Source organism: Artemia franciscana, chromosome 6 (genome assembly GCF_032884065.1).
Source record: "Artemia franciscana chromosome 6, ASM3288406v1, whole genome shotgun sequence".
NCBI classification, from domain to species: Eukaryota; Metazoa; Arthropoda; class Branchiopoda; order Anostraca; family Artemiidae; genus Artemia; species Artemia franciscana.
Genome location: NC_088868.1, coordinates 40491467 through 40553139, shown reverse-complemented (window position 1 = coordinate 40553139; position 61673 = coordinate 40491467). Strand labels below are relative to the sequence as shown.

The 61673-nt window shown below is 33.4% G+C and overlaps 2 protein-coding genes across 4 annotated transcripts; both read left to right on the top strand.

Annotated features, from left to right (window-relative positions):
• Positions 1–953: 953 nt before the first annotated feature.
• Positions 954–44274, top strand: LOC136028431 (uncharacterized). Of its 3 annotated transcripts, none has more exons than XM_065706274.1 (3): positions 954–1060; positions 37956–38229; positions 39679–44274. In XM_065706274.1, the coding sequence occupies exons 2-3, from the start codon at positions 38116–38118 to the stop codon at positions 44272–44274; spliced, it is 4710 nt and encodes a 1569-aa protein (XP_065562346.1). In that variant the 5' UTR covers positions 954–1060; positions 37956–38115. The 3 variants fall into 3 exon arrangements, with proteins under 3 accessions (XP_065562346.1, XP_065562345.1, XP_065562347.1); XM_065706273.1 differs by lacking the exon at positions 954–1060 and adding an exon at positions 23734–23911; XM_065706275.1 differs by lacking the exon at positions 954–1060 and adding an exon at positions 23918–24059.
• On the top strand, positions 44275–46698 carry LOC136028573 (serine/threonine-protein phosphatase 6 regulatory ankyrin repeat subunit C-like). Its single transcript, XM_065706421.1, has one exon. The coding sequence runs from the start codon at positions 44275–44277 to the stop codon at positions 46696–46698; it is 2424 nt and encodes an 807-aa protein (XP_065562493.1).
• Positions 46699–61673: the final 14975 nt, after the last annotated feature.

The window sequence follows — 61673 nt, the reverse complement described above, 5'->3', positions numbered from 1 at the left end:
CTTCGGTAATCTGTCATCCTTCACCCGTAGAACGTGGCCTAGCCATCTTAGAAAACAGTTGCACAATTCTTGTCAAGACAAGAAGAAAAAGGACAACTAAAACTTTGATATAAAGTTTGGTTGCTAGGGGGAAAATATTGTATTTTTTTTCCAAATTTGAGCGGTAAATAGTATCTGAACCAATCCTTTGTTCTCCTAAAGTTTATTACTGATTTCAAATAACCTAAAAAAACATTATTATTAATTAGAACGAGGTGATTGGTTTTTCAATATGGTTCACTTTTCAGCCATTAGTTGTACACCTGATTTTCGAGGGCGTTATCTCGTATGAGTTGGAAAATTTCATTTTTCATTACGTAAGGTTTGCCTATAAGGCAATTTACTGCAGGGCAGCAATCTTCTGCGATCTACCAGAGCTAAACTGCATATACTCTTATTTTCGTTGCAAAACCAACTGCAAGATCTCATTAACTACAATGAAGCAGTTGGTTTTTAATGCAATATATTTTTTAAGAGGTACTTATTCATTTAGCTTCTCCGCACGTTTTTTCGTATGTGTTAAATTTTTTTTTATTTCTTATCACTTTTGTATTTGCTTTTAAGGTAATTTTTTGCGAGTTAGCGATCTACCATAGGTAGATTGTATACACTTTTTTTTACTGTCATAATATATTTTGCAAAATTTTATGAATAAGTACAAAGCAGTTAGTTTTTCAATGAAGTTATATTTTAACAATTAGCCGTTCATTTTGGTTTTGAGTGTTTTTGTGTGTGTATTAAGAAATTTTCCTCGTTCACCACATCTATCGTTAAAAAAATTTACCACATGAATTTTTGAAATAACAAAACAAACAATTAACTTTATCGGTTTCGTTCTGAGGTCACCAGGGAAGAAAATTTGACGAATAATCACCCATTATTGTCAAACTTATCAGTTAGTCTTATCTGTATGAAGGAAATACCAGAAGTTCGTCTGTGTTAGATTTGAATACGATTTTAAGAGGATTTACTTTTTTGTAATATAAGAAATCGATAGCATTTTGAATTTAAGTAAACTAGGGTAACGTAATGTTTTTTATTTTTTTGGCTCAGGGGAATTCTAGTTGCTTTATTTTTGGGTCTTTATGGACATCGGATCACTATAACTCAGCTTGTATCTTAATAAAGGGTCATCGTGTTTCCAATTCTCTTTCCATTCCTTCTCTGCACCTAAGAGTTAAAAGATTTGTCACAACTAAGATCTTATATACCTTTGAGTCCTTAAACTAAATTAAGCGTAATGAATCTTCTCAGTTCTGGTAAGAACACGACTCCAGTAACTTGTCAAAGACCAGTAGCTTGTCCAGTAGCTTGTCACTTCACATCAAATATCGTGTATATGTTGAAATGTTTACATTGGTGAAACTCATTAAAAACCTAGAAAGCTGGTTACAGAAAGTAAAATGCTACACACGATTACACAAAGATAGTAAAGTATAAAATAGGATTAAAACTGGATTCCAAGCCTAATTAATGTTGTTTTTTAAGTGTCTGCTTATAGTTTTATTTGGTATTATGTTTTGTTTTAACCCCTATGTAGCGGACCTTGGAGCCAAAATAAACTGAATAGTTAAACCTGAACTTATTTTAAAACAAGTTTTCTGAATTAGCGTAGTGGTTGAAAAGAAGTATACTAATAAAAGGAAGATAGTGAAATAAAATGAATTGAAATTTAAATGAAATCACAAAGGAAAGGATAATTTAGATAAATGACTAATAAAATGAAGATAATGAATATTAATGAAATAAAACTAAAATGAAATAATAAATGAAATGATAGTGAAAATAAATGATTAATATAATATGGATAATAAATAAAAACGAAATGAAGTTGAAATGAATGGCAGATAAATGAAATGAAAATTAAGGTAAATAACTAATAAAATGAAAAGTAAAAATAAAACTTCGAAATGAATTATACTAATAAAATAGGTTGAGTGCCAATAAATTTATTATCTCATTCTGTTTCCAAATATTCTCATGCCTGCTTTTCAGACAATACAGTCCCCCTTTCCAGTCTTAAATATAGCCTGAGGATTCAAAGAAAAAAAGAACAACTATGAAAGCCAGATCTGGTCGTGATTTGAAAAAAGAGCTCTGAGACATGAATTCCTTTTAAATATCAAATTTCATTAAGATCCGATCACCTATTCGTAAGATAAAAATACCCCAATTTTCACGTTTTCCAAGAATTCCGGTCTCCCCCTCCAACTTCCCCCTTTGTCACGGGATCTGGTCAGAATTAAAAATTAGAGCTTTAGAGCACAAGATCCTTCTAAATATCAAGTTTCATTAAGATCTGGTCACCCTTTCGTAAGTTACAAATGCCTAAATTTTCAAAATTAACCCCGCCAAACTCCACCAAAGAGAGCAGATCCGGTCTAGTTATGTCATTCACGTATCTTAGACAGGTTTTTATTCTTCCCATCGAGTTTCATTCTGATCTTACCGCTTTAAGTATTTTCTAAGGTTTCCGGTCCCCCAGCCCCCCCCCCCCCAAATTGCGCTGGATCCGGTTGAGATTTAAAATAAGAGATCTGAGTTATGAGGTCCTTCTAAATATGAAGTTTCATGAAGATCCGATCACTCCTTCGTAAGTTAAAAACACGTCATTTTTTCTAATTTTTCAGAATTGACCCCTCCCCCAATAGAGTGGATTCATTCCAATTATATTCCAATTATGTAAATCACGTATCTAAGACTTCTTATTATTTTTCCCACCAAGTTCCATCCCAATCCCTCCAATCTAAGCGTATTCCATGATTTTAGGTTCCCCCACCCCAAACTCCCCCCGATGTCACCAGATCCGGTCGAGATTTAAAATAAGAGATTTGAGATAAGATACCCTTCTAAATATCAAATTTCATTGAGATCCGATCATCCGTTCGTAAGTTAAAAATGCCGCATTTTTTTAATTTTTCAGAATTAACCCCCCCCCCATGTAACCCAAAGAGAGCGGATCCGTTCCGGTTATGTCAATTTGTATCTCGGACTTGTGTTTATTTTCCCCGCCAAGTTTCATCTGATCCCTCCACTCTAAGTGTTTTACAAGTTTTAGGTTTCCCCCTCCCAACTCCCCAACCCCCAATGTCACCACATCCAGTCGGGATTTAAACTAAGAGCTTTGAGAAACGATATCCTTCTAAATATCAAATTTCATTGAGATCTGATCACCCGTTCGTAAGTTGAAAATACCTCATTTTTTCTAATTTTTCAGAATTACCCCCCTCCAACTACCCCAAAGAGAGCGGATCCGTTCTGGTTATGTCAATCATGTATCTAGGACTTGTGCTTATTTTTACCACTAAAGTTCATCCCGATTTCTAAACCCTAAGTGTTTTCCAAGATTTTAGGCTTCCCCCTCCCAACTTTCCCCCCCGATGTCACCAGATCCGGTCGGAATTTAAAATTTCATCGTCCTAGCTTACTTGGAAGTGCCTAATGTAGCAAAACCAGGATCGAAAGATCGACAGAATTTGCGATTGCTATATGTCACTTGGTTAATACCAAGTGCCATAAAAAGGACACTATCTAGTTCAAATTTGAATCGACAGAGCCTGTTTGAACTTTATATGCCCCGGGGCATAACTAAAAACCTTTCCTCCAGATCATGAGGGGTTGTGTCGACCCCAAAGGGCTTATTATCTGATTTTTGAACTATAATTTCAAAAAAAAAAATGGTTATTTAAAAATTTCCATTATAAATAATTATAGTAATAATAATTTTATTTGCAACCAGGGCATAACTAACAGCTTTTGTCCCCTAGCTCTGGGGGTTGTGTCAACCCCAAAGGCCTTGCTGTGGTGCATTTTGGAATGTTTTTTGAACAATGGCTATCTCAAAACAAATTTTATCAGATACATTTCTGGAAAATGCGATGTGTGCGTGTGTGTGGTAGGGGGGAGGGAATAGATACCCTTTGATTACTTTGACTCTTAAAAAAGGATGCATTGAGCTCCCTCCGAAGTTTATACCACTATCCCTTTTTTCATATAAGAACCTTTTATACCTCAAGGGCATAACTTACAATTCTTGCCCTGATGACTGGGGGAGGGGGGGGTAATCCTCATAGGCATTGTTTCTGGATCTTTTAACTACGCTGAACAAAATTTCTATCTCAAAATTTCGATTAGATGTGTTTGGGCAAATGATGAGCGCGGTGGGGAAGGGGGGTCCGATTGCCCTCCAATCACTTTTGACTATTAAAAAGAGCACCAACCCGTACAATCTCCAATTGAATGAGCCTCTTTCGAAATTTCTAAGACAACTTCTTCTATATGAAGTGCCCTGGTCTAGCCCCTCCCCCTAAGAAAATAGTGTATTGGGCTTACACCGCTCTTTACATAGGCAGTGCTATAACACTTCCTATAAAAACCGAAAAGATATGAAGTATTTTTTTATGAAAAAAACTATTTCAACAACAAAAAAGAGAAATTGATTTAAAAACTTTTCCACAAAAATAATGTTTTTCAAAGAAAAGTAAAGGGATCCATTAAGCGATCAATTTGCAAACATAAGGTCGAATAACCTTCCAAGCGTAAAATTAATACAAATCACAATCAATGAGACCTAAAATGAAATGAAATTACAATAAACGACTGAGTTAAACTCAAAACAAGCCAAAATTAAAATGTGGTGGGTTGACAACGCCCATGCCTTCTCAAGACCAGAACATTATTTGAACCTACTGAAAAATAAAACGAATTAATTTTTTAAATCGAGACACAATTTATTTAAAAAAATCAAAAAAAGAAAGCATGAAGCCCAGTAGCCTCAACTCCAAAAAAGGCATTAATTTACATCAGAACATTCGGGTTCACAATTCATAATAAAACAAAATATTGTTCGTGGATTGTTAGTTTAATTTGTGTATACTGATATTTATTCCTTAAGATCTTGATAATTTTGTTTCTTAAAATTAAAAGAGTGAAAAAATGCATTACTTATTTTATTTTCAGCGCAATACGAATTACTTTCTGGTCTTAAGAAGGCCTGGGGGCTGTCGACCCTACTCATGTTATTTTGCTCGTTAGTTTGAGCCGTTTTAGTTCTCATTTATTTATTGATGGTGACATTGGTAGTTTTACACTTGAAGTATTAATTGGATTTATTTCTGCTCATTTTTAGTTTAATGGGGCTCTTTGCTTTTCTTTAAAAAAATTGTTTGGCGGAAAAAGTGTTTTTCACTAGTTAAAATAATTAACCGAGCCTAACTCAAAATAAGGAGAAGTAAACATGAGTAGGGCTGAGAACACCCATGCCTTCTCAAAAATAGAGCATTATTTGGACTTAACTGAAAAAAATACCAATGAAGGTGCATTGTCAGCTTAAAATACGTATGTTGATATTTTATTCTTAAAGTCATATTAATTTTAATATATCTTGCCTAAGTTAAAAAAGCTAAAACATTGGATTTTTTTTTGTCAGTAAAGTGTAAATTAAGTTCTGGTCTTGAGAACGCATGGGGATTGTCAGCTCTACTCATGTTAATTTCTGCTTGTTTTGAGTTTGACTGGGATATCTATAGTAATTTCTGTTCGCTTTAGGTTTCATTAACAAATTGATGTTGATTTGTGGTAGTTTTACACTTGGCAGATTATTCGAATTCATTTCTGCTCATTTCTCGTTTAATGGAAACAGAGGTGGAGTGGAAGTGAAAAGCTAGGAGGGGATTTTGGCTAGACGGCTCTATCTATGTACATCCTTATAGAAGGAATTTGTTTTGTATTTTACGTGTTTAATACGAAAGAGCCTTGAAAAGTGAGTGGATATTGCGCTATGCGTCATTCGGGTTAAAATTTGCGCCACCAGGCAAATTCGTACTACGTGTTAAGTAAGTAGTTAGCTTAGAATAACAAGAGGAGAAATACCACAACTCAGTTTTTGTTTCAGATTTCCTTGATATTCAGTTGGATTTGGTGTTGCTCAGGACTTAACACAAAGAGAGAGGGGAATCATATTTTACGCTGCATAAAATTTTTAGTATTTACCCTGTATCATAGAAATCTGGGCCAAAGAACATTTACGGTATTCGTCCCCCTCAGAAAAAAATGTTTGAAACGTCACTGAGAGTCTTTACACTTTCCACCAGAAAACAAAATATGTATTTTGATCAGATACAAAACAATGTAACTGGACTAAAACAGAAAAAAACTACTGCGCTGATAAAAGTGATGTTAAAATTTTCGATTCTCTTTTCACGTATTCTAAAACATCTTCAAACTGAACTGAATCCAGAAGCTCCCGCTCACTTGACATCAACAGGAATACTTCCGAGATATCATCTGATATTGCAGCTCTTACTCTTGTCATGATGAGCTTTAGTTTGCTGAAGGATCTTTCGAAACTAGCTTGAGAAAACAAAAACGTCAGTAGATTTTCTTTGGCTGGAAAAATTCAAGTGTAAGCTGATGAGCACAGATTGAGTCTTAGTGACACCCGATTTGCACAGATTATGCAGTCGTAGCACGAACTGTAGGAACATGAATCTCGCTCATATACAATTTCAATCCCACGTTCATATTTTGCACCAAGCCATCCCAGCTATTATTACAGCGATGAGGGGTATGTAAGTTTTGCTAGTGGCAAAAAGGGGTTTGTAGCTTTTGTGAGTTGGTTTACTTAGTAGTTATTTTAAAATCCTTACAGATTAATGAAATCAGCGTTTAATCGAAGCAAGGAAACAAAAGTAAAGTGTTGCTCTCGAAAATCTTTACACTTTACTCTGAACAAAGGATGCTGCAACACCTCACGTTGCCCATGCAACGTATATCTAGTTATATTAAACTTTTTTCTCCAAAAAGGAAGGAGGGTTGGCTTGGGGTCCGTCCCCAGAAATTATATTTTTTCAGAATCTATGGGTAAATTGTATTAATAAAACTGGAATTGTTGCTATCCCTCCTCTTCCACCGCCCCAAAAATTCTGAGTATGTACTCCTACCCCTTTTTACGAACTACAAGTATAAATAAAGAAATGAGGCTGATAGTGTGACATATATTTACAAGTCATTTAATTCAATAGAAATAATTCTAAAGCTTAGTCTGAATACTTTATTTAAACCCGTAAAATGTGTCTTTTCTTTGTTATTCAGATAAAAAAAAAACAATCTGGTTCTTTCGTGAAAGAAAATGATAGCGCATTCCAAAGGTCGAATTAAGGTGATAAACTGAAAACAACAATTGGGAAATTGAACTGGCAGAATTTTAATATTAAACTAAAATCTTGTAAGAAGAAAGAAAAATGGCCAACTCTATTAATTTCTTATGATTTGATGCAACCTAAAATTAATGTGAAGATGATTTTCATCATTGAAAATGAAAAAGTGAAGCTGGGTAGCGAAAAAATTGATCAAGTGGACCGCTTAACATACCTAGGTAGTAATTTTTAGTGAAGGCGGTGGGTGCAGTGAAGAGGTTAAAAGTAGAATAGCCAAAGTCCAAGGTGTTTTCTCACAGTTGATAAAATTTGGAAGACCAACGAGAAGACCAACCAAGATTAGAATAATGGAAGTTATAGTGATGACAGAGGCCAAATATGTTCTGAAGCATGGGCTTTCCGAATAACGGAGGAAGATTTGCTAGATACAATCTGGATAAATTGTCTACGTATTGTTCTGGGTACCTAGATGACTGACCGTATTTCCAAGAGTAGGCTGTACGAAAAGTTTGGTTCAGGTTCAATGTGTAGATACTGTCCATCTTCACTCTTAACTTGTAATACACGAAAACTACGCCAGCTATTGATAATTTCAGAGACTTACCGTTTTTTTTAAAGACATAATGCTTTAAAACATTAATTTGTTGTTTTTTGTTGTTGGTTTTTTTTTCGGTCTTCATTTTACTTTTGTTGTCCCATTGCTGGTTGAAAAAAAAATTGGTTTATCTTCGGATGAGATGTCTGCTATGGCAGGGTGAGCATGATAAGTATGGCATTTTTTGTACAGTTTAAAATTCCCTTTTCAGTCGTTACTGTCAAATTGAACAGGAGGAAAACCCAATAAATATTTAAACATCTAAATAATGATATTTAAAAAATTATTAAGATATGAAATTGTCTTGGACAATTTGGGCTATGAAGAATTTTTTTTATATTAAATCTGATCTTGATTATGATTAAAACAAGATTTAAGTTAGAGACAAAAGGCTAGAATTTGATTTATGTCTGCTATGGCATGATGAGTGATTAATATTGTGCGTATTTTTTTTTTCTCGTTCTCTTTTCTTTGACTAATTATCCTTTTGAATCGCTATATTTTACTATAGTTGTTTTGTCTGTGCAAAACAAATTCGTAGCTCTGCCAGATATACATAGTAAATTGTGTATATCTAATTGAAAAAATAAATGAAACTGAACTCAAATTATATCCATAATAACTGGTATTTAAATAAGAATTACAAATGATAGACGACTATAGGAAACGGTATAGAACTAAAAAAAAATAAAAATTTTGTAGATTTTGACACACAAAAGACCTTGATCCTTGCATAAGAATTATTGCACTTGCTGAATTCTATTTTAACTTTCAACCATGCCAATGCTTTCACACTGTGTTAGGCTCATCTTATCATCATTCTATTTTATTATATTTTTGTACAGTTTAATATTCCTTATTCAGTCGTTACTGTCTAATTGAACAAGAGGAAAACCCCACAAATATTTAAATATCTAAATAAGAATATTAATTTTTTTTTATTAAGATATGAAATTGTCTTGGACAATTTGGGCCGTGCAGAAGCTTTTGATATTAAATCTGATCTTGATTATGATTAAAACAAGATTTCAGTTAGAGACAAAAGGTTAGAATGATGATTGCACATAAACAAAGATATTGATAGGATTTAATCGGAAAAAATTAAGAATGATTGGAATTGGTCACTCTGCAATATCAGACAGATACATGAAAAATCTACAACACTTTGCAAATTTGTTTCTTTTGTTCGTACCCTTTCCTACAAAATACAATAAAAACCTATCAGATGTATTTTTTGTGTGCAAATATTATATTTATGTAAATTACAAAACTGTCTAGTAAGAAATCAATGGTACATATTATTTCAATTATTCTTAATAGTAAAAGCTTAGTATAAAAAAAAACAAAGTGTAAGAATTCTCTAGAATCGGAAGAATTCTTGAATCCCTCAAAAATGGCGTTGGGCCGAAACGAAACCAACGATTCATGTCTGTTTTTTTTCATCTTACTTTTCGCCTTGGGGGTTATTTTTCAGAACAAGTAGTCATAGAAGGATGAGAAAGATCTTACTTGAAGGAAGTCACGCTATCTAGGGCACTTTTAAAGTAAAAGCAAAGATTCTGCGGCTGTGATGCATCGTCATCTTCCAATGTATGCCATAAAATAATATTTTTCCTTCAAAGAGGGCACTACTGCCTGAAAATGAAACTTTTAAGGTTAATATTGCTTCTTAATGTTCTAAAAGCCTAAACAAAAGATGTTGAGAATCACACAGTATCTATTTTAGGATACAGAATAACCTTTCCAAAAAGTTTTCAGGATATAATCCTTCTTATAGATTTCCCTTTCTTTGTTTGTGTAAAAAAAAATCGTTAATTAATTAAATCAACTATCACTAATAAAGCTAGAAGAGTTAATCTTGGGTATAAAATAGTTGCTTCAAATTTGCCATTGGCCTGCGTTTCTTAATTTCAAAAAATTTCATTGTTTTTTTCATTCTTAAGAAAATTCATTCTTTTTCTTAATTAGGAACACTAATTTCCTTTTTTTCCTGTTTTTTTCCTCTTTTTGGATAATCCATAAAAAGCGATATTCTATCATCATATATAGTATCTGAGCAAAATCTTGAACCAAACACATCTGTGATCTCAGGTTCATGCTCTAATGGCTGAATATTATTTATTGAACAATTTTTATATTGAGTTGAAGTATGTGTTTTAATCCCTATCATTAATATATCTAGTCATATTATTGATGTTTGATTTGCAAATTTGCCCTTACTAAGGAACTCATACTGTTTTTAATACCGATAAATATATAAAGAAAAATCCCCCAAAACACCAAATATTGCCTTAGCTAGAGACCTTGACTTTTAGTTAGTTTTTAAAACTATTTTCTTGGTACGTAGGTTGCAAGTGAAAGAGTAAACAATATAAATTAAACGTATGCTGAATCATAAAAGCTGACGTCAGCCATGTACATAACTAGATAACAAAATAGTAAATAGATATATATGTAATCAATCAGCAAACATTAAAGTAAAAAAACCACAATTTCTATCGCTTATTTCACCACAGTGCCTCATTAGATACAGAAAAAGCAGGAATAGACAGTTGCAGAAATCAACTCTAAGTAAGAGAATTCCTTTGTTGTTACATTTTAATTTTGTTTCATCATTCTGGATACTTTCGACCCAACAGGTCGTGTAGACTAAATTGCTAACCTGAATTAATTATATACAGAGAAAGCAGGCGTAGACAATTGCAGAAATCAAGTCTAAGTAAGGAAATTCATTTGTTGTTGCATTTCAATTTCATTTTATCATTCTGGATACTTTCGACCCAACGGGTCGTGTAGATTAAATTTAAAACTGTTCATAGATTTAAGGGAATCCTAGTTATTTTTGTCAGTTTCAATCGTGTGATGAATTAAGACAAGACAGTGCTTGGAATTTACTTTCGCAAAAAAATATTCAAATTTAAATGTTTCAGTTTTTTTGGCTTGTCTAAAAACATTAATAAATCCAATCGCAATTACTTTTGAAGGCCTGAGCTGCTTAATATCGTTCTTGAGTAAAGCAAGAATTTCAAATCTCAATTATATTGAGGATCTAACCTCCCTATTGTAAGCTCATGCAAGCTAGTTTGGTTATATTTTGGTAGATAGTCATTTTTCAACTATGAAGCTTATAATAGCATGCGATGCATTTTTCTCACGAGCTTTATATATTTCATTATTTCTAGACTACATTCCAAAGAAGATGCTTCGTTGGAATTTCTTGTATTTGCTGAATAGCCTAGAAGCCTTGTGTGTGTGTTTTTTTTAATGCTCCCAAAAATAGGAAGACTTAAATATGACACACAAAAAATGTTATTCTACTTCCTCAGAAAAAATATCTTACTCCTACACATCCCCCCCACCACGAACCAAACTAACCAAAATAATCAATAAATTTTTAATTATTATTTTTATGGGTCACTAAAATTAATCTTATATTCACAATTTGTAACTCATCAAAATTGCTGACCAATAAATACCACCCAACCAATCACTTAAGATATGAAATAAAATCTCATTTAACAAAACAAATGTATAAATAACTATAAAATCAATCAATCTGTCTCTAGAATTTCGGTTAAATCGAATACATTAAAAACAGCCCGGAACTCATCAAGGGTCTTTTTATCCTTTATTTTTGGTGAAAATCACTTCTAGATTTCAGGACCAATCCCGAGCAGAAGCTTAAATCTGGTTGTAATAGGAAACAGCGTTGAAAAAAAAACCCAATAATTCTAGGTTATTAGATGCGATATCTTTTCTTCTAAAATTCCAAAATACAGAAAGGTGACACATTGGAAAATAATTTGTACATGAAATAGTGTACACTCAAATTAATAAAAGCTAAACATAACAGAATTTTTATTGAAATTACCATTATCTTCCACATATCTGTGATAATTCTTTGGCCAGAACTCCTACATACTTCTTTTGAAACACATACTGTGGGTATAAATGGCTTGTGAAAGTTGATTTTGACGACACGATACATTAAATATAGATGAAACAGAGAAAATAACATTCTTATAACCTTTATAGCCAATAGTATCCACAGGAGTCAATTTTCTTGCTATTTTTGAACTTATAAATGTAATCTGATAGTTAATACTAAAGCCTCCATCTACCGTGATACCAAGATAATTTACAATACTTGTTCATTTATACTTTCAGTTTTTAGCTCAATTTCTTCAACCCAGCGGTACTTTCTTTTTTGCCCCTATACAATATGGAAATTGTTATTTTGCGATTAATAAGGAGTTCGTTTACAGTTGTAAAAAACAATAAAGCATGCTCCCCTCACATATTTTTTTCAAAACTATATTGACTAGCATTTAAAAGGTAATTTTTTTTCAAACTAAGTCTTTAATTGCTTATAGATCGGTTGTTGAAAAAAACGAAAAATCATAAAAAGCAGAGATGTCGGATTGTCGTTATTCCTATTATCTTTATCACCTTTTCTAAGAAGAGGAATTTTCAACGGACTTTTCAACCAGCGTACAATTGAAATTTCCAACATACACTCCTTCTGGTTTCTTTTTGGTCAAATTTCAACTTTCACGTGCTTAGATTCTTTTTTTAATAAAAAATGGTTCTAAAACTAAACAAAAGCTAGAAACACTTGTTTAAAGTAATCCTTTTATAATCAATAAATACAAAATATACGAAAAATTACCACCTTCCTTAACTGTAAAAATCTATAACTTACGGTATCACTGGCACTTTACTGAAAACTATATGTGTCTTGAACAGTTTTGGAAAGAACTAATAAAATCCCACTGAATATTTGATATATAATCAAATTAAACTTAGAGTGCTCGTCAGTTCAAGATTTTATTTTACTATAAATTTTATTTTCATTTTTAATGCTGTAATAACTGGAAAAAATATTTTTAATATGGTTTATTTCCACTGAAATGGAGAAGACGCCGTAGGCTTTAAACTTTTACGCTTCAGTACCTCAGTCGGAATCAGCACCCAAGCTCTTGTCAGAGATGACTTTTATTCGTTTTAAGTTTGATCTGTCTATTGATCCTATCTGAGCTTGATCTGATCTGTCTTGATCTGTCTAGTGTTTTTTTTTCACTTTTAGTATTCAATTTCGAATTTTATTCGTTTTAAGATTTATTCATTCAATTAAATTAGTACCTCTTGTCTTTTGTTTGCTATGATTCTTAATTTAATTTATGTTTGTTTTGGGTTTCATTTATATTTTAATAGAAAAACATATTTGTTCATTTTAAGCTTTTTTTGCATATTCACTTTAAGCTTTGCTCGTTTCTATATTTATTTATTCATTTATATTAGTATCTGGTGAATGTTTTTTGCTATGACTGTTTAATTTCTGTTTGTCTGGGATTTCATTTATTCTCTAATGGTAATTTGTGATCACCTTGAGCATGAATTATTGTAGGTTTGATTGCTTCTGATCTTAAGTTTAATAAGACCTTTAGTTTTTTTGAGTAAGTTTTATCTCAGAAAGTTTTTTTTTTTAAATTTAATTTAACAAAATGCCTGCCTCAAAATTTCGATTAGATGCTTTTGGGGACTCAAAGGTCATGGGGGGGGGGCTAGATCCAATTACTTTTGAAAGTCAAAACTTTCAATTTTCTATCAAATCAGCGTCTCACAAAGCCTATAGGACCACTCCTTCCATAGGACCTTATATTTCATCGGGGCACATTGCTTATAGGTTTGGAGGGGGGATAGCGCTTATGTAACCCTTGAAGCTATTATTGTATGATCTTGGAACTATCTTGAACAAAATTTTTTTCTGAAATATTTGATCAGTTGACTTAGGGGAAAAGAAGGCAATGGGTAAGAGGGGAGGGGGTGGATAGTCATCTTTCAAATTGTTTTTACTCTTAAAAAGTGAACTATAGTCTCTGATTTTCAATCGTACAAGCATTGTCCTAAATTTTTTCAAAATTCCTTACATAAATACATTGCATTTTAACAGTTAAAACTAGCATAATTGATAAAACTCACCAATGGGCTGTAGTGAGATTGAAATCCTACAAAACATAATAATTAAATCTTTCAATTATGCTGAAAAAATTGACTATTTTAAATTTTGATTGTATGTGTATTGGGAAAAATTGATATACTGGGTGAGGGAATGGGTCACCGTCCAATCGACTTTGACTGTTAAAGAGACAATTGAAACCTTTAATGTCCAATTAAATGAGCCCCTTTCGATGTTTCTACAACAACTTTTGTATACGAAGTGCAAGAAGAATAATACATTGTACTCACATATTTCTTTGCTTGGTCAACTCTTTTGCACCACCTTTTATTAATTTATCTACCCAGGTAACATAAATCTAGAGTTTATAATTGATAATAGCTTTGTAAAAACTAACTATCTGAGCCTTAGGGTAGTTATTAATAGTGTATTTGGCCATTTTGGCATTGCCATATCTGTTCCTGAAATAATTTGTTCGAAGCTCGACCTTAAAAGTACGTCTAAGCCCAGTGGTGTCTTTAAGGTTGAGGAGGAGGGGAAGGGAAATGGGGAGGTGGCGGTTTCCCCCTAATAATTAGAAATAAACTATAGTTTATGAAGTAGCTTTAAAACTGTCACTCGTTTTAAGTGTCAGCTTTTCTCATTCAATTGAGCAGATACTTTTTTGTGGCACTTGGTATTAACCAAGTGACATATAGCAATAGCAAATACTGTCAGTCTGTCTGTCGGTCTATCTGGCTGTCTTTCGGTCCCGGTTTTGCTACTTTAGGCACTTCCAGGTAAGCTAGGACGATGAAATTTGGCAGGCATGGCAGGTACCAGACCAGATTAGAAATAGTAATTTTGCCAATTTGACCATCTGGGGGGGGGGTGGATAATTTGGAAAAAATAGAAAAAATGAAGTATTTTTAACTTACGAACGGTTGATCAGATCTTAATGAAATTTGATGTTTGGAAGGATATCGTTTCTCAGATCTCTTATTTAAAATCCGACTGGATCTGGTGATATTGGGTGGAAAGGGGGGAGTTGGGAGGGGGAAACCTGAAATCTTGGAAAACACTTGAGAGTGGAGGGATCGGGATGAAATTTGGTGGGAAAAATCAGCACAAGTCTTAGATACATAAATGACATAACCGAAACAGATCCGATCTCTGTGGGGTAGTTGGGGGGGGAAAGGTTAATACTGAAAAATTAGAAAAAATTAGGTGTTTTTAAGATACGAACGGGTGATCAGATCTCAATAAAATTTGATATTTAGAAGGTTATCGAGTGTCAAAGCTCTTTTTTAAATCCCGATCGGATCTGGTGACAAGTCTTAAATACGTGATTGACATAATTGGAACGGATCCGTTCTATTTGAAGGAATTGGGAGAGGGAGGGTTAATTCTGAAAAAAATAGAAAAAATGACGTTTTTTAACTTCTGAAGGAGTGATCGGATCTTTATGAGACTTCGTATTTGGAAGTGCCTCGTAACTCAGATCTCTTACTTTAAGTCTAAACCGGATCCAGCGTCATTGAGGGGGGGGGGCGGAAATCTTAGAAAATACTTAAAGTGGAGAGATCAGGACAAAACTGGATGGGAAGAATAAAAACAAGTCTAAGATACGTGACTGACTTAACTGGACCGAATCTGCTCTCTTTGGTGGAGTTGGGGGGGGGAGGTAATTTGGAAAAATTAGGTATTTTTAACTTACGAACGGGTGATCAGATCTTAATGAAATTTGATATTTAGAAGGATTTTGTGCTCTAAAGCTCTTATTTTAAATTCCAACTAGATCCTGGGATATTGGGGGGAGTTGGAGTGGGAAACCAGAATTCTTGGAAAACGTGAGAATTGGGGTATTTTTATCTTACGAATAGGTGATCGGATCTGAATGAAACTTGATATATAGAAGGATCTTATGTCTCAGATGCTCTATTGTCGACTTAAATTGGATCCGGGGACATAGGTGGTTGGATTAAGGAAACAGAAATCTTTGAAAACGCTTAGATTGGAGATATTGGGATGAAACTTGAAGGAACGAATAAGCACAAGTTCTAGATACGTGATTGATATAATTAGAACGGATCCGTTCTCTTTGGAGGAGCTGGGGGGTTTTAATTTGGAAAAATTAGAAAAATTGAGGTATTTTTAACTTAAGAACAGGTCACTGCATCTTAATGAAATTTGATATTTAGAAGGCATTCATGTCTCAGAGCTCTTAATTCAAAACCCGAACAGATCTGTTGACATTGGGGGGAGTTGGGGGGGGGAAATCGGAAATCTTGGAAAACGCTTACAGTGGAGGAATCGGGATGAAGCTTAGTAGATAGAATAAGCAAATGTCGTAGATGCATGATTGACGTAACTGTAATGGATTCGCTCTCTTTGGGGGAGTTGTGCTGAAAGGTTCAGTGCTTTGGCGAGTTTGGTGCTTCTGGACGTGCTAGTACGATGAAAATCGGAAGGCGTGTCAGGGAGCGGCACAAATTGACTTGATAAAGTCGTTTTCCCAGATTCGACTATCTGGGGGGCTAAAGGAAGGGGAAAAATTAGAAAAAATGACGTATTTATAGCTTACGAGTGGGTTCATTGGATCTTAATGAACTTTGATATTTATAAGGACATCGTGACTCAGAGCTCTTATTTTAAATACCGACTGGCATTAAGTCACTGATTTTCCTTTTAAAACAATCTATTGATTCTTAGAATTTCGTTAGAGCTGATACCATATGAGCCCTTGACTCGTAGCTCTTCTGGCCTCGTCACAAGTGCCATATGAGCTCTTAGTTCTTGTTTTATAAATTCATGCTCGTTTTTCTACAAAGAAAATAGAAACACCTAAGGTGGAGCCCACCCCAACACCTAGTTGGTGGGGACGCTTCACATTCCCCTCCAAGCCCCCCCGCGCGCGTAAGTCGTTACGCGCCATATTAGTTGCGCGCCATTGTAGTTTTGTCCCTGTGTCCCACCTGTGAATATAGATAAAAGAGAAAAGATTTTTCTTTTCGTTATATATATATATATATATATATATATATATATATATATATATATATATATATATATATATATATATATATATATATATATATATATATATATATATATATATATATATATATATATATATATATATATGTTTTTAACTACGTAAAACTTGCGAATATACAACATTCTTCGATGTCACATTGTCTGTGCATATAAATATATTGTCAGGTTTACCGTCTCTTGAACATGCAACATAAAATTGTCCATGGGAAAAACAATCCGTATCCAGATCTATACCTCATTCCTCTAATGATTGCCCTTGAGTTTTGTTGATGGTGATTGCTAATCGAACATTCCCTGTGTCCCTGTCGTCATTTTTATTCCCAGTATCCCGGTCGTCATTTGTGTCTCAGTGCCCCAGTCTGTAATTTCTCTTTGAGCGTCCCGTTCGTCATTTATATTCCCTGTGTCTCGGTCGTCATTTGTGTCCCGGTGTCCCGGTCTGTAATATATCTTTGAGTGTCCCGGTCGTTATTTATGTCCCAGTGTCCCAGTCTGTAATTTCTCTTTGAGTGTCCCGGTCGTCATTTATACTCCCTGTGTCCCGGCTTTTAGTTTTCTTTTTCTCCTTTATTTTTAAGTTTTTTCCTTTTTTTAGTTTTCTTTTCTTTTTCAGTTTTTAATTTTTATGAGTTTTGGTTTTTTTTTGTAGTTTTTACCTTTTTTTAGTTTTTTGTTTTTTTAGTTTCTTTTCTTTTTTAGTTTTTAGTTTTTTACCTTTTTTTTAGTTTTTTAGCTTTTCTAGTTTTTTTAGTATTTTCTTTTTAGTTTTTTTGTAGTTTTTACCTTTTTTAGTTTTTTTTCTTCTTTTGTATTAATGCTAAAGCCAAGGTCCAAACCTGGAGCCTCTCGGACCTAGAACCTGAAACATAATTCTTTACCAACTCAGCTACTTCGGCTTGAATACATTCGTTTTGAGCAGCTTCCTCGGGTGTTGCCATTGTAGGTTCTTCAGTCATTTTACAATTAGAAATTTATCTTTCAACGATCTTCTTACAGTTAAAAATCTGTCTTTGAACGATATTCTTAAATACCTGTGTCCTGGTCGTCATTTATATTCCCTGTGTCCCGGTCGTCATTTGTGTCCCGGTATCCCAGTCTGTAATTTCTCTTTGAGTGTCCCGGTCGTCATTTATATTCCCTCTGTCCCGGTCGTCGTTTGTGCCCCGGTCTGTAATTTCTCTTTGAGTGTTTTTTCTTTTTAGTTTTTTTTTAGTTTTTACCTTTTTTCTTTTTTCAGTTTTCTTTTTCTTCTTTATTTTTCAGCGTCACTATGAAATACATATCGCCGAACATTTGTTTTTTTAACTAAAACCTGGTAGGCATTGATGACCTTATCCAAGTCAAAATCCCAAACCCAATCATCATCGCTATCATATTCAGTTTTGATATGTTTTTACTCTCGCTGTCCAGGTGGATTTTCATCTAACTGCGCGGTTTTGCGTTCTTTAGCCACAAGCCTGTTTTCTTTCTGTTCTTGTGATTCCTCGGCACGCTTTCTTTTCTTACTTTCCTCTATCAGCCGCAAGTTTTTTGGCATAGAATCATTGAGCAGCTTCATCGGCTGTTGCCATTGTAGGTTATTAAAAATTTGTCTTTGAACGATTTTCTTAAAGACTTTTAATGACGTCATCGTCATAAGAATCATGACGACAACTAACTTCACGACGACACGATGACATGACGTCACTCGACAGAGCCACAACAAACAACTTATTTTTATATATATAGATATGTTTCACAACAATATTTTTCTAAATATAATGCATTTAAGACTTTTTCCTCAAGTAAATAGGTGAATCTAGTTGATGGCAAAATTGCAAAAATGTTCAATGCTTTCTGTTTTACCACATTTGCAATGGTCAAATTTGTTTCCCTGATATTTATGGTGTTAAAATCTGTCAGTCTAATATTAGATTTTCTTATTTTAAAACTTCACAACCTTTATATCAAACAGTTCGTGGTAACGAACTGTAGTAAGGAGCGACCCGGCTCAATAGTAACCAAAACTCTAAGAAATGGAATTTTGATACCAATAGCTACATCAAAAGAATCGCATTTTAATGCTGGTTTTAAATATATAAGTTTCATCAAGTTTAGTCTTACCCATCAAAAGCTACGAGCCTGAGAAAATTTGCGCTATTTTAGAAAATAGGGAGAAACGCCCCCTAAAAGTCATAGAATCTTAACGAAAATCACACCATCAGATTCAGCGTATCAGAGAACCCTACTGTAGAAGTTTCGAGTTCCTATCTACAAAAATGTGGAATTTTGCATTTTTTGCCAGAAGGCAGATCACGGATGCGTGTTTATTTGTTTTTTTGTTTTTTTTGTTTTTTTTTGTTTTTTTTTCCCAGGGGTTATCGTATCGACCCAGTTGTCCTAGAATGTTGCGAGAGGGCTCATTCTAACGGAAATGAAAAGTTCTAGTGCCCTTTTTAAGTGACCAAAAAAATTGGAGGGCACCTAGGCCCCCTCCCACGCTAATTATTTTCCCAAAGTCAACGGATCAAAATTTTGAGATAGCCATTTTATTCAGCGTAGTCGAAAAACCTTATAACTATGTCTTTGGGGACGACTTACTCCCCCACAGTCCCCGTGGGAGGGGCTACAAGTTACAAACTTTGACCTGTGCTCACATATAGTAATGGTTATTGGGAAGTATACAGGCGTTTTCAGGAGGATTTTTTGGTTTTGGGGAGGGGTTGAGAAGAGGGGGATATGCTGGGGGAACTTTCCTTCGAGAATTTGTAATGGGAGAAGAAAATTTCCATGAAGGGAGAGCAGGATTTACTAGCATTATTTTAAAAACAAACAATTAAAAAATAAAAGTGAAAAAGCTTTTTCAGCTGGAATTAAGGAACAGCAATAAAACTTAAAACAAACAGAAATTATTACCCATATGAGGGGCTCACCTCCTTCTAATACCTCGCTCTTTATGCTAAAGTATTTTCGGTAATTTCAACTACTTATTCTACGGCTTTTGCGATTCGGGGGGTCATTCTTAATGAATTGGGATAAAATTTAAGCTTTAGTGTAAAGAGCGAGGTACTGACGATGGGGCGAATCCCCTCATATATGTAATAAAAACATGAGAATACAAAAGTTCTTTACGTAAGCTAATTTATAAGTTACGTAAATCTTTTACCAATAAAAAGATTCGTAAAAAATTAAAAGTTCTAGTTGCCTTTTTAATTAACCAAAAAATCGGGGGGCAACTAGGCTTCGTCCCCCGCTCTTTTTTTCTCAAAATCATTCGATCAAAATTATGAGAAAGCCATTGAGCCAAAAAAAAATACGCAAATTTCGTTTTAATTATTCCTCTGCGGAGAACCAAAATCAAAACATGCATTGATTCAAAAATGTTCAGAAATAAAATAAAAAAAACAAGTTTTTTCAACTGAAAGTAAGGAGTGACATCAAAACTTAAAATGCACAGAAATTACTTCGTATATGAAAGAGGCTGCTTCCTCATCAACGCCCCGCTCTTTACGCTAAAGTTTTTTACTGTTTTAGAAAGAAGAATTGAGAGAAAGAGTCAAACTTTAGCGTAAAGAGCGGGGCGTTGATGAGGAAGCAGCCTCTTTCATATACGAAGTAATTTCTACTTTCATATACGAAGTAAACTCAGTAACTACGAAAATCAAAATTAACCAAAGATTTCTGTAAGTATTTCCAGATAATTCTTTTGATATTTATTTAAAAGTTCGTTATAATGAAAACTAAATTTTTTTAATTGCCAGGTTAATTTATTTGCGGAAAAACCTCTTAAAATCAATTTTTGGCATAAGATTTTACTTCTATTTTTTAAATCAATATAATTACTACAAATCCTTGCATATCTAAGTAACTTTCAGGGAATGGGAAAATAATCACTTCAAAATCGAAATCATCCGTTTTATTATACATTTTCAAACTGAATTTATTATTATCAGAAATATTAAAATTTAAATCTAAGAAATGATCTTCTAGACCAGTACCATGACTAGGTTCAAGAGTAAGCTCTGATGGATATATATTTTTAGAAACATCAATGAGTTCCTTACAATTTAAAACCAAAATATCATCTAAATATATTTTATTATTTGACAAAACATGTTTTAAATTATTTGGATTATTCTTATTCATCATATAATTATATTCGAGTTGACTTAAAAATAAGTCAGCTATAAATGGGCTGGCATTCCCCCCATGGGAACTCCCACGATTTGTTTGTACAAATTACCATTAAATCTTATATATGTATTATATAAAACAAATTTTAATAAATCAAAAATCATATCTAAGCTGTAAAATCTCAAGTTAACTGTAGTCTTAAAGCGGTTTGTCCATATAGCTTTTTCATTATAAGTTTCTATTTTTAAGAACCTCTTACTAGATAAGAGGAAAGATTTCTTGATAATTGTTTTTAAATCATCTAACACTACATTAAGTGATAAATTATTATACATTGTCGCAAAATCGAAAGACTCAATTCTCTTAGCTGAGACCATTGTTAAAGAATCGATCACATGCAGTGAATTATTAACACTCCAATATGGATTAAAATTCGAAAAAACTTTAATTCCAGAACAATAGGTGTTAAGTTTATTTATAATTTCCTTTAAAATTAAAGAGAGGTCAGTAGCAGTAATGCGGGTTCGACATTTAGCTGCTCCAGCAATAAACCTTGGTTTAGGGGGATTCTTATAAAATTTTACAGTCCAATATAGGAAAGGGAATTTCTTATCATTTTCATTAATTTTAATATTAAATTTTTTTAAAGGTATTTCTTCAGTTGGGAAAACCCAACAAATATTTAAACATCTATATAATGATATTTAAAAACTATTGAGATATGAAATTGTCTTGGACAATTTTGGCCGTGCTGATTTTTTTTTATATTAAATCTAATCTTGATTATGATTAAAACAAGATTTAAGTTAGAAACAAAAGGTTAGAATATTGTTTGTCTTCGGTTGAAATGTCTGCTATGGCATGATGAGTGATTAATATTGTGCTATTCTTTTTTCACTTTCTTTTTTCTTTGACTGATTATCCTTATGAATCGCTATTTTTCACTTTAGTTGATTTGTCTGTGCAAAACAAATTGGTCTCTCTGCCAGATAAATACATAGTATATTGTGTATATCTAATTGAAAAAATAAATGGAACTGAACTCAAATAATATCGATAATAGCTGGTGTTTAAATAAGAATTACAAACGATAGACGACCCTAAGAAATGGTAAATGTTAAAAAAATTAAAATTGTGTGGATTTTGACCCACAAAAGACCTTGATCCTTGCATAAGAATTATTGCACTTGCTGAATTCTATTTTCACTTTCAACCATGCCAATGCTTTCACACTGTGGTAGGCTTCATCTTATCATCATTCTATTTTATTATATTTTTGTACAGTTTAACATTCCTTTTTCAGTCGTTACTGTCAAATTAAACAAGAGGAAAACCCCACAAATATTTAAACATCTAAATAAGAATATTTAAAAAAATTATTAAGATATGAAATTGTCTTGGACAATTTGGGCCGTGCAGAAGCTTTTGATATTAAATCTAATCTTGATTATGATTAAAACAAGATTTAAGTTAGAGACAAAAGGTTAGAATGATGATTGCACATAAACAAAGATATTGATAGGATTCTAATCAGACAAAAATTAAGAATGAGTGGAATTGGTCACTGCAATGTCAGACAGATACATGAAAAATCTACAACACTTTGCAAATTTGTTTCTTTTGTCCGTACCCTTTCCTACAAAATACAATAAACACCTATCAGATTTATTTTTTGTGTGCCAATATTATATTTATGTAAATTACAAAACTGTCTAGTAAGAAATCAATGGTACATATTATTTCAATTATTCTTAATAGTAAAAGCTTAGTATAAAAAAAAACAAAGTGTAAGAATTCTCTCTAATCGGAAGAATTCTTGAATCCCTCAAAAATGGCGTTGGGCCGAAACGAAACCAACGATTCATGTCTGTTTTTTTTCATCTTACTTTTCGCCTTGGGGGTTATTTTTCAGAACAAGTAGTCATAGAAGGATGAGAAAGATCTTACTTGAAGGAGGTCACGCTATCTAGGGCACTTTTAAAGTAAAAGCAAAGATTCTGCGGCTGTGATGCAACGTCATCTTCCAATGTATGCCATAAAATAATATTTTTCCTTCAAAGAGGGCACTACTGCCTGAAAATGAAACTTTTAAGGTTAATATTGCTTCTTAATGTTCTAAAAGCCTAAACAAAAGATGTTGAGAATCACAAAGTATTTATTTTAGGATACAGAATAACCTTTCCAAAAAGTTTTCAGGATATAATCCTTCTTATAGATTTCCCTTTCTTTGTTTGTCTGTGTAAAAAAAAATCGTTAATTAATTAAATCAACTATCACTAATAAAGCTAGAAGAGTTAATCTTGGGTATAAAATAGTTGCTTCAAATTTGCCATTGGCCTGCGTTTCTTAATTTCAAAAAATTTCATTTTTTTTTCATTCTTAAAAAAATTCATTCTTTTTCTTAATTAGGAATACTAATTTCCTTTTTTTCCTGTTTTTTTCCTCTTTTTGGATAATCCATAAAAAGCGATATTCTATTATCATATATAGTATCTGAGCAAAATCTTGAACAAAACAAATCTGTGATCTCAGGTTCATGCTCTAATGGCCGAATATTATTTATTGAACAATTTTTATATTGAGTTGAAGTATGTGTTTTAATCCCTATCATTAATATATCTAGTCATATTATTGATGTTTGATTTGCAAATTTGCCCTTACTAAGGAACTCATACTGTTTTTAATACCGATAAATATAAAAAGAAAAATCCCCCAAAACACCAAATATTGCCTTAGCTAGAGACCTTGACTTTTAGTTAGTTTTTAAAACTATTTTCTTGGTACGTAGGTTGCAAGTGAAAGAGTAAACAATATAAATTAAACGTATGCTGAATCATAAAAGCTGACGTCAGCCATGTAGATAACTAGATAACAAAATAGTAAATAGATATATATGTAATCAATCAGCAAACATTAAAGTAAAAAAACCACAATTTCTATCGCTTATTTCACCACAGTGCCTCATTAGATACAGAAAAAGCAGGAATAGACAGTTGCAGAAATCAACTCTAAGTAAGAGAATTCCTTTGTTGTTGCATTTTAATTTTGTTTCATCATTCTGGATACTTTCGACCCAACAGGTCGTGTAGACTAAATTGCTAACCTGAATTAATTATATACAGAGAAAGCAGGCGTAGACAATTGCAGAAATCAAGTCTAAGTAAGGAAATTCATGTGTTGTTGCATTTCAATTTCATTTTATCATTCTGGATACTTTCGACCCAACGGGTCGTGTAGATTAAATTTAAAACTGTTCATAGATTTAAGGGAATCCTAGTTATTTTTGTCAGTTTCAATCGTGTGATGAATCAAGACAAGACAGTGCTTGGAATTTACTTTCGCAAAAAAAATATTCAAATTTAAATGTTTCAGTTTTTTTGGGTTGTCTAAAAACATTAATAAATCCAATCGCAATTACTTTTGAAGGCCTGAGCTGCTTAATATCGTTCTTGAGTAAAGCAAGAATTTCAAATCTCAATTATATTGAGGATCTAACCTCCCTATTGTAAGCTCATGCGAGCTAGTTTGGTTATATTTTGGTAGATAGTCATTTTTCAACTATGAAGCTTATAATAGCATGCGATGCATTTTTCTCACGAGCTTTATATATTTCATTATTTCTAGACTACATACCAAAGAAGATGCTTCGTTGGAATTTCTTGTATTTGCTGAATAGCCTAGAAGCCTTGTGTGTGTGTTTTTTTTAATGCTCTCAAAAATAGGAAGACTTAAATATGAAACACAAAAAATGTTATTCTACTTCCTCAGAAAAATATCTTACTCCTACACATCCCCCCCACCACGAACCAAACTAACCAAAATAATCAATAAATTTTTAATTATTATTTTTATGGGTCACTAAAATTAATCTTATATTCACAATTTGTAACTCATCAAAATTGCTGACCAATAAATACAACCCAACCAATCACTTAAGATATGAAATAAAATCTCATTTAACAAAACAAATGTATAAATAACTATAAAATCAATCATTCTGTCTCTAGAATTTCGGTTAAATCGAATACATTAAAAACAGCCCGGATTTCATCAAGGGTCTTTTTATCCTTTATTTTTGGTGAAAATCACTTCTAGATTTCAGGACCAATCCCAAGCAGAAGCTTAAATCTGGTTGTAATATGAAACAGCGTTGAAAAAAAAAAAAAAACAATAATTCTAGGTTATTAGATGCGATATCTTTTCTTCTAAAATTCCAAAATACAGAAAGGTGACACATTGGAAAATAATTTGTACATGAAATAGTGTACACTCAAATTAATAAAAGCTAAACATAACAGAATTTTTATTGAAATTACCATTATCTTCCACATATCTATGATAATTCTTTGGCCAGAACTCCTACATACTTCTTTTGAAACACATACTGTGGGTATAAATGGCTTGTGAAAGTTGATTTTGACGACACGATACATTAAATATAGATGAAACAGAGAAAATAACATTCTTATAACCTTTATAGCCAATAGTATCCACAGGAGTCAATTTTCTTGCTATTTTTGAACTTATAAATGTAATCTGATAGTTAATACTAAAGCCTCCATCTACCGTGATACCAAGATAATTTACAATACTTGTTCGTTTATACTTTCATTTTTTAGCTCAATTTCTTCAACCCAGCGGTACTTTCTTTTTTGCCCCTATACAATATGGAAATTGTTATTTTGCGATTAATAAGGAGTTTGTTTACAGTTGTAAAAAACAATAAAGCATGCTCCCCTCACATATTTTTTTCAAAACTATATTGACTAGCATTTAAAAGGTAATTTTTTTTCAAACTAAGTCTTTAATTGCTTATAGATCGGTTGTTGAAAAAAACGAAAAATCATAAAAAGCAGAGATGTCGGATTGTCGTTATTCCTATTATCTTTATCACCTTTTCTAAGAAGAGGAATTTTCAACGGACTTTTCAACCAGCGTACAATTGAAATTTCCAACATACACTCCTTCTGGTTTCTTTTTGGTCAAATTTCAACTTTCACGTGATTAGATTCTTTTTTTAATAAAAAATGGTTCTAAAACTAAACAAAAGCTAGAAACACTTGTTTAAAGTAATCCTTTTATAATCAATAAATACAAAATATACGAAAAACTACCACCTTCCTTAACTGTAAAAATCTATAACTTACGGTATCACTGGCACTTTACTGAAAACTATATGTGTCTTGAACAGTTTTGGAAAGAACTAATAAAATCCCACTGAATATTTGATATATAATAAAATTAAGCTTAGAGTGCTCGTCAGTTCAAGATTTTATTTTAACATAAATTTTATTTTCATTTTTAATGCTGTAATAACTGGAAAAAATATTTTTAATATGGTTTATTTCCACTGAAATGGAGAAGATGCCGTAGGCTTTAAACTTTTACGCTTCAGTACCTCAGTCGGAATCAGCACCCAAGCTCTTGTCAGAGATGACTTTTATTCGTTTTAAGTTTGATCTGTCTATTGATCCTATCTGAGCTTGATCTGATCTGTCTTGATCTGTCTAGTGTTTTTTTTTTCACTTTTAGTATTCAATTTCGAATTTTATTCGTTTTAAGATTTATTCATTCATTTAAATTAGTACCTCTTGTCTTTTGTTTGCTATGATTCTTAATTTAATTTATGTTTGTTTTGGGTTTCATTTATATTTTAATAGAAAAACATATTTGTTCATTTTAAGCTTTTTTTGCATATTCACTTTAAGCTTTGCTCGTTTCTATATTTAATTATTCATTTATATTAGTATCTGGTGAATGTTTTTTGCTATGACTGTTTAATTTCTGTTTGTCTGGGATTTCATTTATTCTCTAATGGTAATTTGTGATCATCTTGAGCATGAATTATTGTAGGTTTGATTGCTTCTGATCTTAAGTTTAATAAGACCTTTAGTTTTTTTGAGTAAGTTTTATCTCAGAAAGTTTTTTTTTTAATTTAAATTAACAAAATGCCTGCCTCAAAATTTCGATTAGATGCTTTTTGGGACTCAAAGGTCATGGGGGGGGGGGCTAGATCCAATTACTTTTGAATGTCAAAACTTTCAATTTTCTATCAAATCAGCGTCTCACAAAGCCTATAGGACCACTCCTTCCATAGGACCTTATATTTCATCGGGGCACATTGCTTATAGGTTTGGAGGGGGGATAGCGCTTATGTAACCCTTGAAGCTATTATTGTATGATCTTGGAACTATCTTGAACAAAATTTTTGTCTGAAATATTTGATCAGTTGACTTAGGGGAAAAGAAGGCAATGGGTAAGAGGGGAGGGGGTGGATAGTCATCTTTCAAATTGTTTTGACTCTTAAAAAGTGAACTATAGTCTCTGATTTTCAATCGTACAAGCATTGTCCTAAATTTTTTCACAATTCCTTACATGAATACATTGCATTTTAACAGTTAAAACTAGCATAATTGATAAAACTCACCAATGGGCTGTAGTGAGATTGAAATCCTACAAAACATAATAATTAAATCTTTCAATTATGCTGAAAAAATTGACTATTTTAAATTTTGATTGTATGTGTATTGGGAAAAATTGATATACTGGGTGAGGGAATGGGTCACCGTCCAATCGACTTTGACTGTTAAAGAGACAATTGAAACCTTTAATGTCCAATTAAATGATCCCCTTTCGATGTTTCTACAACAACTTTTGTATACGAAGTGCAAGAAGAATAATACATTGTACTCACATATTTCTTTTCTTAGTCAACTCTTTTGCACCACCTTTTATTAATTTATCTACCCAGGTAACATAAATCTAGAGTTTATAATTGATAATAGCTTTGTAAAAACTAACTATCTGAGCCTTAGGGTAGTTATTAATAGTGTATTTGGCCATTTTGGCATTGCCATATCTGTTCCTGAAATAATTTGTTCGAAGCTCGACCTTAAAAGTACGTCTAAGCCCAGTGGTGTCTTTAAGGTTGAGGAGGAGGGGAAGGGAAATGGGGAGGTGGCGGTTTCCCCCTAGTAATTAGAAATAAACTATAGTTTATGAAGTAGCTTTAAAACTGTCACTCGTTTTAAGTGTCAGCTTTTCTCTTTCAATTGAGCCGATACTTTTTTATGGCACTTGGTATTAACCAAGTGACATATAGCAATCGCAAATACTGTCAGTCTGTCTGTCGGTCTATCTGGCTGTCTTTCGGTCCCGGTTTTGCTACTTTAGGCACTTCCAGGTAAGCTAGGACGATGAAATTTGGCAGGCATGGCAGGTAGAGGACCAGATTAGAAATAGTAATTTTGCCGATTTGACCATCTGGGGGGGGGGGGGGCGCGGATAATTTGGAAAAAATAGAAAAAATGAAGTATTTTTAACTTACGAACGGTGATCAGATCTTAATGAAATTTGATGTTTGGAAGGATATCGTTTCTCTGATCTCTTATTTAAAATCCGACTGGATCTGGTGACATTGGGTGGAGAGGGGGGAGTTGGGAGGGGGAAACCTGAAATCTTGGAAAACACTTGAGAGTGGAGGGATCGGGATGAAATTTGGTGGGAAAAATCATCACAAGTCTTAGATACATAAATGACATAACCGAAACAGATCCGATCTCTGTGGGGTAGTTGGGGGGGGAGGTTAATTCTGAAAAATTAGAAAAAATTAGGTGTTTTTAAGATACGAACGGGTGATCAGATCTCAATAAAATTTGATATTTAGAAGGTTATCGAGTGTCAAAGCTCTTTTTTAAATCCCGATCGGATCTGGTGACATTGGGGGGAGTTTTTTTGGGGGGAGGGAACCTAAGATCATGGAAAACGCTTAAAGTGGAAAGATCGAGATGGAACTTGATGGGAAAAATAAGCAGAAGTCTTAAATACGTGATTGACATAATTGGAACGGATCCGTTCTATTTGAAGGAATTGGGAGGGGGAGGGTTAATTCTGAAAAAATAGAAAAAATGACGTTTTTTAACTTCTGAAGGAGTGATCGGATCTTTATGAGACTTCGTATTTGGAAGTGCCTCGTAACTCAGATCTCTTACTTTAAGTCTAAACCCGTCATTGAGGGGGGGGGGGGCGGAAATCTTAGAAAATACTTAAAGCGGAGAGATCAGGACAAAACTGGATGGGAAGAATAAAAACAAGTCTAAGATACGTGACTGACTTAGCTGGTCTGAATCTGCTCTCTTTGGTGGAGTTGAGGGGGGGGGGAGGTAATTTGGAAAAATTAGGTATTTTTAACTTACGAACGGGTGATCAGATCTTAATGAAATTTGATACTTAGAAGGATTTTGTGCTCTAAAGCTCTTATTTTAAATTCCAACTAGATCCTGGGATATTGGGGGGAGTTGGAGTGGGAAACCAGAATTCTTGGAAAACGTGAGAATTGGGGTATTTTTATCTTACGAATAGGTGATCGGATCTGAATGAAACTTGATATATAGAAGTATCTTATGTCTCAGATGCTCTATTGTCGACTCATCTATTGATGCTATCTAGTAGATTGATATCTACTGTCGAGCATCTATTGATGCTCGACAGTCGACTCAAATTGGATCCGGGGACATAGGTGGTTGGATTAAGGAGACAAAAATCTTTGAAAACGCTTAGATTGGAGAGATTGGGATGAAACTTGATGGAACGAATAAGCACAAGTTCTAGATACGTGATTGATATAATTAGAACGGATCCGTTCTCTTTGGAGGAGCTGGGGGGTGTTAATTTGAAAAATTAGAAAAATTGAGGTATTTTTAACTAAAGAACGGGTCACTGCATCTTAATGAAATTTGATATTTAGAAGGCATTCATGTCTCAGAGATTTTAATTCAAAACCTGAACAGATCTGTTGACATTGGGGGGAGCTGGAGGGGAAAATCGGAAATCTTGGAAAACACTTAGAGTGGAGGAATCGGGATGAAGCTTAGTGGATAGAATAAGCAAATGTCGTAGATCCATGATTGACGTAACTGTAATGGATTCGCTCTTTTTGGGGGAGTTGTGGGGAAAGGTTCAGTGCTTTGGCGAGTTTGGTGCTTCTGGACGTGCTAGTACGATGAAAATTGGAAGGCGTGTCAGGGAGCGGCACAAATTGACTTGATAAAGTCGTTTTCCCAGATTCGACCATCTGGGGGGCTAAAGGAAGGGGAAAAATTACAAAAAATGACGTATTTATAGCTTACGAGTAGGTTCATTGGATCTTAATGAACTTTGATATTTATAAGGACATCGTGACTCAGAGCTCTTATTTTAAATCCCGACCGGCATTAAGCCTCTGATTTTCCTTTTAAAACAATCTATTGATTCTTAGAATTTCGTTAGAGCTCATACCATATGAGCCCTTGACTCGTAGCTCTTCTGGCCTCGTCACAAGTGCCATATGAGCTCTTAGTTCTTGTTTTATAAATTCATGCTCGTTTTTCTACAAAGAAAATAGAAACACCTAAGGTGGGGCCCACCCCAACACCTAGTTGGTGGGGGCGCTTCGCATTCCCCCCAAGCCCCCCCCGCGCGCGTAAGTCGTTACGCGCCATATTAGTTGCGCGCCATTGTAGTTGTGTCCCCGTGTCCCACCTGTGAATATAGATAAAAGAGAAAAGATTTCTCTTTTCGTTATAGATAAATATATATATATATATATATATATATATATATATATATATATATATATATATATATATATATGTTTTTAACTACGTAAAACTTGCGAATATACAACATTCTTCGATGTCCCATTGTCTGTGAATATAAATAGATTGTCAGGTTTACCGACTCTTTAACATGCAACAAAAAATTGTCCATGGGAAAAACAATCCGTATTCAGATCTATACCTCATTATTCTAATGATTGCCCTTAATTTTTGTTGATGGTGATTGCTAATCGAACATTCCCTGTGTCCCGGTCGTCATTTATATTCCCAGTATCCCGGTCGTCATTTATGTTCCAGTGCCCCAGTCTGTAATTTCTCTTTGAGCGTCCCGTTCGTCATTTATATTCCCTGTGTCCCGGTCGTCATCTGTGTCCCGGTGTCCCGGTCTGTAATATATCTTTGAGTGTCCCGGTCGTTATTTATGTCCCAGTGTCCCAGTCTGTAATTTCTCTTTGAGTTTCCCGGTCGTCATTTATATTCCCTGTGTCCCGGCTTTTAGTTTTCTTTTTCTCCTTTATTTTTAAGTTTTTTCCTTTTTTTAGTTTTTTTTTCTTTTTCAGGTTTTAGTTTTTTTTTAGCTTTTTTATGAGTTTTAGTTTTTTTTTTAGTTTTTACCTTTTTTTAGTTTTTTTGTTTTTTTTCTTTTTTAGTTTTTAGTTTTTTACTTTTTTTTAGTTTTTTAGCTTTTTTAGTTTTTTTAGTATTTTCTTTTTAGTTTTTTTTGTAGTTTTTACCTTTTTTAGTTTTTTTCTTCTTTTGTATTAATGCTAAAGCCAAGGTCCAAACCTGGAGCCTCTCGGACCTAGAACCTGAAACATAATTCTTTACCAACTCAGCTACTTCGGCTTGAATACATTCGTTTTGAGCAGCTTCCTCGGGTGTTGCCATTGTAGGTTCTTCAGTAATTTTACAATTAGAAATTTCTCTTTCAACGATCTTCTTACAGTTAGAAATTTGTCTTTGAACGATATTCATAAATACCTGTGTCCTGGTCGTCATTTATATTCCCTGTGTCCCGGTCGTCATTTGTGTCCCGGTATCCCAGTCTGTACTTTCTCTTTGAGTGTCCCGGTCGTCATTTATATTCCCTCTGTCCCGGTCGTCATTTGTGTCCCGGTCTGTAATTTCTCTTTGAGTGTTTTTTCTTTTTAGTTTTTTTTAGTTTTTACCTTTTTTCTTTTTTCAGTTTTCTTTTTCTTCTTTATTTTTCAGCGTCACTATGAAATACATATCGCCGAACATTTGTTTTTTTAACTAAAACCTGGAAGGCATTGATGACCTTATCCAAGTCAAAATCCCGAACCCAATCATCATTGCTATCATATTCAGTTTTGATATGTTTTGACTCTCGCTGTCCAGGTGGATTTTCATCTAACTGCGCGGTTTTGCGTTCTTTAGCCACAAGCCTGTTTTCTTTCTGTTCTTGTGATTCCTCGGCACGCTTTCTTTTCTTACTTTCCTCTATCAGCCGCAAGTTTTTTGGCATAGAATCTTTGAGCAGCTTCATCGGCTGTTGCCATTGTAGGTTATTAAAAATTTGTCTTTGAACGATTTTCTTAAATACTTTTAATGACGTCATCGTCATAAGAAACATGACGACAACTAACTTCACGACGACATGATGACATGACGTCACTCGACAGAGCCACAGACAAACAACAATTTTATATATATAGATATGTTTCACAACAATATTTTTCTAAATATAATGCATTTAAGACTTTTTCCTCAAGTAAATAGGTGAATCTAGTTGATGGCAAAATTGCAAATATGTTCAATGCTTTCTGTTTTGCCACATTTGCAATGGTCAAATTTGTTTCCCTGATATTTATGGTGTTAAAATCTGTCAGTCTAACATTAGATTTTCTTATTTTAAAACTTCACAACCTTTATATCTACAAATAAGATAGAAATAGAATCATTGAAGAATAAGAAGGGAAATATACAGAGAATGTAATTAAATTTCCTGAATGGAAAAAAATCATTGAAAATGAAAATAAGACTTAGCGTTTTATAATAATATTCGTACTATAACTACATAGGTAGAGTTATTGTAGTTTGGCTGTAGTAGAGGGGGATCTGCTACACGAATCAATTAATGGTTCTAATTTTTATTTCTAGTATTTAATTGAAGTTCCAATATAGCTTCAATTTTATTTTATATGCAATTTAAATGCCAAATAAGCGTTCATAACGTCCTATTCCTTATGTTTCAGATTCAAACGCTAGCCCATGAATTTAGAACTGCCTTCATCTATAACACCTTCTTGCTGTTCTTACTTTTCAAATATTTCTTTTAACCGGCTCCAAAGAGAGAATTTACATAAATGCACTGAACATTATTACTGTTAATAGTCGCTTTTCACGCAACGCCAGTACAATCTGTGCAATATTTATCTCTACATCAGCATACGTATGAAATGTCTGCTGCAAGAAGTATAAAGTTAATTTAACCAAAATATGTATATTTTTCTCACAATTTAGATATTTTGTTTGCACGTGTGATGGGTTTCAGCCCTTTTTTTTTTTTTTTTTTTTTTTTTTTTTTTTTTTTTTTTTTTTCTTAGATATCTTGCAGCACTAACAGACCGAGCTCCGCTCAGGGAATTTTAGACACAAAACAACATTCAGTGTAATACCTGTCCAAAAAGTGTATAACCACCTACCCTGATTTACCCAAGAAATCTTTTGTGTATTTTTTTTTTTATAGAATTCGTTTTTGTATACAAAATTATAAAGGGGAAGGTAATTTTTAATCTCTATGAGTCAGTTTTTCCTTTCCAATTGGCAGCTTTGGTAATTTTTAATTAATTTAAGGTTTCTGTCACTATGATACCAAGAATTGTTAAGATTTCTCTAGATATTCCTTTTACAATTTTGCCGAACGAGTAAGTTAACATTTATAACCTTATTTTTAGAACATTTCCAAATTAAAAATAAGGTGGGTATTTAAATGTGGGGAAAAATTACAAACATTATAGCTGCGTTTCTGATCAACCTTCAGTCAAGCAGTTGAGCTGACAGCGTTGCAGTTCAAGTTTTACTGCATGGTAGACGCTTATGAGGCTGTTCAGCGTTCTTCAGTAAAAACAGGAAATAAGCATGGACGGATAAAGTAACGAGGGTTTTTTAAATTGCAGTCAAAAGGGAGGTTAAATAATTGTTTTTTTTTTCAAATGAAATTCCAAAAGAGGTATTATTCAGAAGAAAAAACCTCAAAAGCTTTTCTCAGAGTTCAAGGAGATAGGTTTATTCAGCAAGCACAACTAATCTCATAGGTATTAAAAAGGGCATCGTCTAGTATTCCAACCAGCCTATTCTCAATTTTTACCTTAATAATTCAACTGAAGGCCAGGAGTAATATTCTAAACAGTGATAGAATCAAGTTTAATTTATGTTAGCTCAGAAACTGAAGCCCTAAAGCTGATGAATATATTTATAATAAGGAAAATTTCAGCTAATGCTTGAAAATTTAATTGATTGCAAAGTCAATATATTTGTAAACTCAAACTTTTATTAGGCTAATTATGTTAGGTCCTATTTTCCTTTATGAGCAGAAACTTAAGTCATTTTATACAACAGGCAAATTTAAAATTAACATGTAAGCAAATCAGCTAGCTACCATTAACTCTCCGTACAAGTCAAGGGCTAATCCTCTATTTGTCTTGTACCGAATACTTTTGATGATGAAAAGTATCTTCAAACGTTCACCTTTTACTTGACAGTAAAAAAATCCCGATTAAAATTGTAAATATAATTAAAGCGCTTTACCTCGATATTAAGTGTGCAGTACAAACCGAGGGTGGCCTAACGGACTGGTTTACCGTTCAGTCGGGTGTAAGGCAGGGCTGCATTCTATCGCCACTGTTATTTGCCATAGTCATAGATTTTGTGCTTCGTGGATGTAGCTTCAGTGAGGGTCTACAATTAAACCCACTAAGAACCCTCTATGATGGTGTTTTTGCGGACGATATTGCACTCTTCGCTCACGAATCAGAAGATCTACATTACAATATAAATGAACTTGAGCGTGTGGCAAATGTTGTTGGACTCTCCATAAACGCTAACAAGACTAAATCAATGTCAAATGCAGTCATTCCTGACTTAGCTGAGGGACTTTTGGTCAACAATGAGGAAATTGAAGTAGTGAGAGAGTTCAAATATCTAGGCAGTATTCTTACGCAAGATGCCAATCCTGAAAGAGAAATTTTGTGCCGAATAGCATTGGCTGGCTCTACCTTCAATTGTCTCAGAAATGTTTGGAGAAATAGTAAATATTCCCAGAAGCTAAAACTCAGAATTTATAATAGCAATGTCCTCTCCGTCCTTACATATGGTTGTGAAACTTGGAGTATCACCGCGCAACTAGGAAAACGACTATGGGCATTCGATAATAACTGCTTAAGATATATTTTGAATTTACATTGGACTGAGAGAATAAGAAATGATGAGATTTATACCATAACAAATCATACCCCCATCCTTGATACCATCAGAAAGCGACGATGGATGTATTGGGGGCACATGGTGCGAATGGGTGATGGAAGGCTACCTCATGACATATGGTGTTGGATACCCCCCGGCCTCCGCAAGTCAGGGAGACCCAAAATGACAGTTGGCAGGATGTTGGAGAAGGAGGCGAAGCTGGCGAGGTCTTCGATGGAGGAGCTTTGGTCGAAGGCTCAGGACAGGTCGTCGTGGCGAACCACTGTTGCTGCCTTATGCGCCCTCAGGCGTGGGAGGACCTAAGTATAATTATCAAAGTTCAAGACTTCTAGCTTATGCCTGTCCATTTTATTTTCTAAATTATGTCTAGGCTGATTCCAAGGTGAAATTTCGTAGTCCTTCTAATCAAAGATCGATGTTCTATTGCTTTTTGTCGTAAATGTTCGACATCGCTGTTCTGAGTGTAACTTGAGCAAAAACGTAAATAAGCAGAGTGATAAACTAGCCAGTGAAAAACAGATTTTAAGCAAAACGTCCATCAAAATTGCAGCCATTGTTACGCAATCAGCGATTATACTTTGACTTATCTTCTATCTATACTTTGGCAGCACTAATGCGCTGCCTGTGATTTTAGTTTTGACTTTATTTGGCCCGCTGATATCAAAACTATTTATTAATTAAAATTAACAAACCCGCTATCAAACCACTTTGTTAACAAAAATATGAATAATATTTCAATAAACAACTTATATTGAAATTTTAGCATAATAAACTGGACCTTAAAAAGTCAAAATCTATCCGAAATTACGTGTAACTGAAGTGTACAACACCCAGGGCTTTTAGAAAAGTGCTGGGTTCAACTATGAGTTTGTCACTTGGCCTTGGCGATCTTTTGAAGAAAAACCATACTATTAAATACTTAGGGCAGGCATATGCCACCTTTACCTTTTTTCATTTGGCGTTCTGTATTCATTATTAAATAATTTCCCGAAACAAATTTTCATGAGCCAAACATTAAAAGTGCCTTTATAACCATACAAAAAAAAAAATAATAATAACCATACGAGCTCGCATGAGCTTTTTATCAAAAGTAGAAAACTAAACTAGTTCTAATTCTTTTTATAAAAGCAACAATAAAAATTCGACTTGCTCCAGAAACAAGAACATGAGTTATTGCGTAACCTGCACATTTTATTTTCCTATATCAAACAATTCGTGGTAGCTGTAAGTAAGGAGCGACCCGGCTCAATAGTATCGAAACTCTAAAAAACGGATTTTAATACCAAGAGTTACATCAAAATAATCGTATTTTAATGCTGATTTTAAATATTTAAGTTTCATCAACTTTAGTTATACCCATCAAAAGTATGAGCCTGAGAAAATTTGCCTTATTTTAGAAAATAGGGGAAAATATCCCGTAAAATTCATAGAATCTTAACGGATATCACATCACCGGATTCAGCGTATCAGAAAACCCTACTGTAGTAGTTTCAAGCTCCTATCTACAAAAATGTGGAATTTTGTATTTTTTGCCAGAGGACAGATCACAGATGCGGTTTTTTTTTTATTATTTTTTTCAACAGAGGTGATCGTATCGACCTAGGCAACCTAGGTGATCGTGATCCTAGAATGTTGTGAGAGGGCTCATTCTAATAGAAATTAAAAGTTTTAGTGTCTCTTTTATGTGACTAGAAAAATTGTAGGGCACCTAGGCCCTCTCCCACGTACATTTCCCCCCCAAAGTCACCGGATCAAAATTATGAGACAACCATTCTGTTCAACTTAGTCCAAAACCTAATAACTATGTCTTTTGGGACGACTTACCCCCCCCCCTCCCCCAGTCCCCGGGGGAGGGGATGCAAGTTAAAAACTTTGACCATTGTTTACATATAGTAGTGGTTGGAGAAAGGGGATTGCACGGGAGGATCTTTCCTTGGAGGAATTTATCATGGGGGAAGAGAATTTCCATGAAGGGGGCGTAGGATTTTCTAGCAAAATAAAAAAAAAACAATGACAAAATAGATAAAAAAAAATATCACCTGGAAGTAATGAGTAGCATTAGAACCTAAAACAGACACAAAATATTACATATATAAGGGGATTCGTCTCCGTCACAATACCTTGCTCTTTACGCTGAAGTATTTTTAGTAATTTAAACTATTTATTCTACGGCCTTGTGATTCAAGCGTCATTCTTAAAGATTTGGGATAAAATTTAAGCTATAGAGTAAAGAGTGAGGTATTGACGATATATTCTTTATGAAAATACACAAATATAGAAGTTCGTTACGTAAATTAATTCGTAAGGTAGGTATATTTATTACTGACAAAACCGTTCGTAAAAAAATCTAGTTGCATTTTTAAGTAACCAAAATTTGGAGGGCAACTAGGCCTCCTCCCCCTCCCATTTTTGTTATCAAATCAACCTATCAAAACTATGAGAGACATTTCGCAAAATAAAATTAATATGCAAATTTAGTGTTAACTATTCATGTTCAGTGAGCCAAAATCGAAACATTTATTAGTTTAAAAAAGTTCAGAAATTAAATTTGAAAAAAGTATTTTTTTTTTAGCTGGAAATAAGGAGCAACATTAAAACTTAAAACAAACAAAATTATTCTGTATATGAAAAGGATTGTCCCCTCCGCAATGCCTCGCTGTTTACGCTAAAGTTTTTTATTTATTTTTTTTTTTAAGTAGAGTTGTGACAAAGAGTCAAACTTTAGCGTAAAGAGCGGGGCGTTATGATGGGGAAAATCACTTTCATATGCGGCTGATCGTTTTTAGTGTTAATGTCACTCCTTATTTGCAGTTTAAAACAAAACTTATATTTATTTATTTAATATGAGAATAAAAATCAATGTGTCAGTGTGTCCTCTATCTATTTTCCACGAATTGACCGTTGTCTTTCTACTTTACTTCTTCTAGCCAATGATTTGTGATGCCTTGTACCATTATACAGGCTAGTACTCTTTGTACATTAAAATATTTTCATAACTAATTATTTTTTTAAAGATACTTTGGCAATGCCCAAATGGGATGCTTGACAAACGTCATATTGCTTCCTATTGAAGATTGACTCCAATTGATACAGGACACATTAATCCAAACAGTCCAACCCAATGAACATAGCAAAAATGTCAGATACAAGAACCGAGGGTAGAAACTAGATACGATGTCAAAGAAGTCTCCGAGGAAATCAAAGCGTTCTGTTGGAGTTCTTAGAAAGCCCTTTTTGAGGAAACCAAAGCGTTATCTCGGAGCCCTACGTAAATTGAATTCTAAAAAGGTAATTAGAATGTTGTATTTTTATTTTATTGATCCATATTTATTGCTTTGTGCCTTTAATGATAACGTCTCTAACTTTTAACCCTGTGACAACGTATTTGTTTTCCAAATATAGCCCTCTTTCAGCGTATACCCACGATTTACGAATGCAGTAGCTATGGGTTTAATTCAACGCATCCTGCGATTTGGACGTGTTAATTATTTGTGTTCACTACATTGTTCACTCACAAAAATATTAAAAAGTCATTTTATTCAAAATAGTCACAAGGTCCAATAGCCTTGCCCCAGCCACATGCGCCCACAGACCCTAGGGCAAGGATTATAAATTATACGATTTATTTACGATCGTATAATTTTACGTATCTATTTACGTAAAATGTTCATAACTTTTTATATTTTATGTAAATAGATAGTATCTATTTACGATCTAAGATCTATTCCACCGTTCAAGCGTTACCTAATCTACAAGGCATTTTTATACTTTTAGTTATAAACTGATATTATTTCTCAGTGTCTGGCTATATTTCTGAATATATTGGCGTGAAAAGCTGTGTGTTTTGTTTTTCTGAATTATAAACATTTCATTTGTGTTACAGAATACTGGTAGGAATTATAAAGTACGATGGAAGAATCTAATATTTTTGGATAAAATATACTAGTTTTGGTCAATGCCTGAAAATTTTAAATTCAATAGATCACACTCTTTTTAAAATAAATTGTATTTTCAAATAAATATTTTATAATTTACCGAAAAAAAGTCGTTGAAGTCAAATATAATGCTAATTAAAAGAAATTTGATAAATTATTGTTTAGAATAATGTACTTAACCATTTACAAAAATAATAAAAAACATATTTTTTAAGCAAAAAAAAATACATTCTTAAATCACGGTCAATCCAGTCAGAGGGATAAAACTGCTGCTTGTCTTACCAAATAAGGCTCTAAGAGTTTTGACCAATGATTTGTCATTGAGGCAGGCAAGATAATGTCATATTTAATTACAATTTTACAATTTTTATACTTTCTTAAATTTTATAAAAAATTATTCTTGTTTTTTTTTCCAATTTGTCATCTCTAAGTTTTTAAAATTTTATTGGAAAAGAGAATATAGTGATAAAAATCAAACAATGATTTTTTTTGGAATGTTTGCTACTATAACTACCAGATCTAAATTATGTTTGAGGCATTTAGAAGGACCGTTGTTCTTTGTAATGTTTTTGATTTGACCAATATTCTAGAGGCTTATTAATTAATTTTGGAGTAAGTTTATGCTTGTGTGTTCCAGATAAGGAAATTGATATGGCAATCCAGATACAGAAACAACTGTATTTTTCTATACTTACTTTTTTCAAAATATTTGTCCTTTTTGTAGTAAGGATTAGCGTTGTGTTGCATCAATGTAATGCTTTTTGTAAATCAAAATATTTTAAGAATTCACTATTTTTTGCAGAGACCTTGGAACTATTCAAATGGCAGGGTGAAAAAACGTAAGACTGCTCCCCATGTAAGCTCTGATCCATTTGCTGCAGGACACAGTAGTAAAAATATTTCATCCTTATCAACTCAGAAAGAATTCCAGATACAAAATCAAAGTTTAGATTTCAGACACGATGTCAAACAAATTTCCGATAAAAACAAAGAGTTATTTGAGGTTTTATCGCCAAAGTACCGAGATTCTGAAGATAATAGACTGAAAAAAGTGATAAAAACAATTGAACAAGGGGCAGACATCAATGCAAAAAGTGCAATTAATAGTGACAACAAAAATACTCCGTTGCATATAGCTACTTTAAACGGCTATAAAAGCGTTGTTGAGTATCTTCTAGGTTATCCTGACCTACGAACTGACATCAAAAACGACAAAGGTGAAACTGCAATTGATCTTTTAGAAAAAAAATTGAAAAACAAAAGATTGTGTAACAGGAATATTTATGAAGACATTAAAAAGATACTAAAAGATCGTAGTGATTTTGCACAAAAAACTGCTCAAACTATAAGAGGTGAAATGGCAGACAAATATGAAGATATGGTATTCTGCATGGTAGAAAGAGCAGGACGTACAAAGTTTCGGAAAAGTGAATTTAGAATTGGTAGAGAAATTAAAACAAGGGATACAAACAATCAAAAATTTGATGACGTAGTTTTTAGCTATAAGGAAAATGACCAGAGATATATTATTCCAATTCAGGTTAAACACAAAGGAGGAACGAAAAATATTAATAATTTTGATTTAATTGACCCTAAGGGTGAGTTTAGTTTACAAAAATACTTCTTTTCTTACCTCGACCTTAAACAGGATATTAGAATATTTACCGACGAAAAGAGTAGCATCAGACAAAGCCTAAGGCCTCAGACGAAGAGAAGGAAAAGGGATAATGAAGATGCTAATAAGAAAAAATATTTCGAAGGAACTGAGGTACAATATATAGTCTTGTTTACTAGTGCTAATTTCGACAATGAACAGTTAGAAAAAGCAAACTTCACATTCAAAAACGAAACACCTTTGGGTATTTTAGATATTTTTGACTTGTCGTCAGAAGGACCTAAAAAAAATAACAGTAAAAACTATAAACAGCTAGATGTGATAAGTGATGAATTAAAAACGAGGCTATTGCAAACAATTTTGGAGTTTGAAAGTCAAAATAATGATCAACATCGTTTAACAAAGCTAGAACAAGAAGAGGAAATGAAAAACTTTTTAAATCGGTTAGTTTTTGTAATTAATCAACCTAAAGCAGATTTATTAGAGTTGGAGCTTAGTCGTCGAATTCAGCAAGAAATATTTAAAGGTACTCCTTTTAACAAAATACTTGGTAATTCATTTAAACAATATCGACAAAATCTAGAAAAAGGCCTACTTAAAAAAGGGGGTCGTCCTTCTGGATGGATTGATGGGGAAAAAGCCGTAAGTTACTTCAAAGAATTGGAATACAATATTCAAACGTCCGTAACAGTAGCTAGCATGACTATAATGTATAATAAACAAACTCTTTCGTATGGTTCATTTGAAAGCTCAAATATAATAACTGGACTAGATCAATTTCTAGATGATGATAATGGACATGTATTGTTTCTTCAAACTTCAGAACCCCTATTCAGCAGTATAAAGCTTTTGCAGTACCTTCAAACCAGAAACGACTATAGTTTAGAGAAAGGTAATAGAATTTCCGTAGCCCTTGAAGAAGTTTTACGAAGTGAGCAGTATAAAGAGGCTTTAGTAAACGCATTCAAGGGCTCAGCCACCAACTTATTGACCATAGAATGTGATGATAAGGCTTATAGTCAAGAAGGTCTATTTAGTTTATATGATTCATTATTATCCAGCATAACCCAATTAGGTTCTAAGAAAAAGATCATTTTAGTTAATCAGAAAGAAAAAACTAATGTTTTAGCTGACATTTTTCAATGTAATAATGCGCTAAATAATTATGAAGTAGATGATGAAATTAATCTGCATGATTTTAAACCATGTGCAGAGCCTTTGGAGAAAAAGCTAATACTTCTACAAGGCAAAGTAGAAAGAAAAAGTTTAGATCAATTTATACATCCATTTCCTCGAGACATTATAGATATACATACATTTGCTAATCTTGTACGAGGTAAAGATATAAATGTAGGTTCTCAACTAAAAGATTTAGGTGAAACTAAAGATTATTATATAGATCGTAAATTCCATCAAGTAGAAATAAATGCAGAAATTGAAAATGACACATCAATTCAGGATAAGCTAGTTTATACAAAGGAAAGTTTTGATCTCTTTTGTGAAACAAAACCTAATGCTAACATCCATTGGCTAAAAAGTAAGCCTGGAAAATTAATTTGGCAAAAATCACAAGGCTCTGTGTCTCTATTACGTAAATATGTCAAGTCTGGCGGAAGTTTTATTGATCACTATTCAGAGTCAGAATTTTTAGATCACATTAAAGAAAATAAAGTAATAATCATTTCTGATACAGCAGGGATGGGGAAGACGACAGTTCTGACTAGCCTATCAGAGAAAATAAAAGATAAATATCCCAGTAAATGGATGATAAGAATTGATTTAATCAAGCATTCTGATCAGTTGAATATACTAAATAACCAGGTTAAAAGTAGCCAGTTTAATGGGGATCAAGCAATGGATTTTTTGCTCAATAGACTATTAAAGCTTGATGATGGTCTAGAGAAGAAATTATTAGAAAATAATCTTCGTTTTGGCTCTGTTGATGGAGTGCAGGTAGTAATCCTAATTGACGGTTTCGATGAAATTGCCCCAGACTATAAAGATATAGTATTTAATTTCCTTGCTGAGTTAAAAAAGACTAAGCTGGAAAGATTGCTGGTAACTACTAGGCCAAATATGAAAACGGATTTAGAAAGTGCGTTTGGTGTTCTCGCCTATGATCTAAAGCCATTTTCTGGGGATTCAGATCAATTAGATTTTTTAGTTAAATTTTGGAAACAAAAACTCAAGCAAGAAAAAGTTTCTCAGGTTGATGATCAACATCTTGATATTTATGGACATGAGTTAATTACAAAATTTTCAGCATCAACTAGCAGCAAAGAAACAGAATTTACCTCCATTCCGTTGCACGCTTGGATGGTAGCAAACGTTTTTTATGAGAATAAAGAGAGAAATCAAACTAAACAATGGCAAGGATGTAAAGAATTTTTAAATGCTACTAACATTCTGAATAAAAAACCAGCCCTACCAAGTCAACTTAACATTGTAGATTTATATGAACGCTTCGTAGAAACGATATTCTACGACATACACTTCAAAAAGAAACAAGAAATAGATTTCACAAAACCAGGGAATAAAAGACTACTTGAACAAGAGTACCAAAAGTTTAAAAAACAAAAACAAGAACTAGCACTATACACGTTATTGAATAACGAAGATTTTAAAAAAGTGTCTTCTACAAATCAAAAGGAGATTAATGGTTGGATCAAAGATATTAGAAGTGGAGGTGAAAACCAAGGTATTATCGATCAAATTATAAGTGACAAACCTCATTTTACCCATGCTACTTTTGTTGAATATTTTGCCTCTTTTGCTTTCGCTGAAAAGATGGTCGATGATATTAGTGGGATCGTGGAAATCATTAACAAAATATTACCTCATACATCTCGTATTTTTATTAACAGCATAATTAAGCAAATAGAAATTACAAAAAGAAGAGAAATTCTTGCTTTGCTGAATGGAAAACCACTAATAAATTTTGCTACTCAAGATGGTTTTTTAAACGTTGTTGAAGCTTTATTAACTTCAAGCCATGGTGAGTGGCCGCAGCCTGACAAGGAAGGGAAAACACCTTTACATTATGCTGTTCAATATAATCAAAGCAATATTGTGGGGTATTTATTAACCTATCATAATGACATTTTAGAAGAGCATATTCTAGAGCATGGAACCTTCAAAAAAGAGGAATATAAATCGTCAAAATTAGTTCATTTTGTAAATAAAAAGGATATTCATGGTAAAACTGCTCTCTATTATGCTATCGAAAACAATGGACTAGAAATTGCTTGTGATTTATTACTAAAAGGTGCGGATAGTACCAACTTCAACGTAAAACCATTAGTGTCATATGTTATTGAACACGTTCGTGGAGCCTATGCTGCCCAGGATCACAAGCTAAGATCGATAGAAGAAAAACTATTATTACAAGATCCAAGTCCAGCCTCTGAACTAAATTTAAATTATGAACTACCAAGGCTACTTTCTTATTTTTTTTGGAATGGGCGGCTTGAAGTGATTAAAGCTATCCTAAATACCATAGAGGATCCAAAGAAAAAAAAATATCTGCTTAATAAAGCGGATAACGGACATACACCCTTAGATCGTGTGAACCTAAATGGAGAACTAAGCGATGATGATAGACTGAAGATTACAAAATATTTAGTAGATAACGGAGCTATAAAGACCAATTTTTTTGTTGGCGTTGTGAAAAAAACAGCATGCCATTACACAAAAATTCTAGCAGCTGCTGCAAGAGATGGTCATATAAAAACTTTTCAACATTTTGAAAGTGAAGACAAAGATAATCTTAACAACCATTTATAAATGGCATGTCATTTCAATAATTTTAATATCATACAGTATCTATATGATAGCTATACAGAGACTACTGCATTACATGAAGATGGCAATACTGCATTACATTCTGCTATTGATTCTGGAGCTAGCCTAAAAATTATTAAGTATTTAATTGGCAGAGGAGAAAATGTTAATGCTAGAAATAAGTGGGATCAATCACCTTTATTCATGGCGATATTCAAAAAACGTAGATTGAATATAATAAAATATTTGATTAGCCATGGAGCTGATGTTAATATGGAAAGTAATTCAGGTAAGACGCCTCTATTTTATGCTTTGTTGACTATAAATGATGAAATTGAACATTCAAGGGATATTATAACACGTCAAGTAGAAGATACTATAAAATACATGATAGTACATTGCAATGCAAATATTCCTAAATCATTCAGGAATCAAGCTCAATTCTTGAAAAATCCCGATGGATTTAATTTAAATATTTATTTAGAAAGGTCACCTCGTTTAGATTTCAAGGATACAGATTGGAGGAAATTTGTTATACGTAAGGGTGGAGATGTCAATCTTACAGATAGAAATGGAAAAACACCTTTACATTGGGCTGCTGAGTTACAGCAGATTGAAATTGTAGAGCTCCTGTTGCAACATTGTGCTATGTATAATGTAATTGACTTCAGAGGAAGTTCACCGCTTGATCTCTTAACATCAAGACATCCAGATTTATTGAATGAAAAAGGAAAGAAGATTGATTGGTTACTGAATACATTAGACCAACTGTTTAATAGTAAAATTTCAACTAATCGGTTATTATTATGTTCTGAAGAGTTGGAAATGAGAGACTTTGGCCCATACACAAAAGGCTATCCAGTAGATAATCCAATAATGTTTATGCTTAATGCGCAAGATATTCAAAAGAATTCATTGGTACACTTAGCTACTAATAGGAATGATAAACAAGCTTTGACACTTTTACTACAAGCTAACCATAATTACTTGACAGAAAAGCGATTTAATCGTTTTTTTAAAGACTACCAGCCCAAATTCATAACTGCAGCTAATAATGAAGGTAATATGCCGATACATATTGCAGCCAGAGAAGGTAATACTGACATTGTTCACTTACTTTTAGAAAATGGAGCTATTTTTAATGCTAAGAACGAAGAAGGTTATACTCCCAAGGAACTTTCAAATGATCATATTGTTGACCAACTATTAAAATCAGTTAACATGTTTTTGAATATCAACGATGGAAAAAGTAGGCAAATAATGCAAGAATATATAAATAAACAGGGGGCATCGGTATACGTTAATGCTAGCGATAGAAATCATAAAACAGCTTTACATCACGCTGTTGCATCTAGTAGGATTGATATTATAAAGCTTCTCTTACAGAATAATGCAGATCCGAATGCTTTAGATGCTAATCATTATACGCCACTCCATTTTGCTGTTGAAAACAACAATATGGAAGCGGTTGAGCTTTTATTGAAACACGGTGCATATTTCAATATTAAAAGCAAACAAGGAAAGTCACCGTTTGAAGTTATTGAGAACAAAACATTTGATTCTGTTAGCAATTCATGTTCAAATTTACTAGGCTCAATCAGCGAATTATTTATTGGTATAGAGAGTGACGATCCTGAAAGTACTATCAATTATTTCAAGATCAGATGTCTACAACAAACTTATAGAATCAACATCGAAACTATTATTAATGTACGGGATGATCTTGGAAACACGCTTCTGCATTATGCAGCTGATTATGCTTACAGGGATATCGTTAAACTTTTGTTACAACACGGTGCTATCTTTAATAGAAAGAACAAATTTGAATATCCACCAATTAATTTTGCTTTTCAAGATATTTATGACTTACTCAATTCGATTAACGAAATATTTGACCATACTAATTGTATGTATTCAACACAAGTTGATATGAAAATAATAAGGAATGTCCGCAATGATGAAGGTATGATAATACTGCATGCAGCTGTTAAGGAGGGAAATCTTAATGCTATGATAGCATTGTTAAAGGCTGGTGCAAGCATTGATGCTGAAGATATTCATGATAATAGACCTCTTGATTATGCCCAACAAGGACACATAAAAAATATCTTAGAAGCTAGTAGAGACCTGTTGCGAGAGGTGCGGAGTAATAATGTGAATAACGTGGAAAAACTGATTGCGAGGGAAGCTGTGGTTAGTCCTTCAGCTTTACTTCTAGCGGTTAAACATGGCTACTGTGAAATTGTTAAGACCCTGTTAAAAAGTTTCAAGGTTAATGTAGAGCTAGAATATATTCTAAAATACATGGATGAGGATGGAAACTCTGGTTTGCATCTAGCCCTAGCGCATGGACATTATGAAATTGCTAAAATATTACTAGCTTCAACGATAATGGGTCAGGCTCTTAAATTGTTAAGAGCCTGTTAGAAAGTTTCAAGGTTAATGTAGAGCTAGAATATATTCTAAAATGAGGACGAGGATGGAAACTCTAGTTTGCATCTAGCCCTAGCGCATGGACATTATGAAATTGCTAAAATATTACTAGCTTAAGCTAGAAATATCAACGATAATGGTACAACACTTAAGCACCTTATCGAAACTGCTAACCATGCAAATAAGAAACCATTTGACTTATCAACAGATAAAAACAAAGCAAAAGAAGTTATTGAAGCAAAGTTTAATTAAGTTTAGCAATTAACGAATGTTATCACTTTATTTTAAACTAGTCTCAATAATTAATTCAAGCATTGAGCGGCGTAAAATCAACAGAAACATAAAGAAAATCATAATATGAAGATTTATTGCTAACAGTCTGAGTAATATTTTGCTTATTAAACTGAAAAATGGATTTTTTGTAAATGTATTTGTTTTCACTAAAACGCAGATAACATTTTGGTTTTTACATGATATAAAGAGTTTTAGTTAGTATTAGGAGTTTTAGTCATATTCATATATATATATATATTCAACAATATACATGTATATAGTTATGTTTAGAGTTAGAATTTATGTTGTTGTTAGTCTTACTTTTGTTACTTTCGCTTCTACTTTTGCTATTGCTTCTACTAATATTACTATTAATAATACTGTATGTACTACTAACTACTGCAGATTCTACGACCGCGAGAAATTGTGACTGTGACTCCTTATAACCGTTACTGAAGCCAATTGTGAATGTGACTGCAAATATTTGTGAATGTGAGGAGATTCAATTGTGACAACTTAAAAACTAAAACCTTTTCTGACAGCGACAACTTACGACAGCAAATTCTCCTTTCTTTGGGCACTTACACCTGTGAGCAGGGCTGCCAAATTTTTTTTAAGGAGTGTGTCATATTTTTTCCAAAAATGTGACACACAATGAAATTGTTTCTGAGCGGCCAACGAGGCAAGTTTACATTTATAAAAATTTTAGGGACAATCAGTTCCGACAGTAAATTGAAAATAGACTTTTCGTATGACGTCGTAATCGTAATCGGCTCTATACATAATCGGCTTTATTGGCTAAGCTTTTTATTTACTCAATATGTAAGCCATTCAACCAGCTTCAATGTAGTATTTTTGTCATATTTGTTGGTGCCTTTTTAAGCCAGACGGATTATTTTGAAGGAAACACATCTCTAGAAATTTATAATCTTGTCCGAGATGGGATACCTCTCCTGTACTCCTAAAAATGGGATTTGTTGCTTATGCATACAGCTTTGGTAAACTGCTGACTGTTTACTTTTTACTATTAAGTACGTACCAGTTGGCTACATCAAATACTCAATCAAAAAGCCTATCAAGTTCAGGTATTCAGCGTGGATTTCGATTTGAAATTTCCGCATATGGCTGTTTTCTTTGCGCGGCTTAAATTTTAAATATGGTGATGACACCTGTCCTGTATTCCGCACTGTTTGTGTACTACTGCCACAGTTAGGTAGTGTTATTCCCTTCCATTAATTTGTAGCTTTCATGGAGGTAGAAAATTGAAATTTTACTTTAAAAAAAAAACGAGACTTGTATGACAAAAATGTGTCATTTTTGTAAACAAAATGTGTCATTTTTGTCGATTGTGTCATTTTTTATTGAAAAATGTGTCATTTTCGTCGATTGTGTCATCATTTCGACTGAATGTGTCATTGTGTCACGCAACATCAAATTGTGTCATTTTGACACAAAATGTGTCAATTTGGCAGCCCTGCCTGTGAGTACTTTTGACCATGACAGCAAGTTTTTTTAATACCACTGCTTGCTGATGTGGGATTAGTACATGGGACTAAGACTGCTTTTGGCTGCGAAAACTTACACCTCTGAGTTCTTACGACTGCGATAAATGAAAACTCCAACTTTTTGAGACTGCCTACTCTTGCGAGGGTGACACCATGTTACTGTGACTGTGTTTGCTTAAGACTACTATTAGTTTCAATTTGATTGCAACTGCTTGCGATAGGAACTATTGGAGGCCTTAACAATTTTGGATTAGAGCTACTTGTGACGGCACCTACAAGTACCAGCAACTGCACTCCGGTGTGACTGCAGAGATGGATTTTTGAGACTGTGGCTTCTCAAGACTTACATCAATTTCGCTTAAGTTAACCACTATAACTAGACAAGCCTAATTTGATAAGCTTAACTATTCTAACGTAACTTATCGTATCATTAGTGTATCTTGTAACTTAACTTCAAGCATAACTTGATAAGCTTAATTTAACTATTGCAAGCTTAACTTACAACAGCAACTTCTCGTGACTGAAACTACGTAAGACAGCAAATAATTTAGACCATGAATGCCACTTTTTTTTAACAGCACTGATTTTCACTGTGACTCTGACTACCGGGGCCTAAGAGTGCTTGTGACTGCGACAACTTGCACTTGTGCCTCCTTACGACTGCAATAACTTCAAACTTCGACTTTTTGAAATTGCAAATCGTTGCAGGATTGATTCCTTGTAACTGTAACTATTTTTGAAGTGTGCCTGCTATTAGTTTCAGATTTGACTGCAACAACTTACGACAGAAATAAGTGGAGACTTCAACAGCTTGCATATACAATTACTTATGACTGTAGCAGCACGTGCCAGGAACTTTAGGTAGGTGCTTCTGTATCAATTCCATTATATGAGATAATGAATTTAAAAAACCACACTTACTTAAGCACTAATTCAGTTTGCGATTATCTCTGTTCATATTAAGTTAAATTGATTAATTATTTAATCTCTGTTAGTTTTGGGTTTTCCTTATTCAATTTTAGTGATCTACATTAATTTTCTGCTTAAATGTACTATTTGACTTTATTTCTGCTCGTCTTAAATTTAGAATAGCTCTTAAGCTCCGATGAGTAACTTATTTTATGGCAAAGTTTTTTCTATGACCTTAGTTTAGCTTGTTATTGACTGGTACAATTTTTATATATTGTTAAAGAATTGGTTATAAGCATGTTTTTGTAATTCTATCAAGAATCTTTGGCTTGATACTTAAATTTTAGCGAAAACCTGGAAAATTTTTTAAAATAATTTTATCAGTGTAGGATCAGTATTGTGTGATTGCTTTATGACTATGTCTTCTAAGGCTTTTGTTTATTGAATTTATATGTTATTGTATTTATAAAAGTTTAATTTATATAGCAAATATTGTGCTTAATATCTAGTGGAATGAAACTATACATAAGAATTTAATATTCGACTATTATTCACTTATTATTTATCATTCAAATATTGAGAAATTTTCAACTTTAGACTTGTATACGGTATATTGATATCTGAGAACAATCACCCTACAAACCTAAGGGTGGACATATACGAATATACCATGCCCATCAAGAACCCAAGAATATTACAGTTTAATTTCGTTTTGTAATCCAGATATATCGTTAATTATATTTTTTGGTTGATAAGAGGAGTATCTGTCAATATTTTTATTTCTTTGTTGAAGAATTTCGCTGTCTATATCGTGGATACTTTGTTTTAGGATTGTGATAAGGGTATTTTTTTATGATGTCTTATTGGCTGTGTCTTGAAAATATATCTTATTTACAAGAGTTTGGATGTATTGGTACTTTAGATATTGTTCTGATGAAAGGATTTAAATTGTCTGTAAACTTTTGACTTTTATAGGATCAAATCAATTTTGACCACCATAGTTTTACGATTTGAAGTATAAACACAAAAAATTAACCATTCCCCTCAACATGATTTTTAACATGCAATTTAACTTCTAGTAATTCTGTGATGCAAGAGATTAATTTTGTGTGAAGTTATAACCTTGAATAGCATTGAAAACAATTCACATTGTAAGAATTGAAAAGCTAACAATGGGAAGACAATAACAGAAACAATCAAAAATAAATGTATTAAAATAACAGGAAAGATAGGTTTTAAACTAATAAATCCTATTCAAAAAAGGGTCAATGTAAACCTAGATAACTTCGAAGACCACACTACCTATCCATGATGAAAGTATAACAGTTCAAAATAGGAATGTAACCTTTTAATCAACAGTGAACATATATAAAAATGTTTTAACTGGATATTTCCAACACATATACAGTGTTCATCATCAGCATTATAATTATCAGCATTAATCAAACAGTTCGTGGTAGCGAACTGTAGTACGGAGCGACCCGGCTCAATAGTAACCGAAACTCTAAAAATGAAATTTTGATACGAATAGCTACATCAAAAGAATTGCATTTTTAAGCTGATTTTAAATATATAAGTTTCATCAACCTTAGTCTTGCCCATGAAAAGTTAAGACCCTGAGAAAACTTGCCTCGTTTTAGAAAATAGGGGGAAACACCTCCTAAAAATCATACAATCTTAACGAAAATCACACCATCAGATTCAGCGTATCATAAAACCTTATTGTAGAATTTTCAAGCTCCTATCTACAAGAATGTGGAATTTTGTATTTTTGATAGAACCGACATGAAATCTTCAGGTTTGGAATTTTGCTTTAAGGACGATGAAATAGATTTATGATGTTGTAGTAATCTCATTTTTAAATTCTGGTTAGTATTTCCCGCATAAGATCTTCCACAAGCACTTGGGATTTTATAAACCCCACTTTGTTGCTCTTAAATTCTTTTAAGGTTTTCACTCAGCACTGGAACATATGGTAAAGAAGAAAAAACATCTTTCATTTCTGTTTTTTCCAGAATATTGTTAGAAAATTCTAGAAACTTTTTCCTTCTTTTTGAAAAAGTCTGGTCAATTAACCAGCCTGGATAATGGTTACTTATTAAACTCTCCTGTAACAACAAGAATTCCTCCTCGATGAATTTGGAGAACAAATTCTAAGAAAGCAGTCAGTTAAGGATATGATTAAACCAATTTTTACTTGGCGAGCATGACCAGAGAAGAACGACAAAAATCTATTAATGTTAGTAGGTTTTCTGTAAAATTTTAAAATCCAGACTATTTTCATTTTTTAAAAGAAGAACATCCAGAAATGGATGTTTCTTATCCTCTCCTAATTCTATTATAAATTTTAAAACACCTTCCCAAAAATTAAGATGTTCTAAAAAACTTTTTAATTCCTCCTCCCCATAATTCCATACTGAAAATATGTCATCCATGTATCTCCCCCAAAATTTGTGTTTTAGAAATATGAATCTAACGCTAATGTTTCAATATTTCCTACAAAACAATTTGCTAAAGGACTTTGAGAGGGCCCCCATGGGTAAACTATTTACTTGTTAAAAAAAACCGCTCTGAATTAAAAAAATAAAAGAACGTATTGCACAACCTAACTAAATTCATAATTACACCGACTTCCAGAACTGTTTCACCACTAATTATGTCCAAACTCCTTAATATCTTTCTTTCAAGAAGAATGTCTGCGGCTTTTACATCAATACTCGTATATATTGACACTATGTCGAAACTTGACATTATAGAATTTGAAAAAATTTTCACGTCTTTTAGTTTTTTTTTACAAGTTTTGACGAATTTTCAATGTAATCCTACAGTTAAAAGCCTTTCAAAGTTTGCTTTAAAACCAGAAATCCCTAACAATTCTATTAAAGACATAAAGATTCCTAATAATTTAAGAAGGAGTGAATCTATTATTATTATTACAAAAGCAGACAAGGGTAACACTTTAGTGGTAATTAAATAAAAAAAAATAAGCTTTCTAAACTGAAAGTAAGAAGCGACATTGAAACTTAAAACAAACAGAAATTACTTCGTATATGAAAGGGGCTGCTTCCTCATCAACGCCCCGCTCTTTACGCTAAAGTTTGACTCTTTCTCTCAACTCTTCTTTTTAAAACAGTAAAAAACTTTAGCGTAAAGAGCGGGGCGTAGATGAGGAAGCAGCCCCTTTCATATACGAAGTAATTTCTGTTTGTTTTAAGTTTTAATGTCGTTTTCACGTTAAAGGGGGTCGGGGGAGGGGGTTACGTGGGAGGATCTTTCCATGGAGGAATTTATCATGAGGGAAAAAAATTTCCATGAAGGGGCTGAAGGATTTCCTAGCATTATTTTCAGGTGGAAGTAAGGAGCACCATTAGAACCTAAAACGAACAGAAATTATTACGTATATAAGGGACTTTGTCTCCTCCACAATACCTTACTCTTTACGCTAAAGTATTTTTTAGCATTCTCAAACTATTTGTTTATGGCTTTTGTGCTTCAGGGGTCATTCTTAAAGAATTGGGACCACATTGAAGCTTTATTGTAAAGAGCGAGGTATTAACGAGGGGAAGAACCCCCTCATACACGTAATAAAAATATACAAATGTAGAATTTCGTTACGTAAGTTAATTTGTAAGTTACATACATTTATTACTAATGAAAACGTTCGTAAAAAAAATTCTAGTTGCCTTTTTAATTTACCAAAAATAGGAGTGCAACTAGGTCTCCTCCCCCGCTCCTTTTTTTTTTTATCAAAATCGTCCGATCAAAACTATGAGAAAGCCATTTAGCCAAAAAAAATAATATGTATATTTCATTTTAATTATTCATGTGAGGTGAACCAAAATTAAAACATGCATTAATTAAAAAACCGTCAGAAATTAAATAAAAAACATGTTTTTTAACTGCAAGTAAGGAACGACATTAAAACTTAAACGAACAGAAATTATTCCGTATATGAAAGGGTCGTTCCCTCTTCAACGCCTCGCTCTTTATGCTAAAGTTTTTTATTGTTTTAAAAAGTAGAGTTGTGAGAAAGAGTCAAACTTTAGCGTAAAGAGCGATGCGTTGAAGAGGGGACGACCCCTTTCATACACGGAATAATTTCTGTTCGTCTTAAGTTTTAATGTCGCTCCTTACTTGCAGTTAAAAAACTTGTTTTTTTTATTTAATATTTTCAAAGACAAATACAGATTCTTTGAGTTTAACATACACTCAAAAATAAAAGCAAATTAATTATTTGTTCCCGAGGAAATAGCTTCTACCAGGAGTCTTTAGCAAAATACACTACTGCCAATATTAGTTTTTGAACTTTAAATTCCTCAACCAGGCAAAGCGTTGTACCTATAGTAGAATCCAAGTGAATATAAAATCCCTGTGATATGTGAAGCTTGTAAAATACATGTATTTCGATAAAAAAAACACAAACCATAAAACTATATATATCTGTGTTAAACTGCAATTAACATCTAAGCCAAAATTTTTTTTTTAACGGTCCAATTTCCCTGAAATACCATGTTGGGTTAGAAAGTAAACTGCTGTATTAGTCTCTGGAAACCTTTATAACGACACAGGCTTCAAAATTGGTACGGTTACAATTATAAAACAATCCAATATATAAAAAAGAATTATATAAACATATGTGCCAATATTAGCTTACTTGAGAACTTTTTGCGTTTTACTGAGAAGATGAATATATAGCAGGCAAAATTTTCTGAACTACGAATTTATTTTAATCGTGGAATAAATCTCTCGAGAATAATTTTATGTTCAAATCTACCAAAAAAAATAAAATTTCATATCTATTTTTCAAGGTTTTATCTTGAAAAACTCCATTAGCTTCCGCGGTGCTCACTTACAGTAGCGACAATTGTAAATATTGGTATTTGTGGTTTTTAGTTATTGGTTTGGAATTTTATTTGATTTTAAGTAATTTTAGTTTTTATCTTTGTTATATTTATTTTCAATGCATCACTTTAGCTCATCTTACTGACTAAATATTGAACTATCCCAAATGGGATGAGTTAGTATAGAAGCTATGCAATATCAAACAGTTCGTGGTAACGAACTGTAGTAAGGAGCGACCTGGCTCAATAGTAAACCAAACTCTAAAAAACGTATTCTTGATGCTAATAGATAGATCAAAAGAATAAGATTTTTAACCTGATTTAAAAAATATAAGTTACATCAAATTTAATATTAACTATCAAGATTTAAGGGGCCTGTGAAAAGTTGCCTCATTTTGGAAAATAGGGCAAAAACACCCCCTAAATTCATAGAATTTTAACGAAAATCACACCATCGGATTCAGCAAATCAGAGAACCCTAATGTAGGAGTTTCAAGTTCCTATCTACAAAAATGTGGAATTTATAATTTTTTCCAGAAGACCCATCACTCCTGCGTGTTTGTTTATTTGTATTTTTTTCCCAGGGATGATCGTATCGACCCAGTGGTCCTAGAAGGTCACTAAAGGGTTCTTTCCAACGGAAGTTAAAATTTCTTGTGCCCTTTTTAAGTGACCAAAAAATTGGATGGCAGCTAGTCCCACGCTCATTTTTTTCCCACAGTTAACGAGTCAAAATTTTGAGATAGCAATTTTGTTCAACATAGAAAAAAACCTAATAAATATGTCTTTGCGGACGACTTACTCCCTCACAGTTTCCGATGGAGGGGCTGCAAGGTACAAACTTTGAACAGAGTTTACTTATAGTAATGTTTATTGGGAAATGTACGGACATTTTCAGTTTTTTTTTGTTTTCTGGGGGAAGAGAGGGGTTGAGGGGAGGAAGTTACGTGGGAGGATCTTTTCATGGAGAAATTTGTCATAGAGAAAGAGAATTTCCATGAAGGGGGCGCAGGATTTTCTCGCATAATTCAAAAACAAAACAATAAAAAAAAGATGAAAAAGTTTTTTCAACTAAAAGTAAGGACCAGCATTAAAACTTAAAACGAACAGAAATTATTATGCATATGAGGTGTTCATCTCCCCCTAAATATCTCACTCTTTACGCTTAAGTATTTTTAGTAATTTTACCTATTTATTCTATTGCCTTTGTGATTCAGGGGCCATTCTTAAAGAATTTGGACAAAATTGAAGCGTTAGTATAAAGAGCGAGGTATTAACAAGAGGGCAAACCCTCTCATATACGTAATAAAAATATACGAATATAGAAATTCATTAATTAGGTTAATTCGTAAGTTACGTATACTTTTTTCTAATAAAAATATCTGTAAAAAATTAAAAGTTCTAGTGGCCTTTTCAAGTAGCTAAAGACTGGAAGGCAACTAGGCCTCCTCCCCCAACCTTTTTTTCTGAAAGTCCTCCGATCAAAACTAAGAGAAAGCCATTGAGCCAAAAAAAAAAAAAAATCTGCAAATTTCGTTTTAATAATTCATTTGTGGAGAGCCAAAATCAAAACATGCATTAATTCCAAAATGTTCAGAAATTAAATGAAAAAAAATTTTTTTTAACTGAAAGTAAGGAGCGACATTAAAACTTAAAATGAACAAAAATTACTCCGTATAAGAAAGGGGCTGTTCCTTCCTCAAGGGCCAGCTCTTTTTTTTAAACCCTTTTTTTATTTAATCCTTAAGAATAAGAGGAAAGAAGTCACTTAAATTGGTATCACCTCGGACAACTACTAAGGAAAACTTTAACAAAGAGTTAATTGAAATCGCAATTTAATCTTTATTCCAGGAAAATCCTAGCAAGGAAGAGGTTCCTCCGAATTTATGCGAACAGCTCATTGTAACGATCTGTAGTAAAGGACCAACCCGATTCAATAGTAACCAAAACTCTAAAAGACGGAGTTTTGATTCCAGTAGATATATCAATTGTATCAAAAAAAGGAGATAACCCGCCTAACAGATACAGAAGCTTATTGAAAATCACACCCTCAGATTCCTCGTATCAGTGAACTCTTCTGTAGAGGTTTCAGGGTTCTATCTGAAAAACATGGAGTTTTGAAATTTTTGCCAGAAGGAAGATCACGGGCGTTTTTTTTTTTTTTTTTTTTTTTTTTTTTTTTCTTAGGGATGATCGTATCGACCAAGTGGTCCTAGAATATCGTTCGGGGAATAATTCAATAAAAGAAAAATTAAAAGCTCTAATGCCCTTAGTAACTGACCAAAATAATTGGAGAGCAACTAGGCCCCCTCCCACGCTCCCTTTTTGCTTAAAAGGATCTGATTAAAATTTTGAAATATTTATTTTGTTCAGCATAGTTGAAAGGCGAATAAACATGCCTTTGGAAATATCACAACTCCACAAAGTCCATGGGGAAAGGCTTAATATAAAAAATTTGTCCATCGTTTTCGTATAACGTTTGTTGTATAAAGTATACATACATTTTTTCTGGGGGGGGGGGTGAATTTTTTGCTGGTGGTATCTTCCAAATGGATAATTTTCCGTGTGGAGGGAAGTCTTCAGAGGGTGAATTTTCCAGGGAAAATTTAACGTTAGGGGTCTTTGCCAGAAAATTTGTACACAATTCTTCTTATGTCTTGCTTTCTAATAGCCGACTAAGTTGTCCAGGGAAAATTTTCACCCAAATTGAATTGTTTAGAGAATAAATCCTTGGGGAGGAGAGATTTATCCGTGGAGGTATAGCCAGATTTCCTGAGACTACTTAGAACGATCTGAAATTACGTAAAAAAAAGTATTTTCAACTGAAAGTGAAGAGGTACACTAAAACTTAAACCGAACAGATACTATTACGTATCCTAAACAAGGCGCGGGGAGCTGCTCTTCCTCAACACCTCACACTTTACGCTAAAGTTTGAATTCTGTTCCAGTTCTGTAGGAACGACTCTTGAAACACTTCGTTTAATTAGAAAAATAAAAAGCTTTTTTGTAAAGAACAAAAAACTTTAGCATAAAAAGCAAGGTTTTGCGGCGGAGCAACCTCCCTCATATTCGTAATAAAGTTTCTATGTCGCTCCTTACTTTCAGCTGAAAAGTAAGGAGTTTAAAAAGTTTGAAAATGGATCTTAGGAGTATTTAATAGAAAAATGCTTTTTTTCGTATTTCTACCAAAAAAAAAGTTTGCAAAGAAAACAATTGAGAAACAAATTGTTTTCCCTCTCAGTTTTATTAAAATAAATTTTACTTTTTTTTGTATTTTGATGTTTTAAATTTTTTATCAAAAAATTGTTGAACAGTTTCACCGTGAACCTCCCCCCTCCCATGGATAGTTCCTCCCACGCAATATTTCAATATCAAAAATCTGAAGAATTGCGCAGTAGTGTACTTCTTCCCCCTTAAGCGAATTCCCAAGAGAATTCTGACCTGCCTGAAAATTTTTCCCTGGCAACTCTCTTCAACCGTCTCCAAATCTAAAACTAAGTCGCCAAAGAGAAAGTAGGATAAATAAAATGAATTCCGTATATGAATTCTCAGCAATTTTCTGTGTGTAAAAGTTTTATCTGAAAGCTCATCACCAGAAACTTACGCCCTCCAACAATAAATTGTCTTGGAGAAACCCCCCCCCCCCGCCTAAAAAATATCTTTATACTTCAAAATTAGAAATATTCTACAATATATAACCATGAGTGAACTTATTAAATTACCATCCTTTCCCAACGTCAGGAGGTCCTGTTATCCCCAAAAGCATGTTCATTGAGCATTTTAACTATGCTGAACAAAATCAAAATCAGTAAACATCAAAATTTTCATCAGACGGTTTTGGAGGAAAAACCTTTGGGGAGGGACTTGTTACTGTGCTACTTTTTTGGCCAATTGTAAAAGGCAGTAAAACTTTGAATTTCCATTCGAAGGAGCCGTCTCCTGATCTTCTATGACTATTGATTCGATAAGCCCCCTCCCACTACAAAAAAAAAATACAACCCGTTTTCTTTCTTATGGCAAAAAAAAATGCAAAATTCTACTTTTTTCACATGCAAGTCGCTAATTCTTCCTCATAAAATAAATCTTCCTTCGCGTCCAAGGTGTCACAAACTTTATTTTCTCTATATTTTTTCTTGCAATTCTATCCTGGTTTACCAAATTCTTAAAACGTTCAGACCATCTCTCTTTAACTCTTTCCTCACCACCAGCTGCTGCCTTATTCTTATATTTAACTGGGACAATTCCAGATTCTCTATCCATTTTTATGCTCGTACAATAGTTTATTATTATGCCGTCTAGCTGCATCTTTCAGATCCTCGGCATTTTATCCATGGCCTCCACTTGGCACCTTCTTAGTTCAAATTTTAGTGTTTTCTCGACTTGCTTTACATTTCTCTTGGTTTCTTCGGATCTATATATCACTTAGAAATTTCTTGTAAAAGACCCTTCTCCTCTCTATTAAATATTCAGAATTGTTAACTAATATTTCCTAATGTGATTCTAACTTTCATCCCTGAGACACCATTAGCCACTTTACAAGGTATTTTCCTAAGAGTATTCCATCCATCTTTTACATTGTCAAGTTTCAAACACTTTAATTTAATTCTCAACTGTTCCTAGCAATTGTCTCTCTAATTTCCATCCCAGAGTCTATCAATGTCATAACTTCCCCGAAGATAGCCACCCTTCCAAAATTTAAGCTTTAAATTAGTCTTAGACTCTACTAGATGGCGATCTTTACTTTTAACGTCAATAAAAGCACTCCTCTATATATTATCTTATTATACCATATATACCCTTGATTACAGAAACCAGATAACCACTAGTATAGTCTTAAATTTGAATTTTGACCATTGTATCAGGAACTGTAATTGGGGAAATTCGAATGTTTGTCACTCCGGATCCTATCCGTCTCTTCAAAGAATTTTTTTTACTTCTTTGCCAATTTGTTTTTGGCATCTTTAATGTTTCTGCAAGTACTTTTAAAAACTTGACTTTTACTTACGCATTATTAATGGCCGAGTTTTCGTCGTTTGGTAAAAAGAATCTTTTTTCCCTCAGCTTCTTTTGACAGCTGAGAATATATATCCTTTTTCACGATCTTGCTCTTAAGTTTATATTTGTATATATCACTCTCAAACAGCAGTATTAGAATATAATGGGCATCAAAATCACTTTTTTCACCTCATCTCCCTTATTGTTTCAGATTAAATTTTTCTGTAAAATAGTATCCAAATTAATTTGTAGTCAACCGAATACCATCTTGATCAAATGACGCTGAGGAGTCGAATGCAATAAGTTTTAAAACTTGCACTCTGTCAATCCCGACTGTCTAAAATTGAATTAAGTGACGAAAAGGACCGCAACAGTGAATTCAAAGAGAATTGGTTTGTTAGGTTAAGTAAAAATTGCAACTTTAACAATGAAACTGAAACATTGAATTTTTCTTCACAATTCAATTAGTTTGAATTTATTAGTTTGTAGTTAGTTTGCAATAATATAATTAACTCAGATAAACCAGATTCCCATCATTTGATGGTGGAATTCAGTTCAGGGCTGTAGAATTCTTTGCCTTAGTCAAAAATTTTGACTAAATTTTCAAAATATTTAAATGTCAAAATTTTGACATTTTATATCTTGAAAGCAATTAGTTGTCATTAAGGGTTTGGACTCACTTTGTCATGTTTAGAGTTGGGACTCATTGGAGTTTACTTATATTTTGTACTTTCTTTATCTCAAAAGACCAAGTTTTAATGGAAGATTATAATTTATTTGAAACGCTTTCATAAAAGAATAAATAAAATTAAATTGTAAATAGATAAAATAAATAATTCCTGAAAACACATGCCTCCTGTCATTAGCACTAATAACATCCAGGCACCTGAGAGCAAGACTCGATGGGGAACATGAAAAATAACCATCATGACCTGTTGTGTCCCAAGAATTGAAGCCAAGGAAGAAGATCAGGATAATTTTTATGCCTTATTATGTTCGTAAACCTTGTTAGTACCTCCCATGATTACCTTGGCTTTCTAGGAGATATAAATGCTAGCATTGAAAATGAGTGTCATCTGTGGGATTTGCCGTTGGACCAGTAACGGTAGATAGCCTAAATGACCACAAGGAGAGAATATTAGAGTTTTCAACTCATGGTTCCAAAGACTCAACTTAGCCAAGTATAGCTGGTATAACAATGATTGACCAACGAAGAAGATGATCGACTACACCATCAAGCACCAGCGATGGCTGTCGTATAAGCAGAATTTTCATATTTACGAAGCCACTAAAGTTAAGAACACCAACCATAGGTTGCAGTTACAATCTTGCTGCAGCCAAAATCAGGCATCGCCTTAAAGTTACAAAAAACAGCCAAATATTTTAAAAATTAATACTTTTTGTATCCAGCAAGAACCTGCCCTGGCTGAGTCGTATCAATTCAATCAACAATGATGGATCAACAAAGAAGATGACCGACTACACCATCATACGTCAGTGATGGCTGTCGTATGTGTGGAATTTCTACACCTTCCAAGTTCCTAAAATTAGGAGCACCAACCATAGGCGTGTTGCAGCCGAAGTAATGCTTCACATCAAAGCTTCAAAAACCAGCCAAACATCTCAAAAATTGATACCTATCGTGTCCTTTAAGAGCCTGCCCTGGATGAGTCGTAAAATGTCAAAATATTCAACCACTTTGAGGTCCTTAAGGATGGCGTTGATAGTGAAGGCCATCAAAGGGAATGTTCTTTCAGTCGCAACTAGTATTCACGGAGTGAAGCCACGTAGGAAGACTGAATTGGTTGCAGACGGGTAACCCACCTTTATGGGGACAGGACAGCATACAGGCAATTAGATAAAGAGCGCAAAATAATTCCAAAAAAAAAATTGTTAGGGCTTTATTGACAAAAAGAAAGCGAGCTTCACGAAACTGTCAAAAAAGGACAAAGGAGCCAAATAAAAGATTATATGTCAGCTCTCAGGTCAATATACCCAGACTACGGGGTATCTCCGAAACGCCAGTGGCAAAAATATTTACGACCAGTCACAGTGCCTCCGCCAGTGGGTAGACTACTTCGAGAAGCTATTAAGCCCAGAGCCATCCGACAAAATTGACAACAAGCCTACTGGTATTGATCCCAATGCTACTCCTTCCCCCATTAACTCTAAATATACAGCAATAGAGATTGGAGCTACTGTCCCAGAGCTGAAAAACAATAAGGTGTCGGATGGGTTTGGCCTGACATCAGAGGTTGTGAAGAACAGCGATCCATCCATAAACATTTGGATGAAAAAACTGTTTATTACTTTTTGGCACTCAGAAATGATCCCATGTGACTGGAAGACAGGCTTACTTCTGCCAGTGTAAAAGAAGAAAGGAATCAAAGCAGAATGTAACAACTATTATAGTATAACTCTACTATCAGCAACTGGCAAACACTTT

What these genes read in the sequence shown, in the direction of transcription:
- LOC136028431 (XM_065706274.1), top strand. Translation starts at nt 38,116, where the DNA reads ATGTCAAAGAAGTCTCCGAGGAAATCAAAGCGTTCTGTTGGAGTTCTT. An exon ending in GTAAATTGAATTCTAAAAAG is followed by an intron (nt 38,230 to 39,678) that starts GTAATTAGAATG and finishes TATTTTTTGCAG; the next exon opens with AGACCTTGGAACTATTCAAA.
- LOC136028573 (XM_065706421.1), top strand. Translation starts at nt 44,275, where the DNA reads ATGGCATGTCATTTCAATAATTTTAATATCATACAGTATCTATATGAT.